The sequence below is a fragment of the Diabrotica virgifera genome, chromosome 2, assembly GCF_917563875.1.
Source record: "Diabrotica virgifera virgifera chromosome 2, PGI_DIABVI_V3a".
Taxonomy (NCBI): Eukaryota; Metazoa; Arthropoda; class Insecta; order Coleoptera; family Chrysomelidae; genus Diabrotica; species Diabrotica virgifera.
In genome coordinates, this window is record NC_065444.1 from 159,404,368 (window position 1) to 159,476,456 (window position 72,089).

Sequence of the window (72,089 nt, forward strand, 5' to 3'; positions counted from 1 at the left end):
TGGAGGGGGTTGTGTCACCAACAGGATATTTTTTTTCCTTATTTCTCTGAACTAACATTGCATTCATACATTTAATTTATAAATAACTTTGAAAAACTCCGGATACAAGAGTAAAAAACCGATATACGCCGTAAAAATGAGTGGCGCACACAATATTCCAGCTACAAAAGAGCTAATGTGAATATTACGTGGCGCCAAAATGTATTTTCATTTTGATGGAAAATAAAATTCTAGTTTTATTTTAAAAGAGTTTTCCATAATATTTGCTAAGTTTGAAGTAAAACACGTCACAAAAGAGCTTCAAATTCAAATTGTGTCAAGTTATCCTTTTGTGGCGCGTTTTACTTCAAATTTAGCAAATATTATGGAAAAATCTTTTAAAATAAAACTAGAATTTTATTTTCCATCAAAATGAAAATACATTCATTTTTATGAAAATATGCATTTTTCATATTTCAAATATATATCAGCTCTTTTGTAGCTGGAATATTGTGTGCGCCACTCATTTTTACGGCGTTTAGTGGTTTCTTGTTTCTTACTCTTGTATTTTATACATACCAATCCCTACGTTGCTCTGATTTATGTGTGTCGAACTTTTATATTGGTCGACTGTTTCAAATGTAGTTCAGATACAGTGTATTAACTGCATGTCCCGTTTTTTTGTGGCTTATTCTGTATATCAATATTTTCTGAATAATTAATGGCATAAATCATCGAGGGTGCACTGCGATGCCAAAGTCTGCATAGTCTCAAGTGCTCTACATTCTGTATTTCCCTATATCCACAAAGTGCGTTGTTATCTGTGTCTATACCCCATTTTATGAGATTCTGTTTTACAGGGCAACGTAGGTGCTTATGCGGTTGAGGATCCGCCGGGTTCTCCAGTCCAGATTTATTCCATTAGGTGGGTCTTGGTGAGGGGAAATAGTTTGGGTGGTTTTATGCTGACGTTTCTCATAAGAGCTGCATTCTTTAAGATAAAGAAACTTTTATGTGGAAACAACATTACTTTGAATCTTAAAATTAGATTAGTGAGATGTTATGTGTTCTCTACTCATTTGTACGGTGTCGAAGGTTGGACTTTAACAGATACTCTTCTCAAGAAATTGGAAGCCTTTGAAATTTGGGTATACCGAAGAATCCTACGAATAAGTTGGGTGGATAGAGTTCGTAACGAAGTTGTTTTGCACCGGATGGGAAAAGTCACAGAAGTCGTCAGAACAGTTAAAAATCGAAAACTGGAATATTTTGGCCATGTTATGCGACACCCAGAGAGATATAATATACTCCATTTGATAATACAAGGCAAGGTAGACGGAAGAAGAGGGCCAGGTCGAAGAAGAACGTCATGGCTTAAAAACCTGAGAGAATGGTATAACAGATCCTCTGCATCCCTTTTCCGAGCTGCCGTTAACAAAATTGCTATAGCCAATTTGATAGCCAACGTTCGATAATCGAGCACGGCACATGAAGAAGAAGAAGTTTCTCATAAACATTTTCTTTGATTTAAGTCGGCCGGTTTATGACGGTTCGTCAAACCCATATAGTTGATGCCTCTTATCGAAAGTTTGCCTGAACTTTTCCACATATTGCGAGGCGCATCTACGGTCTTCTGGTGATGCAAATCCGGCTGCCCCGCACAGTAGAGATAAAGGGGTAGATTTCATATAGCCGGTAGTTATCCTACATGTTTCATTTAATGCCGTGGTGACTTGTTGGGCGTGTCTAGGTCTACTCCAGATGGGACAACCATATTCCCCTGCTAATAAACATAAGGCCTCAGCTCTTTATTTTAAGACCTGTAGGTTTGCACCCCATTTGCTCCCTACAATTTTCCGGAGAAGTAACCTTTTGTATTGTACTCTGACACTGGAATTTATATGTTAATGACCGGTGTAGTATGACTCCAAGATATTTGGGGCTATCAGTGTGTTCCAAGTGTAGCTCTTCCCAAGATATTTTTAGTTTTACATGTGCCAATTGGTTGTTGACATGTTTTGCACATACTTGGGTTGTAGTAGGGTTTGGTTTTAATGATTTTTGTTTGTAGTACGTTGAAATCATGTTTATTGTCGACTCTACTTGTGTGAAGGTTTTTCCTTTTACGAGAAAACCAAGGTCGTTAACGTAAATAAAACTCTCAGTTTTGGGGTGCATTGGCTGGTCTTTGGCGTAGATGTTAAAGAGGGACAGCGCCAGAACGCTTCCTTGAGGGAGGCCATTTTGTGAGTTCTCCATCTGCTTTTCTTTCCATTTAGTATAACGTAGAAACGTGTATTACACAACAGTGATCTAGTGATCTATTATCTCAATTTGATACATAGTCTGTTCTTTAACGGTAAAATATTGCAAAACCTCTAAATTTTAAAGAACCGCTTGGATTGACATGAAATTTGGCATACACATAGCTAACAAGTCAAAGAATAAAAGTGATATTGTGCCAATATGTGCTTTTGCCCTGGTTTTTACCTGGTTTTTACCCCCTCTTGGGGGTGAAAAAATATTCTTCCAAAGAAAGTCAGGAAATGGATAAACTGGCTAATTTTAAGTAACTTTTGTTCTATAGAGTTTTTTCGCTAAGTCAATACTTTTTGAGTTATATGGCAATGAATATGTTCATTTTTTCAACAAAATAACCACGCTTTTAGACGGTTTTTCGGAAATACCTCAAATAGTAAGTATTTTGTCGAAAAAACATTCTTAGCAAAAATATAGCCTGTAAAAAATTTAAAGAAATGGTGTATATACCACGTCTCTACGCCTAGTAGAAGCAGAGTTATAGCTACTGAAAAATAGGTTCATATTCGTCAAATTCCAAATGGAATATTTTAGCGTGAAATAACCAAAAATGAAGCACATTTCGGGGAAAACTCATTAGAACTTATTTAAAGTGTTTAAAAAAAGCTTCAGTTTTGTTTTATAAAAAAAATTTCTAGCATCAAAATTAAACAAGTTACGCTCAAAATAAAGTTAGTCCCTTTTGGTTTTAGTACAAAAAAATCGAGAAAATCACCCCCTAATTAGTATCTTAAATAAACTTAATCGTTACGACTTCACAAGTTTCTTGACTCGTGTATATATTGTTTATATGATCTGTAAGTTTCATCGGTTCAAAGTCCTTATTATTGAAAGGGCTGCAGTTAAAAGGGGTTGAACGAGTCACTGATCACGAATGTATGCAAATTTAGAAACACCACATCTTAATCAATTTTTGTCTAACAGAAAAACAAAAAAATACAAGATATTCAGAAAAGCAAATCTGACTTTTTTTGTTTTTCGAAATTTTGGCATCTCTAACAATTTTTAAGTTATTTTGAAAAGAAGCATATTTTTCAAAATTTAAATTTTTAAAAATTTTACTTTGAAACCAAATTTTTTCAAAAATAAGCACTTTGAATCGATGAAACTTACAGATCATATAAACACAACATAAGTAAAATAATTTGTGGAGCGGTAACGATTAATTTAATTTAAGTTGCTAATTAGGGGGCGATCTTCCCGATTTTTTTTTGCAAAAACAAAAGGGACTCGTAACTTGCTTAAATTTAATGCTGGAAACTTTTTGTAAAAACAGAAATAAAGCTTTTTTTAAACACTTTAAAAAAGTTATAATGGGTTTTTCCCAAAAAGTGCTTAATTTTTTGGATATTTCACGTCGAAATATTTTATTTGAAATTTGGTGAATATGAATCTATTTTTCATTGGCTATAACTCTGGTTCTACGAGATGCAGAGACCTAACGCGTACACCATTTTTTTACTTTTTTATGGGCTATATTTTTGATAACAACGTTTTTTTCCACAAAAGACTTACTTTTTGAGTTATTTGCGAAAAACCGTCTAAAAATGTGGTTATTTTGTTGGAAAATGAACATATTCACTCGCAAATAACTCGAAAAGTGTTGACTTGGCGAAAAAGCTCTATAGAACAAAAGTTACTTAAAATTAGTCAGTTTACCCATTTCCGGACTTATTTTGGACATATATTTTTTCACCCTCAAAAGGGGGTGAAAGTCACCCCCAGGGCAAAAGCACACATCGGCACAATATCACTTTATTGTCTTTGACATATAAGCAATATGTATGCCAAATTTCATGTCAATCCAAGCGGTTCTTTAAAATTTAGAGCAAAAACCGTGAAAGAATGGACTAACATATCGATTCAAGGAAAATCCTCCAAAATGGTGGGAGGTATTATAAAGAGGGTTGCCGCAATCTGAATTAACATAGGTAGCTCCAAATCGGGAACTTTGAACACAGTGTCTAAGTTCAGTGGTGGACAATGTCTAAGTTCAGTGGTGGACGCTACAAGCTATATGATAATGATAATGGGAAACTCGACAAACATTTTTGGAACAATTAAAAAAACAGTGTCAAATACAATGGGGTTCGTTGTTAAAAACTTTATAGCTAAAAATACATACATTACGTGGCAACATAAGTAGAATTAAAAATACATTACGTGGCAACATTGTCAAATTTATTTCAATCATAAAATTAACAATATAAGCAAGCACTAAATTAAGCATTTTCTCCATTTAGTATTTGACACCGGAATAAGCTGTGTAAAGCCTAACGTCAAAATGAAGTTTTTTGTAGTTTCGTGTTTTTTGGTAATTCTAGGTATGTAAAAAACCTTTAAAATAGATTTTATCTAAAAACCTTTTAGTTTTATTAAAATAGTTTTACCAATAAAATTGATTAAAAAAAACATAAAACTTTGTTCAGCTAGAACTTAGCTATACCTTGGTTAAAAAAATACTATTAAAAGTTCGATAGTTCTTTGATTCTTTGCGAGGTTAACAGGAATTTTCAGTTTAAGTATTTTTTTTATATAACTTCCAAACTAATTTTAAAATAACGACTATATTTTGAATTCTTACGTTAAATGTTTGTATCTTTTGTTGTAATTTTTTAATTCACATGAATGTTATTGCAATGTTGTCTATTTCCTTTCATCATTATTGCTTCTTATTTTTTATACAGTGATGTTCGGTGACAATTCTTTTTTGGCCCTTATTTCTTTAATATAGATGCGTTGATTGATGAAATATAGGGGAATGCTATAATATAGGGAAACGATAGAAGCTTATTTTGTCTAGAGGAGTTATAGTAAAATTGTATTTTTTCTTTGATTAAAAATCATTTAGGCATATTTTATTTAAAACAGAAAAATATTGCAGCTGGTATATAAACCTATAGACCATGATAAAAATGTACCTTTATTTTAAAACATACCTATAAAGAACGTTTCACTGATTTAATTTTTTTTTTATATTTTTCTATTTTTACCTGTTTTTTAGAAGCCATTTCTTATAAACCGGTCAATCGGCCATCAATTAGTTTTTGTATCTATTTGTTTCAAGTCGAGCAGTGATTAAGGGAGCATGCGCAAAATTTCACGCCAATGTGTTTTAAATGCATTAATTTTTTTCGAATATGTACTGAGAAAACTAATAACTATTTTTGAAAAAGTTAAACGCATAATTTCAACCCTGTAACTTGTTAAAATAAACATAGAAGTTTTCTACCCTCAGTAATAATGTAATCTTTACTTCTGCATTTAGATTTTTCAAAAATACTTATTTGTTTTCTCAGGATTCGAAAAAAATTAATGCATTTAAAACACATTGGCTCGAAATTTCTCTGCTCATTAAGATAATTGTCATAAGTTTAGTTTTACCAAAGTTTATCTTTAATCCCGCTCGCTCAGACAGAGTTTTAAGCAAATGTATCATAGAAACTCTATCTTGTAAGTTGTGTGCGATTAATACAACGTTATCTGTAAACATCAGATGATTTTAATCTTTCTCCATGTATTTTGATGCTTAATATACTGCCACCTAGTGTTCTTACATATTTACTGTAGAGCCGCGCCTTAAATTATTTTGGTGATACATTGTTTGCTTGTCTTACTCCTCGACCTAAGCTAAAATTTTCTTTATCTTCATCTATTCGTATACTTCGTATAATTAGCTGTAATACACATACCCAAACTTATATGGAATCATCTGATATTTCTTACTATTTCGTGCTAATTTAAAAAAACAAACACACGAAATTAACCAATATTTATTTTAAAGCAATTTAATAACAAATACATAACAATTAAATAAAACAATAAAGTATTTAACAAACAAATTGAAAGTATTTGTTTTAAAGTCAATAGCATACAAAATTTCAATGTAAAACGCATAATGTTTAACTTGTTTTTATTTATTTTTTTTTTGTATTTTGGGGTAGTCAGTGTTATTACCTCTAGTCCTTATGCAAGCTTCAGTTTGCGTGAGCACGCTCCTAGTCAAATTATTAACATTTTGTTGTGGTAGGTTGCTCCATCCTTTAAAACAGCTTGTACTAGCCGTGCGGTGTTTTGTGGATTATCCCGGCGAGCTCTAATTTTTCTTTTAAGAAAATCCCACAAATACTCTATAGCAGTGGTTCCCAACCTTTTATGTCTGGCGACCCACCTTCTGATGTTTTTTCATTTTCGCGACCCATCCCTCACCTATGATGATATGCTATTCTGTATTCTGTACGCCACTCAGCTACTGTAAGAGCCACGCCGCGACCCACCTGAAATCTGTCCGCGACCCACTAGTGGGTCGCGACCCACCGGTTGGGAAACGCTGCTCTATAGGATTAAGCTCGGGTGAGCAAGCAGGCCACTCCAAACAAGGGATACCTTCTGCTTCAATGATGACTGTAGTCACTCTAATGGTATGTAGAGGTTCATTATCATGCAATAAAATTAAATTTTCTCCTGTTTCACCTCTCCAGAGCCTGACTACAGGTTATCACCATACCTGTGAGCAGTTTAAGTTGATTGGATGAAAATTAAAGGAGTTCTTTTACGGATCACAATTCCTCTCCAGAACATTACACTTCCCCTGGTATATTTGTGAATAGATCTAACAGTTTTCGTTCTTGCTTGTCTTCTTTGACCTTTAAGTACACGATTTAGTGGGTCATCTGATTTTCCATCTGATTACATTAAATCCTGACTGTTTTTAAAAATAGCACATTTTGTCAATTCCCAATGTTCCAGTTTTGGTGGTGAAAACACCAATTTAGGCGATCAATCTTGTGCTGCCTGGATAACTCGGGAACCCACAACTGTCTCCTTCTGTATACTTCTTGGTACGAACTCTTCTTCTTACCGTTTCAACTGAAACAGTTACACCTGTAGCTTCCAAAAGCTGCCTTTGGAGCTGCAGGTGAGAAATGGTTGGGTATCTTCCAGCTGAATGGACAATTAAACGATCGTAGAGGGCCGTTGTTACCTTTGGCTACTTTTCCTTGCTTTATTTTTGAGCTTTTCTAGTTCTTGTTACCTAGCATATATTTTGGACAGAACGCCCTCTATTACGCCTAGCTCTGCAGCTATGTCCATCTCAGAACATTACTTTCTCCACAAGACCAATAATCTTTCCTCGTTGTAAGTTGTATAACCCCACATGAGGCATACTTTCGTTTTTGGACGCAAAAGTTAGTTTATTTATTTTCGTTCAACTTGCAACTTAAGCAAATAATCTATACCGTACCGAGCTGTACTATCCGATTGTCTTTTATATTTGTTTATTTTCAATAAAAACCTTTAAGAGGAAAGAGTAGCTATTAACAGGTAGCGAAAACGCGTTCCAAGATTGCGGCTGTAATTTTGAATATTTTTTCGAGATATTTGGTACACGTATTCGTAATATAATAAAGAATGGCGGTACAGAGCCCAATTTGAAAAATATATTAATATGTGGAAATTACTTAGTAATTAAATACAACATTAAAAAAACGAGCCTGTACCGCCATTAAGAAGAACAAAAAAATACACTTTCTTCAAATAAACTTTTTTATCCGATGCCTAGATTTTGTGTCATTTTGGAACTACTAAAATTTTTTATTTCATTAATAGTTCCAAAATGACACAAAATCTAGGCATCGGATAAAAAATTTTATTTGAAGTAAGTGTATTTTTTTGTTCTTCTTAATGGCGGTACAGGCTCGTTTTTTTAATATTGTACTTAATTACAGAGTAATTTCCACATATTAATATATTTTTCAAATTGGGCTCTGTACCGCCATTCTTTATTACATTACGAATACGTGTGCCAAATATCTCGAAAAAATATTCAAAATTACAGCCACAATATTGGAACGCGTTTTGGCTACCTGTTGATCGCTACTGTATCACCTTAATCTTCGCAACAATAACAAGTTTTTTCAAAATAAATAAATATTACTTTGAAATACATGGTGATTCCATATAAGTTTGGGTGTATGTATATTCGGCTTTGCTTTATTGCTTCCAGTACTGTTTCAAAAACTACAGAATCAAGAGCCTGTTCTTTGGGCTGATAGAAATCAAGTTTAGGTGTAAGTTTCTCTTGGTGTTTACTTGTAACACAACAAAAATGACGACAACAAATACTAACTGTTCAACCGAAGACGTTTATTTTAAAAGGTATTCAAATTTTAATAGCATTGCATATGCATCAGGTAAAACATGGACGATTTGTAATCTTATGGTAAAATCTGCAAAATGTTAACTCTATTTTAATATAGAGCAATTATCAATTAAAATTTTATATTCATCTAAAAGCGAAACACAGCTACAAAAATGTCACTAACATACATAACACTATCCCAAGCAATCCAAAACAATAACAATTATTGTAGGTAGGTTTACAATTCAGCTAAAAACTGGGGGAGAGTTGGACAAAACGGGATACCATTCTTGTTTATTTTTATTACGGAAAAAATGTTAAAGAAATTATCATATTATTATTTTTTTATAGCTATAACATTTATTGAAGCACACAAAAAATATATTTTTAGCTATTTTTAATGACTGTAAAATAGTAAAAAAAAATATTTATTAATTAAAGTCCTGCACATCCCGTTTTAGCATACCACGGTTGGATAAAACGGGATAGGTTCACAATATTTAATTTTTTTCATAAATTTATCTAACAAGTATACTTTTAGTAGATATAACACTGCAAAGCAAAATTTACCTTTGAAAAAACAATATCTTCAGTAGTCAGAAACTTAAAAATAGGCCTTTTTATGTTTTATTGCAAAATGGGAAATAAGACATTTTATTTAGGACTAGGTACGTATATCAGAACAAAAGTCACATAAAAATATGTTGTTCTTTTCTGCAGTATGAGAACACGCTTTGTCGCTATTTAAAAAATTAATAGACCAACAAATAAATAGGTGGATAAAACGGGACATAAAAAACTGTATCCCATTTTATCCAACTTATAAGTGTCCCGTTTTGTCCAACTCATACATTTTTCAAAACAAATATGGCTCCTGCCTAAACGTGAAAGTAAAATTAGATAGACTACACATGAGAATATTCGTTAATGAGTGCTTAATTAAAAAATGTAGTAGTCACCGGAATTATATTTTTAGATATGTAGGCAATATAATGTAGAAAACAACGCACTTAAAAGTACAAAGTACCAAAAAAATAGAGTCAAACAATTCTAAACACAACAACTTTTCATCAAATAATGGCATCGAGGTAAAACGAACTGAGAATATTAAAATGACGACTGAGAACAAGTTTTCATCGTTGTCCGATTGATAGCAGCACTAGTTGGGTCTCTAGGCTAGGTATGCCGTTTTATCCAACTCTCCCCAACATCTTTAAAGAAATTAAAGGCTTTTTCGAGTAAATATTAAAAGGCTAAAATCGTGTATATTTCAGTAGAATAATTAGGAAAATATTTTTCAAACAAAATAAAACAGAAATAATAATAATCAATCAAATGTTTCATGTAAAATATATTGAAAACATATTGCACAAACAATATTCATTCATCATGGCTTACTCACTCCTAGCGGAGTGTTTGGCGTCATTTCGGGCTCTCTGATTCATTTGTTGCGGAAAATCAGTCCGCTGTTGTCTTTTTATTATTATAGCACCATGTTGTGTGACTTGGCCCTGTCTACACTTTTTCTCCATTCTTTCCGGTTCTTAGACCGCTTCTTCCAATTGTAGATTCTTAGCTTTTTTATGTCTCATAAGACTTGATCTCTACATCTTGTTTTAGGTCTTCCCTTTTACTCCAGGGCGCATCGGTTTTGAGATGGACGTTGAGAGGTGACTCATTTTTTTTGCAGAAATTGCTTGAAAATAACTCAAATAATAATATTTTGAGTTATCCTCCCACTCAAAATGGTCCAGAACATTGTTTAAATAATCAAAATATCAAAATATGAAGGAAAAATTCGATTTCTTTATTGGTTTTTTGATTTTAACTTTAAAACTATTCATTTCTGAGAAAAGTTGTACTGATATAAGAGTTGCGTAATTAAATATCCTACAATTTAGAATTGGTTAAAAATTTAAAAAATAGTTACCGTTGTTGCAAAATAGCAATATTTGCGAAAAAATCATACAAAAACAAGTACTCGCATTTTACGTTTTTCAACCATTTATTCTATATTTAGGACCTTCATATTTTACCCAGAAAAACTTTATGATATATAGTAAAACAACACTGTAAATTTCATTAAGATCGGTTTAATGTATTTTGTAAAGTAAATTTTGAATTCCAGCTTTCGCAAAAAAATTCATTTTTTTTAATATTGCAGGACTGAAAATAAAGCAGATAGCGAGTTGAATTTTTTGTTGCTTATAGAAGTGTACTGTAAATTTGCAAAATTAAAATCGATTAATTACCACGGCGTCAGGAAATTTTTTAAATAAACATTAATTTTTGGTGCTACGCGCAGGACAGCGGTGTTCGATTCCCACAAGTTGATTTCCACCAAAATGTCTTCCTATCTTTATCTAATATGTTATTTTCTTACTCTATATTTTGTTGTATTTTAATATTTTAATTCCACAAAAATCAAACTAATTTTATTATTGTTGGTGAAATATTGTTTAAATAATTGCATATGCTTAAAAATAATAAACTTTTACTCTATAAGTTAAAATATATGAACAAAGAAAGTTTTTGCTAAAAAAAGTCTTATTTCAAAGGATAGAGTATGTGTTTTTATTTTGCAATAAACAAATTTATTTATTTATATCGAAATGTAATAAGAATTAAAATGTATCAATCATTTATCAAAGGTTATTGGAATGCAAAATCGGAGCATTCTATCCGCTGTCCTGCGCGTAGCACCAAAAATTAAGGTTTATTTAAAAAATTTCCTGACTCCGTGGTAGTTAAACGATTTTAACATTACAAATTGCAAATGAAAGGTACCTACACTTCTATATGCAAAAAAAGTTTCAACTTGCTATCTGCTTTATTTTTAGTCCTGTAACATTTTGAAGAAATGAATTTTTTTTGCGAGAGCTGGATTGCAAAATTTATTTTGCAAAATCTATTGAACCCATCTTAATGAAATTTACAGTATTGTTTTACTGTATCATAAAGTTTTTCTGGGTGAAATATGAAGGTCCTAAGTGTAGCATAAATGGTTGAAAAACGTAAAATTCAAATACTTGTTTTTGTACGTTTTTTTCGGAATTATTGCTCTTTTGCAACAAGGGTGACTATTTTTTAAATTTTTAACCCATTCTATATTGTAGGAAATTTGATTACGCAACTTTTATGTTAGTACAACTTTTCTCGAAAATGAATACTTTTAAAGTTATAATCAAAAAACCAAAAATAAATCAAATTTTTCCTTCATTTTTTGACATTTTGATTATTTAAACAATGTTCCGGACCTTTTTGAGAGGGAGGATAACTCAAATGTTTTTATTTGAGTTATTTTTAAGCAATTTCTGCAAAAAAATTTGAGTCACCTCTCAACGTCCAAATGTACTAATATTTTTACAGATGTGCCCAAGTCTATTTAGTCTCTTTGTTGTTGATTTCCAGTCGGTTATTCGCTTTAGCGTAGAATCTGGGTTAGCTCTTTCTGTGTGTCCCAGCCACCTGAGCCTTTGTTGTATTTTAATGAGGCTGTGTACCTTTTTCATATACTGCGGAAGATGCTTGCTTTCTTGTAGTTTTTTTTTTTCAAAAAGTCATCATTGATATACTTATATTTTAGTTCCTGTTAGGTTTCTAGCAGCTTTCAGAATTTCTATTCCCGTAGCTTTCTTTTTCATTTCCAATATGATAGGTCTGGGTACATTTTGGGTATCACCTTGTCTGCCTATTCTCCTCATCTCTACCAGTTCTTGATCTAGGCTTGTTTGTACGTCGATTTTTTTTATTTTCTCATTTATCTTAGTTATCGTCTGTTGTTCGCTTTGATTTTCTTCAACCCCCTGTATTACTGTATTTTTTGTCTAGCTTGTTTTTCCATTAGTTCGATTCTAACTCCTTGTTTCGAGATTTTAGCTCTCATTGCTTTGTTATCTGATTTCAACTGCTCGAGTTCTTTATTTAATTTAAACAAGCCTAATTGCATTTTGTTTATTTTAGTTTCAGTTCTGACATTTCTTTCATCCATTTTCTCTTACTTTGCTAGTATTTGCTCCATTGTACCGCAATAAGGGTGTCCGCCCAATCCACTTGTCGGAGCGTCAACCTTTCTCAGCACTTTGGAGTTTTACTCAGCTATGGATTTTGGTACTTTCGGCTTTATTACAGAAGTTTTTCGCTAGCTGGCAACTTCGCTTTTATATCAGTCAGCACTTTTGCCTCTTATCCTGATGTTTCTGTCTATTTTTTATTAATTCCTTAAGAGGTTAGTGTGTTTTTGCAATGCTTACTCATTACTATCTGCCGAATTTTGACGAAATTGTTTTTTGGGAAGCACTGCCGTCATTCTTACTAAACTGTAGTTTGTTTATACTCGTTTATTCTTCACTTTTACCGTTGATTGAAAAATTTATATGGGGCTTTTACTACACTTTATTTATATTTTAATACGTATTTTGAGTGTATCGTTCAGATTCAAACCTGGTTAAGGTCTAAGTCCCAAAAACAATATTACAATAACAAAACAAAACTTTCCCAAAAAGATTATTATCAGTAAAAACTGACATCATCGTCATCATGATCTGCCATTCTCCATTGCCTCACATAGGTCTCCTCCATTCTCTTTACTCTTTTCCATCCTGTGATTTCTACATCTAATTCCATGTTGTTTTTCGTAAGTAGCCCATCGATCTTATTGGTTTATGGTTTATTGGTGTTCTACCTCGGTGTTTCTTGTTTTCTCTAGATCTCTAGATTCTCTAGAAATTAATTGGCCATATATTTTATTTTTTTGAAAGCTTATGTTTAGGCCTACTTGTTCTAATGCATATTAACTGGGTTACTTAAGTATTCATCATAAATATTGTTTATTCCCTTTTTAGTCCAATTTAGTTTCTTAATCCCATATTCCAGCTGTCATGAATAATTGAGAGGATGGTATCACCATGTCCATTGCCTTGGTTAATTCCATTTAATATTATTATGTACATATTATGAAAATATTTCGTAAGTCATAACACATGGTGTAATCATGTCTAAATAGGAGACACGCAATATAATGTTGAAACGGTGCACTCTTAAAAGAAATCATTAAAACGCGGAAAACTGCAGAAATTGGTCATATAATAAAACATAATAAACTTAGCTTAGCTAGAAATGTCCAAGGATGCCAACTGAGTTTTTGGCTTGAGAAATGGAGAATATAGAGGCATCGGTTCTAACAACTTGTTAAGACAGACCTAATAGGGGCAAAGAGTGTTTACAAAATTGTTTTAGATTTTTGTGAGTAGAAAACACTCGAAGAAGACTAGCAGAAATAAAATATGCAAATAATGTTTAAATAATCTGCAAGACAGCATAATCTGCAAGTCATATTAGGTGATCTAGAAATGACAAATAGGCTGCTTCAAAACTTCAATAGGACTGCAATAAAGACAGCTTCCGGAAAAAACTTTAAAAATAAACAAAAATTTCTGGAGGAGCAACTGCCAAAAGATTATGTACTCTAAAAAATTGTATAGATACATTTTCAACTATATATTTTCAAAAACCAACTATTAGAATCAAAAGAGCTTGACAAAGAATATTCCTTCGTTGAAATTATTTCTTTTTGTGTGAATTTGATGGCCTTGGTTGAGCCAATTAGCCAGATGTTTTGTTATTTAAAAAAAAACAAATTTTTTTAATCAGAGGAATTTTTCTGTAATTCTAACTCTAAATACTACATAATTCACATACTACAGTTATTATCTAAATAATACACTGTTTTGGTTGTATATATATTTTATTGTATTTATATTTGTATTTTTTTGTTTTATTTAATTATATTTTTAATTTCTTTTTTTTATATTTTTGTTTATTATTATTATTAATTGTTTTTTACTACGCTAAGACATAAACCCGATTCAATATCTCGGAGGTTTACATCTTCTTAGTTCTTTTCCTCTTTTTTGATTTTTTTTCTTTTTTTTTTTCGTTTCCCCCTTTTTTGTTTTTTTTTGTTTTTTTTTAATTATACTATACTTACAATAATTACTTAAATCCACAGGGTTTAAAAAAATAACAACAAAACAAGCATGTTTGTTTGTTAAATGCAAATTTAATTTTATCGCTACAATTTATATTTCATCAAGGTGTTTTGCTGAGAATGCAAAAAAGAGCTGTTAATCACAATATAAATAGCCAAAATCGAATACCTCGGTCACATCATGACGAACAGTGAAATATATGGACTGCTGCAACTAATCTTGCAAGGAAAAGTAGAAGGAAAGTGAGGACCAGGAAGGCGAAGGATTTCCTGGCTGAAAAATCTACGTACGAGGTTCAACACAATAACCACAAACCTCTTTAGAGGCAGCAGTCTGCAAAGTATAGATTGCCATGATGGTCGCCAATATCCGAAACGGATAGGCACCACAAGAAGAAAGAAGAATTTATATTTACAATTTTTGATATGTTCGTAAATTGTTTTTAGTATATTAATATCTTCAGAAAAAATCAAATTGTTCAAGTAGGCGGAAAGTGGAATTTTTGATACATTATTAAGATTATCACAAAATGTGTTTATATTTTTACTGATTGATGGGAACATTTGAAGAGAATAATATGTAGTAGATAACATTCTTTTCCACACTCACAGTTAGGTGACTCTGTGAGACCCAAACTGTACATATGAAGGGGGTAAGGGCGTGATTTCATCTCAATCTATTTATAACCTTTATGAAATGGCGATTTGATACAGTATGAAACCATTTGATACAGTCGAAATTATTAGAACATAATATTTATTTATTTAGCGTATGGCTTAATTATATCACAGAATATATTTAGATTTATGCATTATACAATGCATCACAAACAGATGTCCAATTTTTTTATATATTCGATTGACCCTTCGGTAGCCATTACAAAGTCTATAGGGTCGCCTGTGTATGCTCTGCGTGGGCAGTCCTGAACAATGTGACTGATCGTCTGTCTTGCAGCGCCGCAGTCACAAGAAGGCGAGGGGAGTTTACCCCATCTGTGGAGGGAGTCGGCGCATCTTCCACAGTTTGTTCGAATTCGATTAAGGGCTGCCCAAATCTTACGGGGACGTTCAAATTCGCCAGGTTTCCCTATGATGTGCGGTAGACTATGGTAATGCGGATCTGTCCTACTTTCCCAATCTTCTCTCCATCGGGTATTTAAGTTAAAGTTGGATTGCTGCAGCGCTTGAGCAGATTGTAGAGGGGGTAACCTGGATCGGAGACGGTTTCCAAGAATATCGGGGATGTCGTTGTGGACTAGAAGCTGGCGACTGTCCATTATTTTGTTATATTCTTTAACCAATGCATGTTCGCGGCGTAAGTTGGGTGGTGCTATATTACTAAGGGTAGGTAGCCACATTGTAGGGGTGGGCTTAATTGTGCCTGTTATCATACGCATAGTACGGTTTAGTTGGGTGTCGACCAGATGGGTATGCCTGCTATTTAGCCACACTGCAGCACAGTATTCTGCCACCGGATATATCAGGCCAAGAGCAGAGGATCTTAATGTTGATGCTGTGGACCCCCATGTAGTGCCGCAGAGTTTCTGTATTATATTGTTGCGTTTTTTCAATTTTGCCGCTGTTTTCGTCAGGTGTTCTCTGAATGTGAGCGTTCTGTCTAGAGTAACCCCAAGGTATTTCGGGTATTTATTGTGTTTTAACAGCTTCTTATTAAAATACACTCGCAATTCTCTGTTTGCCAACTTGTTGTTTAGATGAAAAGCTGATACTTCAGTTTTTGTAGTACTTGGCTGTAGTCTCCATTTCTTAAGGTATTCGCTGAGGATGGATAAGTCATTCGTGAGAGTGATTTCTGTAGTTTCTAAAGATTGGTGGCTTGTTGCAAGGGTCCAGTCGTCAGCATATCCAAACTTCCGAGATTCGGTTTCAGGCATGTCAGCAATATAGAGGCTGAAAAGTAAAGGGGCAAGGACAGAACCCTGTGGAAGACCATTGTTAAGTTTCATCTGTCTACTCGTCTCCTTTCTCATTATAACCTGGAAGGCTCTGTTGGTCAGCATGTTGTCAATGAGGTTAATTATCTTTCTACAGGGGATAATGCGGGCCAGTTTATATATTAATCCCTGTCTCCAAACAGTATCATATGCTGCTGTTAGATCTATAAATACTGTTGCTGTCTTTTGTTTCTTTTGAAAACTAGCTTCTATAAAAGTTGTTAATGACAGCACTTGGTCCGTACAGCTTCGATGAGGGCGGAAGCCAGCTTTTCAGTGGGGACATTTTCTAGTATCCTGTGACTAATTCTGTTGAGGAGAAGCTTTTCTAATAGTTTATATACCATGCTGAGTAGAGCTATGGGGCGGTAGTTTTCTGGCTTATCGTTTGATTTGCCCGGTTTCGGAATTGCAATTATGTTTGTTCGCTTAAGTAAGAAAGGACTGTTACCTGACTGAAGTATATCATTAAAGAACATTGCAAGCCACTGTTTCGTGTATGCACCACTGTGTATCAAGAACTCTGGATGGATACCATCAAAGCCAGGTGCTTTACCTGATTTCATTTCTTTCAGCGCATGTGTGATTTCAGAAATAAGTATTCTTGCTGAATATTCGGAGTTCGTTCTGTTCATTTGTTTTAATGCCCTTAAGTCTCTTTTCACGTTGGTAGTATGTGTTCGATCTCGTGGAGCTCTGGATAGAGATACTATATGGGAGGCAACCTTGTTAGGGGACATTTTAGACTCTCTGGATTCCAGCTGGTTAGCTCCTCCAATTTTCCGCAACAAGGACCATGCCTGCCGGCTTGATTTTTTGAAGTCAAGGTTCTCGACAGTCTTTATCCATTTTTGGCGTCTAGCTGTATCGATGTTGTGTAAAAGCTCATCGGCTATTTCTCGGTCACCACTTTCGAGAAACTTCGTGTATAAGTCTTCACATGTTTCAGTCCATCCAGGCACATATTCTTTGCGATACCCCCTAGGGATGGTTTTCTTGGCAGTGCTTATTACTGCGCCCACAAACCTCTCATAATGTTTGCTGGTTGGAGGGACCCAGCTCAAGGTCCGGTCTAGTTGTTCAGAGAACTTCTTCCAGTTTGCTTTTCTAAGATTCCACCTGGGTCGAGGATATGATCTAATTATTGGAATTGATATGCCGATGGTGATAAGCACCGGACGATGTTGAGTATGTGGGAAGTCTGCAAGGACACTTCTCGCAGTTGTTAGTGGTCTGTCATTGGTATCTTTTGAGACAAAACATAGGTCTGGGTTATATTCTTTTCTCCATGCAGCTGATTTAAATGTTCCTCTGTCTTTGGCATCAAAAACTAGATATGTGTTTTTCTCTTCGGACCATTCTACTAGTGCCTCCCCATTTTTATCATTCGTGGTGTACTTCCACATTTCGTGGTGGCTGTTGAAGTCGCCGATGTATATAGTAGGATGTGGATGAGTCTTTAGCACTTCTGGGTTCCATGTAGTGGCTGGAGGTTTGTATATGTTAACTAGGGTAATATCTCCAATCTTGGTGACTACTTCATGTATATTATTTTCATTGGAAGCAGAAAGTAGGAAACCATTTTCTATATTGCAGCGAATGTAGGTTGCGACGCCGTAATGTTTATCATAGGTGGCTCCCAGTAAATCGTAGCCAGGTATCTTTCCCCTTAAATCAAGCTGGACTTTGTCTTCAGTATGGGTCTCTTGTATGGCAACCAGGTCAATGTCGTTATCGTGTAGGATTTTTTGCAACACTTGGCATTTTGCCTGGCTTATGCCCTCGATGTTAAGGTGACAGACTCGGATACACGGTCCGAGATCTCTAGTCAGTTGGTTCTTAGAAGAACCTTTATTTGTTCCCATCGTATTTTTACGTATAGATAAGATTTCTGTTTGTGATCTGTGATGTTGGCAGGATATTGTTTTTGTTTTTCGTTCGTCTGCCGCCAAATTTTTGCTAGTTCATTTAGCGTTACCCAGGGTGCACCACATGGAGGCGAACTAGCATTACACCCCCTATTAGAACATAATAGGGGAGGGTTGGAATAAACGGGATAGTCGGATAAAACGGAATACTAGCCTAGAAACCCAACTAGTGCTGCTATCAATCTGAAAACGACAGAAACTTGTTATAAGTTCTCATTTTAACATTGTCAGTTTGTTTTACCTCGATACCACTATTTGATGAAAATTTGTTATGTTTAGAATTGTTTGACTCTTTTGGTACTTTGTACTTTTAAGTGCGTTGTTTTCTACAATATACTGGCTACATATATCGTGAGCATACTGCAAAAACTGACCAAGTCAAATATCGTGCTTTCGAGATAATTGATGTTGAATATTCTGTAATTTTATTTGAATTTTTTTTAAATCATTTTAAAAGGATAATGTATTTTTTCTTTACAGGTATTAAATGGTTGAAGTTAGTGATTCTAAGTAGCTCTAAAAATCGCATTAACTTTTTTGTTTTCTTAATGTTGTTCTGAAGCTATTTTCTTGTGGCATTTTTATAATCAAGTATATTCAAATGGGAAATAAGCCATAAGAGAAAAATCAAAGAAGCGGCTCTAATTATGCTAAATGAAACCAATTGTGTCGCAAATTCCTCGGTAGAATGCAGTAGGATGTGGTTACCCATATTAAAGGAGGAAGTCAATAGAAAGAAAATACCACAATTAGTAAATCAGTAACATATCGAGTTAGTACATTGAGTATTTTAGTATTATTTAAAATTTAAAATATCAAGTCAGAATTCGGTATTAGTTTTGAGAGTAAACTAAATGTAAACCCAAATACTTACGATGTCGGGATAGTATCACGAGGTTTTTTCCTGGTTTTCCCTCGTGATTTACTATGGAATCTCTAACGCGAGAATTTCAGTGCCACCGTTGCATTTGGTTTTCTTTTTAAAGACAGATCACATGTTATGATTTTTTGTGGCGGATATTCTTGAGTTGGGATTGATTTCATGTAATCGAATGAACTATCTTTTAGTAAAGTCGTCCCAGGAACGCAACTCATCAATATTGGCAATATCATTTTAAAGTCGTCTACTTTAAAATGTATAATACGTGTCTGAATTGCCGATATAATTGAGTCAGATTAAATAAATTATTAGAAGAATTTTTTACTAAGCAACAACATTTTTGTTTATTTAATATTATTTTGTATTTTGACAACGACACCCGACTTGGGCGTCGAAACGTTAATAAAATCATTTTTAGGTAAAATTGTGGCTTATTTCCCATTTGAATATACTTGATTATAAAAATGTCACAAGAAAATAGCTTCAGAACAACATTAAGAAACCGGTATGGGCCTAGCGTTTGTCAAAATTTTAGGAGATTGGAAACTTTGTACGAGAAATTGGCACACTGTCAAAATTCAATTAAATTTTTAAGACGATGTAGAGACAACAATTTAATACCAAAAGGCTTGAGGTTACGACCAGCGTACTCAAGCAGAAGACTCCAAAATATTTTACATAGAGCCAGTGTGTCAATGATCCGGGAAAGGTTACAATTTCATAGATCAAATTTATTTTTTATTGAACAAGACATCGTAAGTATTGAAGATTTGCTTTACGGAATGATATCAAATTCTGATTTTGATCGAATTATTTTTAGTTTACACATAATTTATCAAAATTCATATCAGAAACAAAGAAATATACATTTAAATAAATTTAATATTCTTTTAGAACAAAATATAGTATAAGAGCTGTGAGACATTTTTGAGTAGGTATTTTAGGCAACCTGAAAATTTCTCAGGTAACTCTTCTATGATAGCCTAATACAAAAATGCCGGTCTGGCTGGAGGGTAGCGGTTATTTTCCCCAAAAATCCCCCCCAAATTAAAAAAGGGGAAAAATTTTTATTACAAAAAATATCATTGATATGACTTGAAAGCAAATTTAAATATTCAAATATAAAGAAAATAAACAGACCAGGCGATTTGAGTGCGATTTTAACTCTGCAAGATACTTGCATGGGCGCCCCAGGATTATTTTCAGGGGGTGCATCTGAACTTCAAAAGATTTCATCTGAATCTGTACATACTATTAACGAGTATAAAATATAAAACTATACATGCATAGCTATGTACATTCCTTCCGGACAGGGAGGTGCAATTGTTATTTTGACAGGGTATTTTTTAATTTTAAAAATAAATATTCTAAAAAAGACAGGTTTTTTTGGTGAAATTATCCAATTGCCATGTGATCAAACAAATTACGCGTGCATATAAATGAAACCGCTATAGGTAAGCAGCAGTGTGTGAAAGAGCGTATACCGATAGCTGTTTGCGTCCTCTGTTGTAGCTGAGCGAGTCCGTTCGCTCGAGAAAAATCACGTGACCTGGCGATATCCATGTTGTTGTGCCTCGAAACGTTAAAGTAATTATTATATATATTATAGTTTATACTATACAATAGATTTTGCAAATATGATAGAAAAAGACAAATTTGTTATTATAAATATATAGGTAGAAAACTATAAAACTATAAACTAAATTAATTCTGTGTCCGAATCTTGTACTTCTTCTTCAAACTCCTCATCTGAGCTTAAATATTCATTCTCTTCTTCTTCTTCGTTAGACTCCCCTCGAGACTCAGATTCCTCTTCTACATGATCTGTAAATAGTTGTAATATGTATTTAGAATTAATTAAAAATTAATCAGTGATTAATTAATTGAGTTGCTACGTACTCTCTGTCCTTTTATACGGAGTCGAAGCCTGGACAATCGCGGGCGCATTTGAAGAAAGACTTGCCATTGTTGAGATGTGGTGTTATCGAATAATGTAAAAAAATATCATGGACACAACACTTAACAAACAGGGAAACATTAAGAGAGATGAAAAAGGCAAAAGAAATACTTAACACTATGAAGGAAAGAAAAATGAGCTAAAATAAATATATATTCTCTTTTTCTTCGTCACACTCCCCTCGACACTCAGATTCTTCTACCTGATCGTTAAATAGTTGTAATATGTATTTAGAATTAATGAAAAATTAATTAGTGATTAATTGATTGAGTTGCTACGTATTCTTACTTATATAACCAATGCTTAATACTTTTCCTTATATAACCAATCGCATCACGTTTTTTATTTCTTAGTATATAACCAAAGTAGCTCATGTTTCTTTCCTTCATGGTGTTGAGTATTTCTTTTGCCTTTTTCATCTATCTTAATGTTTCCGTGTTTGTTACGTGTGTCCATGATATATTTAACATTATTCGATAACTCCACATATCAACAACGGCAAGTCTTTCTTCAGATGCTCCCGTGATTGTCCAGGCTTCGACTCCGTATAAAAGAAAGGAGAATACCTAGCAACCCAACTAATTAATCACTAATTAATTTTTAATTAATTCTAAATACATATTTCAACTATTTACAGATCATGTAGAAGAGAAATCTGAGTCTCAAGGGGAGTCTGACGAAGAAGAAGAGAATTAATATTTAAGCTCAGATGAGGAGGTTGAAGAAGAAGTACAAGATTCGGACACAGAATTAATTTAGTTTAAAGTTTTATACTTTTCCACCTATATATTTATAATAATATATTTGTCTTTTTCTATTATATTTGCAAAATCTATTGTATAGTACGTATTATTTTTCTTTAATTAAGAAAAAGTTACTTAAAAAACTATAATATATAATAATTACTCTAACGTTTCGAGAAACAACAGCATGGATATCGACAGGTCACGTGATTTTTCTCGAGCGAACGGACTCGCTCAGCTACAACAGAGGACGCAAACAGCTATCGGTATACGATCTTTCTCACACTGCTGCTTACCTATAGCGCTTTTCATTTATATGCACGCGTAATTTGTTTGATCACCTGGCAGTTGGAAAATTTCACCAAAAAAACCTGTCTTTTTTAGAATATTTATTTTTAATGTTAAAAAATACCCTGTCAAAATAAAAATTGCACCTCCCTGTCCGGAAGGAATATACATAGCTATGCACGTATAGTTGTATATTTTATACTCGTTAATAGTATGTACAGATTCAGATGAAATCTTCTAAAGTTCAGATGCATCCCCTGAAAATAATCCTGGGGCGCCCATGCAAGTATCTTGCAGAGTTAAAATAGCCCTCAAATCGCCTGGCCGGTTTATTTTCTTTATATGTATTTGAATATTTAAATTTACTTCAAAGTCACGTCAATGACATTTTTTGTAATAACAATTTTTACCCTTTTGTTTAAATTTTGGGGGGATTTTTGGGGAAAATAACCGCTACCCTCCAGCCAGACCGGCATTTTTGTATTAGGCTATTATGGGAGAGTCACCTGAAAAATTTTCAGGTTGCCTAAAATACCTACTCAAAAATGTCTCACAGCTCTTGGACCAATAGTATACATACTTTTGATAACCTAAATAGAAATAATGACATATTAGCGACAGTTGTCAATCTATCAAATAGACATTTAAATGCAACGGAAAATTTGGTATTGTCAAAAGGTTTAAATTATGCTGTCACTCATCCATCTATTCCAAAATTAGACATAATTAGCGCAGTGGAAAAAATATCCCAGTGTTTACCAACTCATGAAAAAGAACAATATAGGGTACTATGCAAACTTGAATTGGAAAAATCTAATAAAATTGAACAGAACATCAATAAAGAGGAAATAAAAGCTTTAAAAACTTTAAAAAATGATGACTCCATAACAATCCTACCAGCGGATAAAGGAAATGCAACTGTAATAATGGATAAAGTACAATATGAGGATAAAATTACAGATCTAATTACAAATGGACCTTATACCAAATTAACGAAGGATCCAACGAAGACACTGGAAAACAAAATCTATAGAACTTTATTCAAATTTAAAAATGACCTAACGTACTATCAAAGAAAATTAATGACACCTCATTACAATAAGACACCATATTTTTATGGAGTACCGAAAATTCACAAAGCAAATATTCCACTTAGACCTATTTGTAGTACCATCAATTCTCCTTGTAGTGAACTATCAAAATTTTTATTAAATATTATAAAACCATTTGCAAATAATAATGACACATTTATAAAAAATACACAACATTTTTTAAACAAATTATCAAATATTGAATTTAATCCAAATAATATTTTAGTAAGTTTTGACATAAACAGTTTATTTACAAATGTGCCATTAGATAAAACTTTAAACATAATCAAAACGAAATTAGAAAATGATAATACATTAACAACTAGGACAAGACTAAATGTATCAGCTATAATGGAGTTATTGACATTATGTACTAATAATACCTATTTTCAACTAAATAATGAATTCTATAAACAAAATTTTGGTCTCGCAATGGGCTCTTCTTTATCTCCATTATTGGCTAATATATTTATGGAGGATTTCGAAACTAATATCATTTCTAAACAAAATTTAAAACCCACAGTATGGTGGAGATATGTAGATGATGTGTTTTCCATATGGCCTCATAGATCGGAATTGTTGGATACGTTCCTGAATATTATAAACGATCAAGAAGAGACAATAAAGTTTACAATGGAAAAGGAATACAATAACACCCTACCTTTCCTCGATGTTTTGGTCTCAAAGAAGGATACTGGATATGAGACTCAAGTGTATAGAAAACCAACACACACCAACAGATATCTCAATTACAAATCAAATCATAACATCAACGTTAAAAAGGGAATCATTAAATCCTTATATGATAGAGCCAAAATTACTTGTTCTAACGAAAATTCATTTTTTGAAGAAAAACAATTGTTAACATCTGTTTTATTAAAAAATGATTATCCCATATCGTTTATAAATAAGGAATTGTCAAGATTGGATCGAATGGAACAGAACAACTTAGAACGGGATCCTACAACATTCACAAGAAATAATACGAGGAAAATATCAATACCATATGTAAAAGGACTATCCGAGAAACTTAAAACAATAGGAAATAAATTCAACATATCAACAACATTCAAAACAACAAACACATTGAGATCTATTCTATCTAAAACTAAACCTAACAGTGAACAAGAAAGAACAAAGAATTGTATTTATAAAATACCTTGTGAATGCGAACAATTTTATATAGGTGAAACGTCAAGACCATTAGACGTTAGAGTAAATGAACATCAGTCTTATATAAAAAATAGAGAATTTGATAGATCTCAAATATGTCAACACGCATGGGATAATGAACATAGAGTTCAGTGGAGAGATTCAAGTATAGTCCTAAAAGAAGCAGATAGTAAAAAGAGAAAAATCAAAGAAGCGGCTCTAATTATGCTAAATGAAACCAATTGTGTCGCAAATTCCTCGGTAGAATGCAGTAGGATGTGGTTACCCATATTAAAGGAGGAAGTCAATAGAAAGAAAATACCACAATTAGTAAATCAGTAACATATCGAGTTAATACATTGAGTATTTTAGTATTATTTAAAATTTAAAATATCAAGTCAGAATTCGGTATTAGTTTTGAGAGTAAACTAAATGTAAACCCAAATACTTACGATGTCGGGATAGTATCACGAGGTTTTTTCCTGGTTTTCCCTCGTGATTTACTATGGAATCTCTAACGCGAGAATTTCAGTGCCACCGTTGGATTTGGTTGTCTTTTTAAAGACAGATCACATGTTATGATTTTTTGTGGCGGATATTCTTGAGTTGGGATTGATTTCATGTAATCGAATGAACTATCTTTTAGTAAAGTCGTCCCAGGAACGCAACTCATCAATATTGGCAATATCATTTTAAAGTCGTCTACTTTAAAATGTATAATACGTGTCTGAATTGCCGATATAATTGAGTCAGATTAAATAAATTATTAGAAGAATTTTTTACTAAGCAACAACATTTTTGTTTATTTAATATTATTTTGTATTTTGAAAACGACACCCGACTTGGGCGTCGAAACGTTAATAAAATCATTTTTAGGTAAAATTGTGGCTTATTTCCCATTTGAATATACTTGATTTTTTGTTTTCCGAAAAAAAAATTCACTTGGTCACTTTTTGATGTCGAAATTTGTTCAAATTTAAATCATGGTCACAAAAAGATGATTATTTATCAATAATAAATCACAAAGAAAATACTTCTGATTTTATTTATTTACAGTGTAAGGCTGAAGTTTCAAATAAAAACATTTTCCGCAAATCGCCAGGAAATTTTGACATTCCTGTCAAAATTTCTTGAAGAAAAAGTCAGGACTTCCTTACTGTAAGGAAATGTCATTTCCTTACTGTAAGGAAATGATATTTCCGTACAGTTGTTAGTGTTTGACAATTCAACCTCAATACGTTTCCATAGTAACCCAAGTAATTTTATTAGGAATTTCAAAGCACCATTTATTTGGGAATAAAATTATCGCGTTTTTTTTAAATCAATCAATATCTGTCGAATTTTAAACGATTTGCGGAAAGATAGTATGTTTACCTCGTAGGAAAAGCCACATTTCTGGACTCTGTGTTGCTAAGTCTCGGCTTGCGCCTCGACTTAGCAATCTTCACAGTCGTCCAGGAATGTTAAGCTTTTCCTACCCGGTAAACAATGTACTATTACTTTATTTTTTAAATTGGAAAATGACAACAAAAATGTAAACGTTTCTCTACTAGAATTAATCTGAATCCGAATAGGAGAATTTGAACTAATCTCAATCCGAATCGGACAATATTGATGGCTCTGGATCAACATCTTTCCACTCTCTGATGGTATTGACTGATACCCAAGCATGGAATGTAGAGGGAGTTGTTCCTGTCTACACAATTTTAGAAGATCCTGCTTTTTAAGTTAAGAAATAGGAATTTCTTTGGAGTAAAATAGTAGTTGAATTTCTTTTATAAAATTTATAACTCGTTTAGTACGTCCAATTACATTGAACATAAGAAAGTCTGGATCACTATGTATAGTTGTACTTAAATAAAATGTATTGCGGTTTGTCTTCTTCATATCACATACATATAATTTTTAGCCAATTAACACGATTTCAGTTTTCGTCAATGGTTCTATTTTTAAGAGTACATTAGCAGCTAATTCCTCTACTTTATATGGATCAGTTTTTTCGTTTCAGCCTGTCTAAAAATGTGTAACTAATCATGCATAGTGTATACTGGAACATTATTTTTAGCATTTTCTATGGCACTGTTCATGTAATCTACTTCCATGTAAGAATGCCCAGATACTAAAAAAATATGCTGCACAATATTTAAATTGCTGTTTTATACGATAAAATGAAAGATGAAATTAATATCTATTTTCCAACACGTGATCGTTCAACAAATAAACATACAACGTATAGATAAAACTAAAACATAGAACAGTGACCAAGTCATAATATCCAATTGTCGCAGTTCAATCTTGACATGAATAAAATATGAATCATATTTCATGCAAAAGTGACCAAGTCAACATGTTCATTTCTTCCAGTCTGTTGATACGCATACCCAGACATAGACATTTGTATGTAATGTGTGTTGTGGCATCAAACCTTATAATTTTGCCTTGGGTATTTTTTCAGGTATTCGGTTAGTGCTTTGGAGTGACTTGGTCACATAAACTAAAAATCGATAAAAATTGACTTGGTCAGTTTTTGCAGTATACCCACGATATACATATTTAATTCCGGTGACTATTACATTTAATTAAGCACTCATTAACGAATATTTTCATGTGTAGTCTATCTAATTTTACTTTCACATTTAGGCAGCAGCCATTTTTGTTTTGAAAAATGTCTGAGTTGGACAAAACGGGACACTTGTAAGTTGGATAAAACGGGATTATTATTATTATGTTCAGTTTTATCCACCTATTTATTTGTTTGTCTATTAATTTTTTATATAGCGATATGAAGCATGTTCTCATATCGCAGAAAAGAACAACATATTTTTATATGACTTTTGTTGTGATATACGTACCTAGTCCTAAATAAAAGGTCTTATTTCCCATTTTGTAATAAAACATAAAAAATGCCTATTTTTAAGTTTCTGACTGCGGAAGATATTGTTCTTTCAAGAGTAAATTTTGCTGTGCAGGTTTATGTCTACTTAATAATTATTATATATTTTTAGATAATTTTCCAGTCATTAAAAATAGCTAACAATATGTTTTTTCTGTGTATAAATAACTGTTATCCCTATAAAAAATAATAATATGATAATACCTATCTTTAACCCATTTTGCACAATTTTAAATTTTTTATCCTTTGGTTTCTTAATTAACCAAACAATAACACTTTTATTAAGTATACATACCTAGCTTGTATTATATTGTTGTATAATATTTTTGTTTTTAGGCACTAGTCAAAGTTTGGCAGAATTTGAAAAACGCTCAGGTAAGATAGTTTATAGTAAGAAAATATAAAATTTTATATATTTTGATATAGTTATATATTTTAATTTTTAGATTGTTAAAATAATTTATTTTTCGTTTTTTTAGCTTTAAAAAGAGTAGTAAGGAGTACGTTTGGACAGATTACTACTGGCTATACTGACCAGATGAAAACATTAATAATAGCCAATTGTGTTGAAAATGGATTTGTAGGTATTGAAGACGATTTACGGGTAAGTTAACAACGTAATATTTTATAAAAAAAATTTATGAAAATTTTTCGTAAAAGGTATAAAAATTTTATTAAAAACCCTTTAAGGGTAAATCACAGAACGTTTTCGATTGTTTTATAAGATCATCATCAGTGCTAAAAGTACAGTTTAGTTGCAAGCTGTGCCACTACAGAAAGCCCAGTGTGAAAACCCTTTAATTAATAATATCTGATATATAATATCTAATACATAATTATATAATTATATCTCAATCACATATTTGTTTAACATTCCATAAGATATAATTTTTTAATCTCTTTTAACGTAAAGTAATATTTATTATAAAAATAATTATTTAAAGAAACGCATGTATAGAGCACTATCCGTGGATATTTACGTATACATTTAGATATAGGTATACAGTGAGAACGTTTGGGTTGGAATAAATTCATTTTATCGAGAATGGGCGCTTTTGGATATAAATTCCGAAAAGGTCTATTTTACTAGTAACGTATATCATTACCGTCTATGTATATCATACTAGTGGCGTCATCAATTTAGGCGTGATGACGTAATCGATGATTTTTTTTAAATCAGAAAGGAGTCCTGTGATAGCTCATTTTACTAGACTATAATTACTTGTTTTTATGTAGGAATGGTTCTTGTGGCACTTGCATTATAAAAACCGCTTAATTTTTTGCGTTTGCAGCGTTTTTATTTGCATTGGCCACTACAATTGCAGTGCCGGAATCCTTGACTGCCTAATTTCGAGTCTTTACAAACGCATTCACTGAGACTTATCTCACTATCAGGCGTATCATTGACTAAAATAAGTGTTTCCTTGCAGGTGGTAAATTCGTTTCTTTCATGAAGTTGGTTTAAAATGCCATGCTTATTGCCAAGCTTGTATAGCTTTTAATCTATAACAGAAATAATAATGGCAATAATGTTTCGGCTATCGGCTTTAGCTCTATCAACTTCTGGAATTCGCACTCTGCCACTTTGATCTACTTTTTCAACAGAGAACCTATCATTAGAACGCTTTAGCATTCTGTCAGATTCTTTTTCAAGTGACTGTTTAGCAAGATCCTGAGTCTCCTGAATTATCTTTTGAAGTTTTGTCAATTGCAGTGCCATCTTCTTCGTCTCCCTCATCTTCTTTAATAACAATACTGGTATTGCCAATGCCAATACTGGCATTGTCTTCCTCATTGACAGTAATTATCGCACAGGCAATATATTCGATTGGGCTGTTAGTGTTACCTGTATATTCAATATTCGCTAACTGTGAATCCTCGGTTGTACTGTTGAGTTCCATATCACCACGGTGCTTTGCTCCATCATCAGCGTCATCAGAATGATCTGCTATTATCGCTTCTAAATCTTCTTCTGATTTCGGATAAAGTACCAGGAGGTAAGGATGTTTTTAATCCTACTTTAGCCTTATGTTTTAATACACTATAAAATAGTGTATTACCACTGGCGAAGCGTCCATGTAACCACTGTTACCATTGGTAACAGTTAAAAATCTTGCAAATAAATATTTTATGACTACTATAAAATAATTCCATTTATATTTTTACCAACAGAAATATTTGTTAATACGTATACCAAATTCAGTAAATAGCCAATTAGACGCACGAAAATATTGGCGAGATTACATGTGAATACATTTGAATTCGTTGCAGGGTTGCACGTTATTATATTCCGTTACCACTTCTAGTTCTGGTAACGAAAGATGATTCTCGCTATCGGTCGAGACTGAAAATTTTGAAGGAATGACGGCTCCAGAGACGCCACGGGCACGCTGTGTATATCAGTGTTGTCACCATTTTACAATATGGTAACGTTAGTTTAGCAGCTACTCGTGCATTTGAATTTGAACATGGAAGAATGTTGCTGCGTAATCGATCAACTACTTGAAAAGTCATTATCCTTGTATATTTTTTTATATATAATTTTGAAGAAAAAAATGAAATTATTGAAAATAGAAGATTTAAAAGATATAAACACTAGTTTTCAAAATATGTTCTTTCCCTACTTGTTTATTTTTGATGTTAATTTTATTGTAGAATAACCTGTTTAGTTTGTTTATTATTTATTGTTATACCTATTACATGCATATAATACATGTATACATAATTACAAAATAGTATATTAAGTATGGAGAACGGTAAGGGTTTTATACCGATCGAAGACAATTGTTTTGTCAATTGTATTGTCTGAGATCGGTTACCCTTAACGTTCGACATGCTTATAACGTTTTTTGCACGATTGATACCATTATAAATTATAAAATTAAACATTTTCGTCATATTGACTAGTTTCATTCATTTTAGCAAGATAGATACTTTGGTTGTTAGGTAGTAACTAGGGTGCATAACAACAATGGAGAATTGAGTTTTTATTTAGTTGTCAATAATTTTAAGTGCAATTTTGATTATTATAAATTAAAATATGAGCGAAAGTGAATTTGAAGAAATTGAACGGGCTTGGGAAGAAGGGTGTTCCGCAATTATTCCCGAAAAATCCAAAATCCGTTATCAAAATACCTACCAAAGTTTTAAAAAATGGTGCGAAGGCAAGAATTTAAGAATCGAAGAAAAGACTCTATTGGCATATTTCGTTCAAAGACATATGCAGTTGAAAGCTCCTGGAAGCCTCTGGGCAGAATATTCAGTGATTAAATCCACCGTTTTTCTTTATGATGGCATTGATATTTCCAAGTTTTCAACTTTGATCGGGTATTTGAAGAGAAAAAATGTTGGATACTACTAATGTGTGCGATTCTGCAGGAGTTTCTGTTAGAAGTGAAACCACAGCCCAAACAAGTGGGATTTCATTAAATAATTTAACAAATTGTACCATAAGTTTCAATATTAATAAATAATTCGTTAGTTTTCTTTATTCTTTCAAAAAATAAATTAAAATTAAGAGATTTTTTAACTCGACGGTAAGTGAATTACTTACCGTCGAGTTGGAGTACTTACCGTCGAGTTGCTAGTAAATGTCACCTACTGACGTAAAATCTGTCACGGTAAACAGTCAAAAATGATCAATCGTGCAAAAACTTATATTTGGGAGGTTCAAAATAATTGTTATCTACTTTTTGTGTCATATTATGTATAAGTTTTTAGTTTGTGAAAACTGTCATTATAGACAGCAGTGCGTGAAGGGTTTAAAGTGTGCGTAAAGTAATAATGTATTTTAAATGGGATTTACTTTTTCGCACACTTTCAATGGGTTTTTTGGCACACTTTCATATAATCAAGTATCCTTAACTTTCGCGTTGTCATAATTATGACAATATGAGCAATGACTTACAATAGGGTAGCCGAACGTCCCGAAAAAACGATAGTTTCCCGTTTTTAACGATTTGTCCCGGTGTCCCGAAAAAGTCTCTCGGGACGCCTAAATGTCTCGTATTTTTTCTTCAATTTCAATTGTTTCTTCAATTTCGGCATTTGTTTTCATTATTATTTCTCCCTCTCTTATTACATTGTGGTCCAGTATTGTTCTCATTATTGTTTGTTCAAATTTCGGAATGCTATGTTCCTCTTTCTTATTAATCGTCGTTGTTTCCATCCCATATGTATCAACAGGTCTTATTAAGGTATTATATTATTTCATATTATACTTGTCTTGTTTCTCAACAGATTTCTAATCATTCCATATGTTTCCTGCTTTTCAGAATTATTTCCTCTGTTCTCTCTTTTCCGGTTTTCCATATTGTTACTCCCAAGTGGCTAAAGGTGGATACAAGTTTGTCCTCGTTATGATTACTTTCAATATCAGATTAAATAATAGTGTCGGGGAGACAGAGTCACCTTATTTCACTCATTTATTTACATTTATCTCCTTAGAAGTTGTTCGTTGAAACTGATCCTTGCTTTGGTGTTCTTTAGGCTTACTGTTAGCATAATTTGTCTTAATATTTCTGGGATTCCAACATTCTCTATCTCCTCCATCATTTTCGTCCGATTGATTATATCAAAAGCGCTTTTAAAATCTATGAATATTCGGGGAATTTCTGTGTTGTATTCTCTAGATTTTTGAATTATTTGTTTCACTGTATGTGTGAAATTGTGAAATTAATCATCGACCTCCTTGGTCTGAATCCATTCTGGTATTCTCCTAATATTCGTTCAGCGCATTATTTAAGTCTCATGTTTAGTATGTTTGCTAGAATGTTATATGTGGTGTTCAATAAAGTTATTGCTCTTTAATTCTGGCACTCCTCCCGATCTCCTTTTTTTTTTTCATATATTATAGGTACCATAATACCTGTTCCAATCGTCTGGTAGTCAGTTTTGTCCATAATTTGTTGTATTAGTTGGTTTATTTCTTTATGTAATTCTCTTCCTCCGTATTTTTTTAATTCCACTACTTTTTCATCTTCTCCTGCTGCTTTTCCGTTTCCTAGGTTTTTCATATTTGTTTTTGTACTTCTTCTGCTGTGAAAATTTCGACTTCGTCGTTATCTTCTACGGTTTTATTTCTTCATCGCAGTGTGTTTCCTTCTTCATAGTGAATAGCATTTTTTCTTAATATTCTTCCCATATTTTGCTGATCTGTTTCTCTTCAAATACGGTTTCTCCTTTCTGGTTTTTTAGTCCTCTTGTTTTGCTTGATTTAATGCTGGGCTTATTTTTTGTTGCTCTGACTTTTTTGTAAAATTGCTTTATTTACTGTTCAGTTAACAACTGTTTTGTTCTGATGGATTGTTAATCCATGATATTCTGGCTGAGTTTTTACTTTGTTTCGCAGTCTTGATCGTACGTAAATTACATATTCAAAGGTAAATTGAAAAGGATTTGTAGGTCCCAAATTAGCTAAAAGACCATGTTTCATCCTGCCTATTTGGATATCGCCCCAAACCCTCCTTGGCAGTGGCGTACCCGGAGAGGGGACTTGGGGGTTAAACCCCCTTTCCCCCAGGGCATATGAAAAATATATAAAAAAAGTAGGAAAATGTAACTTGTCTTTCACAAACAAAACAAAAAAATACGCCAACCCCCCTCCCCAGAGAAAAATTCTACGCTACTGCTCCTTGGATGTGTCCCGTTTTTTCAAGTTTATGATCTGGTCACCCTAACTTACAACAAAATTTTTGACAGTTTTGAGGTTTGAAAGTAGTTAGGATTTTTAAATGTCAAAGTTCTAAAAATTGTAGAATAGAAATGAATTCCAGTGACGAAGAGTTACAGTTTTTTATTTGTTTATCGTAGATAAAATATTGTATGAAACTGTGCGTGAAGTACTTTTTGCGAACTTACGCGAAGTATAGCACTCGCTCCGTTGTCGCTCGTGCTCTAAATATCGCGTGCGCTCGTAAAAAACATACTTCACGAACTGTTTCATAAATAACTATTTTTCAATAAGATTTTTTTACATCTAGTTTTGGTAACACTTTAGAAAAAGTCACGCTTCGCCACTGTGTATTAATACAGTGAATTCTGGCATATTTATTACTTTTACCTAGCTCTTTGGTTTGTATTAATAGTAGCCGGCAATTATTAATAATTTCCAATTAATCATACTTACCGTAACATATACAAGAATAAAAAACCTTTAAACGCCGTAAAAATGAGTGGCGCATACAATATTCCAGCTACAAAAGAGCTGATATGAATCTTACGTGGCGCAAAAATGTATTTTTATTTTGATGCAAAACAAAATTCTAGTTTTATTTTAAAAGATTTTTCCATAATATTTGCTAAATTTGAAGTAAACGCGCCACAAAAGAGTAACTTTGTGTGCGTTCGGACGACCATAGCGGCTGGCTGTCAGCAGAAATCGGCTGAGTGGTTGTATCCAGCCGTGATAGGGAAAGCTTAGTAAATCTCTCAGCAGCTGACTTCCAGCGGTGACGTCTGATAGCTACTGCTGGCTCAGCTATCCAGCCGCTGTGGTCGTCCGAACGCACCCTTTGATACAGTTTGAATTTTGAATCGCGCCACGTAATATTCATATCAGATCTTTTGTAGCTGGAATATTGTATGCGCCACCCATTTTTACGGCGTTTAGCGGTTTTTTTATTCTTGTATCAGGAGTTTTTCAAAGTTATTTATAAATTAAATGTATGAAGTTGAATGCAATATTTCTCGACTACACGTTAACTTTTATAAATGGTCGCCTTTGTCGCATTACCTCCCAAATGATCTAGTGTCCATCGAATGTACACTAAATTTTTTTTGTATTCGAAATATATTGAAAAAAATATTGGAATGGCCGGTAAATAAACTCGGATTGCCCGTTGCCAGATCAAATTTAGCGTCGTAACCACTGCAACTACATAAACGGAATAATCGGTCATTGGATTATACTTTTGTAGCTTAATAACTTTTAAACGGCTTAACCAATTTTTATCCCTAAACATGAGTTTGAAACATATTGACAAGTAACATCTGATGCATCGAGGGTCAAGTAAGATAACTGAAGCTATTACAGAAATTATTGAGCTTGAAAAACCGTTTTTCCCATAGATAATAGATTTGATCATACTTATGAAGCCTATAACTTAAAAATTAGAATTTTCCCGAATATGAGGTATACACCGTTAGATTTGTATGGAGTCCTTCTACAAATGCTCAGTTATTGGCCCAATTCGTAGGTTGAAATTTTGAGTAATTGTCGAAAAACCAAAATTTTCAAAGTTTAGTTTTTCAGTTTTTCGGCTACACTGAGCCGAGTATATGTCTGATCCTGATGGCTTATACACCATTTGAAAGCTTAACTCAACACTATTGATTTGGTGTATTTGAGGTTTTCCTGTCTCTTCTTGAACCGAAGATATATACCCAAAAAATATGCCGTTTTGTACCTACCAAGTTCTATAGCTGGCTTATGGGTGGTCAAAAGTCACAAACTACACCGGTTCTGAATCGGCCCTGACCCCCTCTTCAAACACAGAAAAAAAATTCAGATCGGTTTAACTTTTCCACACACATACATACATACATACAAGGTACATAGGTACATTGTACATAGGTACATACATATCCACAAACATTTTCCCTTTTTTAAATAGAAATTGAGTCATATTTCTGAGCTCGGTAACTTTTGAATGGTATAACCAACTTTCAAAATTAGATATGCGTTGGAAAGGTAATGACCAGTACTATTAGAGGCCGCAAAGGTCGACTTAAACTTTCGAAATTTTTGGGAGTTTTGGGGACGAGAACGAAAAACAGACCCTAAATAAGAAGGGCCGTAAAATCCACACCCTTGGACCAAAATGGATGGTTAATATATGAATGCGTGAGTCTTTTCCTGAACTTTAAGATGGGAGTTGGCCCAATTTTCAATTCAGTCAGATTTAGAAAATCGAAAATTTCGTGTATTTAATACAGTGTCGCGTGTAGGGGGGTGTAGGTGTGCGCCACTGGCGAGAACTGCCGTTCTCTGGTAATAAGTTTTTAACGTACACCATACAAAAAAACACCGCTAACCTACATTATTATGCTTCCAATTGGATTTTTCCATTTTTTTTTAATTTATTGGTTTTTAAATGTAACTTTTTTATTTTTTATATTAGACAGTTTGTTAAAAAAATTTTTTGTCGGAATTTATAAGATATATAAGTCTATTAATATTAAATCCTTTTAAAATCCTCAGTCGCAAAAAGAGGTGACTTTAAAAGGGTTGGTAAAGGTGGTTTTTGCATGTTATTACAAGTTCTAATTGTCTGTAGCTCACTCAATTCTTGTTGTAGAATAAATTTTCGTAAACTAATTTCTTAAGAATTAACCAGACTACATTTTCATATCTGAACATTTTTTCGCATCTCTGATGCTAATCTTTCTATTCTAAAGAAAAGGGCATGTTTTATCAAACTACAAATTGTTTTAAGCAGGTTAAACTTCTGTAATGTATTAAAAATATATAAATAAAAAATACGGAATAAGGTCGATGACTAATTTTAATTAGGGTGGTAATTAGGGGGTTGTTTCCGATAACTTTTTGACTGAATAAATAGGGACTGGCATTTTTTTCATTATAAGTCGCTTAATTTTTAAGATACATACTTTATTTTTTATTTTTGAAGATAGATCTTTTTAAACATTTAAAATTAGTTTCTATAAGTTATCCTCGAAAAATGCATAGTTTTTCCGTCTTTTGACTTTGAAACTACATAATATGTTTATAATATAATTTATATTATAATTATAAACATAATATAATTTATATTATAATATTTAGTATTTGATGAAGAAAAGCTAACATAATATAATAAAGTACAGCTCGATTACTATTGGTCTTAAAGAAAATAAAAAAAAACACTTTATTTCTTTTTTAAAAGGTATACATTCGTTAAGTAAAGTTGTTTTGATAAAGCAAAAACTTTTTGAGTTATTGGCAGAAAACTGATTAATAACATTGATTTTTTCGATATGAAAATAACACTTTCTCTAACCAATAAATCGAAAACTATTAATTTTATCAAAAAAATGAATAAAACATTTTTTGCTTACAATTAATGTTTTTACCAACATTTGCGGTCAAAATATAATAAAAAATTTCCACCTCCAAGATGAGGTGGTAACCACCCCATCGTAAAAGCGTCTTTCGGCGTCATATAGATTTTGATCCTTGGACTTTCCACTACTTATTGTCAAATTTTCAAGCAAATCGATCCATTCTGTAAAAATTGCGAAGGGAAAAGTTTCAGTTCCTGGACTAATTAAACGTTTGGAGCTCTATAACTTTTGAACGGCTTAACTGATTTTGATGAATAAACATGAGTTTGAAACGTATTGACAAGTAGTCTGATGCATCCAAGATTAAGTATGATAACTGAACGTATTACAGGAATTATTGAGCTTGAAAAACCGTTTTTCCCATAAGAAATAGCTTAAATCATATTTATGAAGCCTATAACTTAAAAATTAGAATTTTCCCAGATATGAGGTATACACCATTAGATGCGTCTACAAACCTTCTACAAACGCTCAGTTATTAGCGCAATTCGTAAGTTGAAATTTTGAGTAATTGCCGAAAAACCAAAATTTTCAAAGTTTAATTTTTTAGTTTTTCGGCTATGGTGAGCAGTGTATATGTCTCAGCTTGATAGATTAGGCACCGTTTGAAAGATTAACTCAACCCTATTGATATGGTTTATTTGCGGTTTTCCTGTCTCTCCTTGAACCTAAGATATATACGCCCAAAAAATATGCTATTTTGTATCTACCTCTCCCTCTAGCTGGCTTACGGGTAGTCAGAAGTCAAAAATTACTCCGATTCTGAATCGGCCCTCACACCCTCTTGAAACACAGAAAAAAAATGCAGATCGGTGTAACTTTTCCACACACATACAAACATACATACATACAAACATATCCACAAACATTTTCCCCTTTTTAAATAAAAATTGAGTCATATTTCTGAGCTCGGTAACTTTTGAATGGTATAACCAATTTTCAAAATTAGACATCCGTTGGAAAGTTAATGATCAGTACTATCAGAAGCCGTAAAGGTCGGACTTAAATTTTTGAAAATTTTGGGAGTTTTGGGGACGAGAACGAAAAACAGACCCTAAATGGGAAGGGCCGTAAAATCCACACCCTTGGACTAAAATGAAGAGTTGACATATGGATGGGTGAGTTTTTCCTAAACTTTAAGATGGGATTTGGTCCAATTTTCAATTCAGTCAGATTTAGAAAATCGAAAATTTCGTGTATATATAGTGTCGCTTGTAGGTGTATTGTTGTTGGGGTTGTGCGCCACTGACGAGAACTGCCGTTCTCTGGTAATAATGTTAGACCCAAATCTAATACCTCTTTATTTGATGGCTTCTAGATAATATCTGCAGATTATTAGACAACTAAGTTAAGTAGGTAGATACTTACTCGTTAGATCATTGATTATTATCCTTTATAAGTATGCTATACTCTTGTTCCTGCTAAAACTTTAGAAAAAATCTTCGTCTATTCACTATGCTTCACTTAAACCAATAAATCAGCTGAAGTCGTAAAATAGAAAATATAGTTATTGCGTAGACTCTTATCAATATGAACAATACATCAAAATAACAATACAAGTCTTAATTCATTACCTTTTGTGCTATTCATTCATCATCATCATTCTCTTTGCCTTATCCCTATGCAGGATCGGCTTCCATAATTGCATTTCTCCATACAATTTTACCTTGGGTCATATCAGTGTTAATACCCTTTACCAACATGTCCTGCCTTATCGTCTCCCGCAGGTCTTCTTTGGTCTCCTACTCTCCTACTCTCCTACTCTCCTACTCCTTCCAGGAATCTGCACTTCAGCTATGCTTCCTATTGGGTGTTTAACATCTCGACGTTGAACATGACCGAACCATCTTAACCTATGCTCTCTCATTTTGGCATCAATCGGTGCCACACCTAGACTTCCCCTAATATACTTATTTCTCATTTTATCCTTTTTTGTCACTCCACTCATCCATCTAAGCATTCTCATTTCCGCCACATGAATTTTTTGTTCCTCTTTCTTTTTCATGCCTAACATTCAGTTCCGTACATCATAGCCGGTCTTATGGATGTTTTTTAGAATTTTCTTTTCAGCTTCATTAAAATTTTGCTGTCACATAACATACCACTCGCTTCCTTGCATTTCATCTATCTAGTTCTAATAATTCTACCACATGCATCTCCATCTATTTCTTCATTACTCTGTAATACCGATCCTAGGTACTTAAAACTATTGCTTTTCACAATCATTTCACCAACCAAAGATACCATTTTATTTCTAGTAACTCCATCTTTAAATGAACATTCCAAATACTCTGTTTTTGTCCTACTAAGCTTTAAACCTTTTTCCTCCAGAGCTTGGCTCAACTGTTCCAGTTTTTGTTCTAAGTCTCTTTCGCTATTTTCTATTAACACTACATCATCAGCATACATTAAGCACCACGAAATGTTACCCTGTAGTTTCGCTGTTATCTGGTCGAAAACTAATGAGAATAAATAAGGACTAAGCACCGAGCCTTGGTGCAATCCTACTTTCACCTGAAATTTATCAGTCTCTCCCACACCTGTTCTAACACTAGTCGTTACTCCCTCATACATATCTCTCACAATCTTTACATATTCGCCAGGGACTCTTTTCTTATTGAGTGTCCATCACAGAATCTCTCGAGGAACTCCATCATATGCTTTCTCAAGATCAATGAATACCATAATATGAGCGTTTGTGTCTTTACTCCTGTATTTTTCCATCAGTTGCCTTATAATGAAAATTGCATCTGTTGTTGATCTGCCCTGCCTAAAGCCAAATTGATTATCGGATATGCTTTTTCTCATGAGGATCTTTCAGTGCGTCACAGTTTTTCGATTTCTTTCTAACGCATTTAATTGTCTGTGACAGAAAAAAACGCACGTCGGTGATTACATTTCGTCGGTGACATTTATAACATTTATTCTAGTTGTCAATAGATGGCGCTATAATCGAAAAAATATTTACTAATTACTTAATAATATATCTACGAATAAAATCTGTACAATTTATAAGACTATACAAGTCAACGAAAATACCATTTTATAAATGCAATAAACACAATTGATTTGTTTTTATGCCAAATTGCAAATAAAATGTGACAACTGTCAGATTTAACTAAAATGTCATGTTAGAATAAATGTCATAAATGTGTATTATCACGGACTTACCTTTTTTTCTATCATTTGTGACGCACTGAAAAATGCTCATGAAAAGAAGCATATTTCGGTTTCTTCACGGATCCGTCTATCAATTATTACTCTCTTCCATATTTTCATGGTGTGGCTAAGTAGTTTTGCACCTTTTGCACCTTTTGGACCTTTTGCACTATTAATTATTTAGGTATACAGTGCGCTGGAATAAGTGTTACCCCCCCCCTATTAACTTATTTGTTTTTAGCAGATAAGCAAAACGCTCGGGCAGGTTGATTTTTAAAATAATCATAGTATTATAATCAATGTTTCGAATTCTACGCAATCCCTCTTCAGGTAACCGGTATACCTTTGATTTTTTTTTAAATGGAAAAGTACATCATGTGATACGTCATTTAAAAGCTTTTGAAATACTGATTACAAAAATTTATAATATTTTAATCCTTCTTGATAAGAGCGTAGGCGCAAAATTTCGGTCGAATTCCTTTTAAATGCATTCATTTTCTTCGAATCCTGAGAAAAATAATAAATATTTTTGAAATATTTAAACGCAGAATGGAAGATTACCTTACTACCGAAAATCCCTTAGAATAAACAAAAAGTTTCTTTTGAATGATATATTTGAAATTAAAAATCGCTCACTCAATTGTCTCTTTTTTTCACCCCTTTAACTTATTAAAATAAACATTATATAAGTTCTCAGGGACTTTCTACTCTCGGTAATACTGTAAACTTTCATAATGCGTATAAATTTTTCAAAAATACTAACCTATTGATTTTCTCAGGATTCGAAAAAAATGAATGCATTTGAAAAGAAGTCGACCGAAATTTTGCGCCCACGCTCTTAAAAAACATTAAAGTATTATAAATTTGTGTAATTAGTATTTAAATAGCTATGAGGTGTCACATGATGTACTTTGCTATGTAAAAAAATCAAAGTTATGCCTGTCACCGGAAGAGGGATTGCAAAAGTTCAAAACGTTCGAGCGTTTTGCTTATGTTCTAAAAATAATTAAGTTAATAGGGGGTAACACTTATTCCAGTGCACTGTATAAGTATTTTTTTTTAGCAAACATTTGCAGACTTCGAAGTATGTGCTGCAAAGAGGAAATTGTACGTGGATACTAAGGAGAACTATCTAAAAAATTTTGAAGAGTGCAGCGTCGAACCCATTAAGAAAATCAAAAGTTGTCTGACAAAGGAACAAAGCTATTTTCCCGACTTTCTTTTAAATATGGTAAGAAAACAGGTTGAGCTGGGTTATAATGATCGTGACATAATAATAAGTAAGTAACTTTTTTTATAAAATACACTTAACGCTATGAATTTTCTGTCTAAATAAGTCTACAATTTCTTTATCAGAATTTAAACTAATTTAATTTAATGATAGTGTCAGGAAAGCAATTATTATATTGCACCAGGACAACTGCCCAATCAAAACTAAGGTGCATAATATAAAACGCCTTTTTGAAGCAGAAAACTTGAAAACTAAGAAAAGAAACAAGGAGGCTATTGAATAAAGGCTATGCACTGGGGAACAAGGAAACATTTTTTTATTTAACATTTAATATTTATTGTAATACGTCTCATTACAAACAAGAATATGTATAATTATTGTGCAATATGTAGAAGCAATATGTAGTCTAAAAGTAAAAGTAATTAGTCTAAAAGTAAAAATAAAAATAGAAATACGAAAAAAGTTTAAAAAAGATCACTGAATCTAACATTTTATTATTGTACCGCACTATGACACTACACTATGTTTCTCCAGATATGTACTAGAGGTCCAAAGGGTCAGGTCTCTTTAGTTTTCTTTCATGTGAGATATTGAGCAGGTGAGTGGAGAGCGGATTCGGATGGCAAGATAATCTGGTCTTATTTGTAGAGTTCACAGCAGATATATTGCTTCGCTAACAGTTGGTAGCTATAGATCGTGGTGTAATCTGTGGTTCGAAACATAACAAGGGGCATTGCAGTGGCGGCTGGTGGGGTAAAATTTTGGGAAGGCCAACCAGCAAATTACATATAGCTATGTATATTAATACGTAATATGCAAATATAAAATTATTTTTATGTAAAATAGTGTAGGAAACATAGGTTGAACCTCGCAAAATGGACACAAGTCCGGATTTATTTTTTTTTCTGGTTTATCAAGGGGTGCTCGTTATGAAACCAACTTTTTCTTAAAGAATTTCGCCCCGGAACCCCCCTTTTCATCCCTTTAAAGGGGGTAATTTGTGGTTTTTGCGAAACGTAGCCCTTCCTGTACGTTTTGCAAAAAATTTACTTAATAGTAAAATGAAGAGGACTGTATTTCCTACTATTTATTTCCCGACAGCATATGTCTATCACCTACCGTTTAGCGGGGGTGGCGCCCCAACGTTGACAAATTTTTAAAAAAGATGTTTTAGAAAATATTTTTCCCTAACTGTAATGAAAATTAAGAAGAAACCCTGCGGCAATTAATCACAACTAAGTGGGTGATTTTTTGATATAGGTTTCATTTAAAGGAAATTGCAAATTTTTTAATTACAGGGTGTTACATTTTAAAAAACCCCTTTTTATACCATTTGAACGGCCTATGCTAGAGTAAAAAAAACTTTCAGCGTACATCCATGTACTAGTGTTATTTGCAAATGTGTATAATTCACCCCCATATTTTCCCTCCCCGGAACCACCCAAAAAAAGGAGAATTATTAAAGAAAATAATAAAAAATTGATTTTGGGCCACCACTGTGGTTTTAGGGTACAAAGAAAATAAAATATGCATGAGTCATAATGTGTATGAGACAGTGCGTTCTTTTATTTTCCATAAGTATGTTATCCATAAAATGAATAGGTGACGAAAGAAAAAACAAAAACTGGAGGCGCCACTGTGCCGTAACGGTTGCTTATACGAAAAAAATGCATAGGACCTTATTTGTTGAGAAAATAGTGGTCTTTAATTCTGTATAAGTTTGTTTTAAAAAAATGCATAGGTAATGAGAAAATCGTCAAAACATGCTCTCCAAGGGATAGGGGTAGTTTCTGCAGCTTATTTTCAAGAATAGGGGTAGTTTCCGCAGGGATGTTGCAATAATCATATATATTTATGAAAAACCCTATTGATGGAGCATATGTCCATATGGGTCAAAAAGCAAAGAAAAAAAATGTTTTCAACCCCCGTTTATTTATTTTTTTTTTGGCTACAGGGGTTGCATTAAGAAATCGCTTTTGTTGTCCATGCATGGGTAATAAGAACGTGCACAAAATGATATATGAAGCATTTTAATAAATATCATGGTGTGCGAAGGATTCCAAGAAAGTCACTTTCTTTATTAATTCTCCTTTTTTTTGGGGTGCTCCGGAAAAAAATCGGGGTGCATTATAGAAATTTGTAAATAACACTATATATATAGACCGGTCACTCTAGTATAGAGTATAGGTCGCTCAGGTTCATGAGCTCTTTTAATCCATTTCATGCGGTGGATTGGTCCGCATAATTCCTCTTCATTATCCTTTATAGATTTTCGTGTTTTTTTGCTTTTTCTGTAATCTGTTTCCATTCTTTCCTATTCTGTATTTTTTCTCTCCAGCCTGTAATTTCCATATTGGATATATCCTCTCGCAGTTGGTCTTCCCATCTTATTTTCGGTCTTCCTCTAGGTCAGGTCTGTTTATTACTGGCGTCCAATTTGTTATCTGCCTAATTAGTGCATCTGCTTCTCTTCGTTGGATGTGGCCAAACCATTTTAGCCTTTGTGCTTTAATGAATCTCACTATATCGTCTCCTTCCATTAGGTTTCTTATTTCGTGATTCATCAGAATTCGTATTTCTCCTTGATCTGTTTTGATTGGGCCATGTATTCTTCTAATAATTTTTCTTTCTATTATTCTCAGTTTTTCTTCATCTTTTTTTGTAAGGCACATTGCTTCTGCTCCATAAGTGATGACTGGTCTAATTGCCGCTCTATATATCTTTGTCTTTGTTTTCTTGCTTAGGTTTTTATCTTTAAGTAACTTGTGGTATTTCCAGAATGCCCTATTCCCTGCTTTAACTCTTTCATTTATCTCTATGCTTCTTCTGTTTTGACCATCTACTATCACTCCTAAGTATTTAAAGCAGTCAACCCTTTGAAATACATTATCACTTATTCTTATCTCTTTTATTCTATTTAGTTGGTCTTGATTTCTCGTACTTATTAAGTATTTTGTTTGTTTCTGATTAATTATTAACCCCCTGATTTTTGCCTCTCTTGTCAATGTTAGCAGTGCATCTTCTAGACTTCTCTTGTCACGGGCTATCAACCCTAGGTCGTCTGCATACCCTATTATTTGTGTAGAATTTTGGATTATTGTCTTTTTTGTTAGCCCTGTGTTTCTAATTACTCCCTCCAAGGCTATATTAAAGAGCGTTGTCTATAGGCTGTCACCTTGTCTTACCCCGTGTTCTATGTTGATATTCTTCGTTTCACCATCCACTGTTTTGACCTTTGCTGTTGTGTCCATCATTGTCATTCTGGTCAATCTTATTAATTTTGCAGGTATATTCATATTTTTCATTTCTTTTAATAGGTAAATAACATTAGTACATGGATAATCGCTGAAAGTTGTTTTACTCTACATAGTATAGGCGGTTCAGATGGTATAAAAAGGTTTTTTTTTAAATGTCACACCCCGTAATTAAAAAATGGGCAATTCCCCTTAAATGAAACCTATACCAAAAAAATCAGCTACTTACTTGTGATTAATTTCCCTAGGGTTTCTTTTTAATTTTCATTACAGTTAGGTAAAAATATTTTTTTTAAAACATCTTTTTTAAAAATTTGTCAGCTTTGGGGCGCCACCCCCGCTAAACGGTGGGTGATAGACATATGCTGTCGGGAAATAAATGGTGGGAAATATAGTCCTCTTCATTTTACTATTAACTAAATTTTTTCAAAACGTACAGAAGGGGCTACGTTTCGCAAAAACCACAAATTACCCCCTTTAAAGGGATGAAATGGGGGTTCCGCGGCGAATTTTTTTAAGGATAAGTTAGTCTCATAATAAGCTCCCCTTGATATACCAGAAAAAAAAAAAATAAAACCGGACTTGTGTCCATTTTGCGAGGTTCAACCTCTATTTTCCACACTATAAAAATACTTAGAAGGCAACTGTAACAGATTTACATTTAATTATATTTTTAAAACTAAATCAAATTATTAACTAAAATATACAAATAGTTTACATACATATTTTATTATTTATAGAGCAGGTTTATTCTTCTCTCTTTGCTTTGTGCAAATTTCTTAGTCACAATTCGGTTACAAGTAGCAAAGAGGCACGGCGAAGTGGGCGAAGGCCAGATTGAATCGGGCCTATACACCAGGCATAACACGACAATATAAAAATCGTTGTCTGGAAAGCTGCTTCACTTCGAACGCTTTTTGTACGGAGATCTTATGTGAGCGGAGTCGGCCAGCTCCGAGCGGGCCTATTAATGATATTTAAAATGCCTGAATACGATTCGATGCTTTCTGTGAATTCAGTAATAACAAAGTTATCTTAACGGACGCTCATGTATTGAGTGATTTAGTACATTTAAAAGTTATTTACATGCTTTAACATAATTTTTGAATATCTTTTTCTATTTTAAAGCTCTTAAAATCATTGGGTAGGCCCGGCCTATCCTGCCTACCCCCAAAAAAGCCGCCACTGGGGTATTGCAGTTCTGGCGCAATACCTTTGATTGGAATCGTTCAAGCTTTTGAATGTTGGTGTTACTTGTTGTTCCCCATATTTTTGCTGCATAAAGCCATACCAGTTTTAAAATACATGTATAAATCAGAAGTTTGTTCTCCATGCTCAGATTTGATTTTTGACTCACGTATCGATACATTTTCCTGTAGCTTAAGTAATTGAGTAATCAGCTTAATCTAAAGGATAATCAGCTTGGATTTAATCAAAACGCCATCTTCTATTTTTATATTATTTACATTATCATGATATTATCAGATGAGTTTAATTATAATATATTTTTATAGATTTAATATTCAAGATTTATTCATTTTTGTATTATATTTGTAGTTTACTTGACTCCTTGTATGAAGATTTTTCAAAGGCTTGAAGTGGCTTACAGTTACTTAACATGTCTATCAGATACTGCTAAAAGAACAAATGATTCCGTTAGAATTCCCGACACCGTGGAAATATTCTGTTCGTAAGTATCTACAAATTAATATTCAATGCAAACAAAGTTATTGTTTATTGTGTTTCTATGGGATTAAGCCATAATTTATTTTAATGAAAATTAAATTTTTGACTAAGTAAAAATTTAACGTTTCGGTTTCCGTTTGTTTTTAAAAAGGATATTTTAAAAATGACATTTTGAAAACAATTTCCGGAGTGGAAATTGTAATTTTCATAGCAGTGTATTGTGGCTTTACCCTATTTAAATAAACTATTTAACTTAACAAGAAAACAGTTTCAGAACCTCGATAAGTTTTCTTGAACCTGAAATTTTTCTTGTGGCATAATATCTAAGTCAAATATTGTGTTAACTTGATACAAAACATCATAAATTAAAAAATTTAAAATGGAGGCATTTGTTGTTTGTATAGTCTCCATTTCAGTTTCTTGATTTCTTTATTATTTTACTAATATTGGCACTGAATTTTTTGTATTTAATTTCTCTGAAAAACGACACATCAATATCAACGAGAAATATAGCGTATACCTACTATTCCGGAGTACTGTAGGGCACAGCGCAAAAGACGGACTCGGTATCATAAGTGAATGAAAGAATTGAATCAAAGGTAACAAACTACGAAGAAGTATCATCTAGAATAATTTATTATAGCCAAATAGAATTAATAGACAAGATAGGGATAATACAAATATACGGTACGGATCAACAGAAGGTAATGAAGAAGAGGCAATGATAGAATTCTACAATGAACTCCAAAATACATTCGACAAATTAAGAGAGACAAAAGAAAAAATAATAATCTTAAAAGATTCGAATTCAAGAGCAGGTAAGGACGTTAATAGGGCATTAGAATGTATTGGACAATATGAGGAATAAGCATTAAAGAGAAATGGAATTAAAATGCTAGAATTCTGCCAAACGAATGACCTTATAATAGGAAATGTACTCAGTGAACAAACATTTGAAGACAAATATACATTTGTGGCTAAAGAAAGAAATTAATATAAAAAGTAAAATAAAAATTTTATTTCTAAGTAATCAGTCTTCATCTTCTAATATAAAAAGCTTAATTGATTATATAGTCTATACAAGAAACCTAGAATAAAACATGCAAAAGCTCTTAACGAAAAAGGAATCGAAACTCTCCACACAACACAAGATGGTCACTGCAAAACTGAAGAATGAAAAAAGAGGTGGAAATAAAAGAATACAAGAAAGTAAAGTTAAACAAACTAAAAATAGAAAATGAAGGTGTAGTTGCGAGAACTTTACAAGAAGGAAACTAATAAAATATTGAGACATATAGAGGGCCAAGAAGAAACATGGACAACGGAAGAAAGATGGAATACTTACAATGAAGTATTAAAGAAAACACTAGCTGAAGTGTGTCGAACCATTAACTGTAATAAACAATTGAAAAAGACAATGTAGTGGAGCAAAGAAGCAAAGGCAGAAATAAAAAGAAGAAATTGACATGGAAAAAATACATCGAAACGGGATCAGAAGAAGATAAAGAAGAATATTACAGGTAAAGACGATTGGTAAAAAAGAAATACGATACCTGAAGAGAGCAAAGTGAAAGGAAATAAACGCAGTAAGAGATACATCAACGCAAATCAAAATAAACCCAGAATACATAGGCATACTAGAGTATGCAAATAATATTGTGAGAAATAATTTCATACCGAAGTAATAAAGGAAGAAAATTTAATAAATAAACTGCAAGAACTATAGAGCTACAGGTCTGTCATCGGTACGTTTACAAATTTATACGAAAATATGTAATAGAGAAGAAACTAAGACAAGAAGTAAAATTTGAATTAGTAGAAGAACAAAGACAGATAAATGACAACATAATATGTATATGTTACAGTTCGAGTTGATTATCCAGTTGGAGTTGACTCCAACTAGTTGGAGTCAACTCTAACGGCTGGTTCCAGTAAAAGTTGATTATAAATATAAAATGAAGATTTATATTCAACATTTACTAGTAAAAGTAGATTCCAACTAGGAAAAGTTTACTTTTCCCAATGCCATTTAGTAAAAGTTGATTCTGATTCACACAAACAGCCGATTCTAGAAATTAAATGTTACTGAATATGTTCAAATTAGTCTAGGCTGTATCGTCGCCCCCGTTAGGTAAATTACTCTGATTCGAATTTTTTGCACAAACTTACTCAAAAAGAGATCCTTATAACAAATCCACTGGGTGCCGGGCAGTACCTTGATCGATAAATTGTTTAAACAATTTTTTTAGACAAATTCAACAAAATAATTTTTTCACTTCGAATAATTTTTTTTAGATCATTTGGGTTATTCTGAGCAAAAAAGGTATTTTGTGATTTTTCTCTAAAATTGATTGTTGTCGAGTTATACGCGATTTAAAATTTGAAAAATGCGAAAATAGCCATTTTCAAGGCTTAATAACTCGGTTAAAATCCATTATTATGAAAGTCAGAAAGTGACCAAATCAAAGTTTATAGCTCCCTCTACATGATCCAGCAGAAATTTTTGTCACTATTTTATTACTAAGCTTTATCTTTAATTATTAACAATGAGCGCTAAGTGCGTATTAGGCGGCCGTCAATGGTGAGTGCTAAAGAGATGCACCATTCCGGCCGTCCAATGGTGTCCAATGGTTATTTTGGCGTTTTTCAAAATTTAAGTCGCTAATAACTCGACAACAGTCAATTTTAGAGAAAAAAGGCCCAAAGGATTTAAAAAAAATTTGTACGAAGTGAAAAAATTATTTTTGCGAATTTGTTTAAAATCATTGTTTATCGCCAAACGTCACTAAAATCATCCATTATTGTACTCATTTGCCCTCATTTTCGGCAGTAAAGTAACACTTTGTTGTATTGAAAGAAGAATGTTACTTTACCTGCAGCGATTATTAATCAAATTAACCGAGATTGAATGTAAGTGGTCAATGGCAGCAATCTATTATTTATTTGAGTGAAATTAAAATTTAGTTACTTTAATTATTAAAAATATTGTACAAAATTTATCTTATAATTAATAAAATTTATGTCAAAAAGTAAAATTCTGTAGTGTTTCGCAATTATATTCATACAAAATAAATCAAAACTTTACAGATTTAGTAATTAGGTAGGTATACAATATGCAAAAGTCATCTGTCACTACTGTCATTACTGTCATACGAATTTTAACGACCCCCTAGAAGATACTGAAGAAATTTTTGTTATTATTTTATTACTAAGCGGTTATTTTTAATTATTAACAATGAGCGCTAGGAGCGTATTGACGCAGCTATCAATGTGAGTGCGAGTGAGATGCCAGTGTGACACCATTGCACCATTTTGACATTTAAAAATTCAAACTTCTGTCAAACCACAAAACTGTCAAAACTTTTTTTGTAATTTATTGCTCACATGTCATCGCCATGACAAGGCGAAAGTTCTTCTTCTTGTGGTGCTTTCTCCTTTAGTGGAGGTTAGCGACTACACTGGCAAATCTGTCTCTGTCCAATGCGGCTCTAAATAAAGATGTTGAGTCAAGGCCGGTCCAGTCTCTGATATTTCTAAGCCATGAAATCTGGCGCCTACCGGGATCCCGTTTTCCTTCAATCTTACCCTGGATGATCAGTTGCGTGAGGCGGTACTTTTTTTTTCTCATTATGTGTCCCAGGTAGCTAACTTTTCTGACTCTAATGATTTTTAGCAGTTCCCTATCTGTACCTATTCTCCTCAGAACATATTCGTTGGTGGTGTGGGTTGTCCAAGGTATTTTCAAGTCTCTTCTATAAAGCCAGAGTTCAAAGGCGTCCAACTTGTTCATCAGTGTTGTGTTGTGTCCAGGCCTCCGTTCCATACAAAAAGTATTGACCACACATAGCAATGCAGAAAACGACATCTAAGGCTGATATTAATGCTACTGTTACAAAATAAGCTTTTCATTTTGATAAACCCCTGTCGGGCTACCTCTATTCTCGCTCTTGACTTCTTGTTTATAATCAAGTTGATTGTTGAACCAACAATCAAGATATTTGTACTGGCTTACATATTCAAGCTGTTGGTGTTTCACATATTTATTGGAAGAGGTAAATTTTTGTTCCTTGATATTCTTATAACTTTGGTTTTCGCAGTATTGATCTTCATTCCCATCTTTTCACAACTCTCAGTAACCCTATCCAACAGTATCTGCAGACTATGGTCCGAATCAGTCATTAATACTGTGTCATCTGCATACCGGATGTTATTTACTCTCTGCCCGTTTATCCTGATTCCTTCTGAAGAGTACGATAAAGAGTTCGCAAATATTACGTCAGAGTAGACGTTAAAAGTATGGGTGATAGCACACAACCCTGTCTAACACCTCGTTGTATTTCAATTAGCCTTGACGTATTACCATTGGTCTTTATGATTGCTGTCTGATTCCAATAAATAGCCTCTATAATTTTAGAATCTTTTTTGTCGACTCCGATGTCGTTAAATCTTTCTATCAAGGTCTTTTGCTTCACCCTATCGAACACTTTCTCAAAATCTATAAAACAGATAAAAAGGCCTGCTTGCTGATCTTTGTATCTTTGTGCCAGAGTTTGAAGACAGAATATTGCTTCTCGTGTCCCCATACCTTTCCTGAAGCCAAATTGTTCTTGACCGGTGACCTCATCACATTTTTTATAATATATTCTGTTCTGTGATGATACGCAAGAAAAGCTTCAGAATGTTATTTAATAGACTTACAAGGCGGAAGTCCTGGCATAATTTGGCGTTCTTCTTTTTGGCAGTGGTATGAAGACTGATTCAAGCCATATTTTAGGGATAGTCCCTGTATTGTAAACATTATTAAATAGTCCAAGAAAAAGGTCTAAGTTTTCCTCGTTGATTAACTTCAATAGCTCAGCTGGTATTTCATCTTTTCCTACAGATTTGTTGTTTTTTAGTTGACGTCCATTAAATCCAATATTTCCTCTGTCATCCATCTTTGCTTTCGTGGTCGCTGTTTTGTGAGCATTTCAGTTGCCGTTGCAAGGGCGTGTCTGATTTCCTCCCGAAGGCAAAAGTTAAGGATGTTTAATTATATGAAATTGTGCTAAAAAACAGTGCGAAAAAGTAAAACCGATTTAAAATACATTGTTACTTCAGACACACTTTAAACCCTTCATGTACTGCTATCTATATTTACAATTTTCACACAATAAAACCTTTACATCAGCGGTTCTCAATCTTTTTGAGGCATGTAACATCTAAAGTTTCTTTTATTATATTTCTATATTTTTAGATTGTATAATCAAGACTTACTATGTACTGCTATTTTAAGTTTTTGTGTGTTTTGTGTACCACCGCAAATAATGAAATGTACCACCAGTGGTACATGTACCACAGATTGAGAACCGCTGCTTTACATAATATGAGATAGAGTAGATAAAAATTATTTTTGTGAATTTGGTTAACAAAAATTGGTTAAACAATTTTTCGACCGCGGTACCGCGTGACACCCTGTGTATTTGTTATAAGGATTGTTATACGGATATATCTCTTTGAGTAAGTTTGTGCAAAAAATCGAATCAGAATAATTTACCTAACGGGGGTGACGTTACAGACTATACTAATAAGTAGTTGAAACGGTCAAAACAAAGAAACGCACACTCACCAAAAATGCACTTGAGATTCTCGTATAATCAACATTTACTGAATCGATCCAGGAAGAGTCAACTCCAACTAGTAAAAGTTGATTTAAATTTTTAAAATCAACTTTTACTGCTCGTTTCAGTTGGAGTTGACTCCAACTAGTTGAAGTCAACTCTAAATGAGAATCAACTTGAACTGTAACATATATACCATTAGGAACGCAATGGAAAGAAGCGCAGATAGACACGGGGAAACTGGTATTAGCATTCATAGACCTAAGAGCAGCATTCGACACGATAGAAAGACAAAATATAGAAGAATGCCTGAGAAAAATAAATGTACCACATACTCTGGCAAAAATTATAGAAAGTACTTACAAAGAGGTAAAAGGAAGACTACAAATAACAGGGGAAAGATAGGAAGAATTTAATTGGAAGAGAGGTATTAAACAAGGAGATAGTCTCAGCCCTTTGCTATTCACAATAGTAAACAAACTGATGAGAAATACTACAGTAAGAGCCAACTAACTACAGAAAATAATAGAATGCCCTAAATTACAACCGTTAACAATAGAGTCCTTACTGTAGGTGAACGACACAGTAGGTATTTATTCATCGACATAGCAGATTCCGATGCTATCGATTAAAATGCAAAAACTAATGGATATATGGGTAAAGCAAACAGATGAACTATAAATGGAAATAAACGATAGAAAAAATATGAAAAAAAAATTTTTAAGAAACGCTTTTCTTTAGACTGTTATGAGTATGAGTGACTAAAATTTAAAATATTATAAAAATTCAACTAAAAAGCAAAAAATAAAAAAATATCAAACTCAAAGGATTATTCAAAAAAAAAGTTCGTTAAAAAAAATGAAAAAATCTAACACATTCGTTAAAGAAAAGCGTGGAGCGCTATCCTCAAACCGTTTATTCGATGAAGACGCGCCCCACGCTTTTCTTTAACGAATGTGTTAGATTTTTTCATTTTTTTTAACGAACGTTTTTTCGAGTAATCCTTTGAGTTTGATATTTTTTATTTTTTTGCTTTTTAGTTGATTCTTTTATAATATTTTCAATTTTAGTCACACATACTCATAACAGTCATAACTAAAGGAAAGCGTTTCTTAAAATTACACCTATTACAGTTTTCGCAGTCTTTCCATCTCTTCTAATGCTTTACTATTCAATTTATTCTAATGCTTTACTATAATGAAGTTCTTAGATGCGCAAGCCGTCTAAAGGTGCGTATCCATACAAGGGTAAACCTCGCTCGGTGTAGCAGCTCCACATAGTGGATACGTCGGTGATCGCCGCTCGGAACTCACCCTCTTAGATTCAACCCGTTTGCGGTTTATATGTAGGGGGCGCCGTATCCATTTGAGCAGCTACACCGAGCGGGGTTCACCCTTGTATGGATAGGTACCTTAATGATCGCACTCGGCTCAATGCAACGTAAGCCTGCCCTTACGCAAACATTTTCGGGCCCAAGTTCACGACAGCGTAGTGCGTAGTCAACAGTCGAACCTTCCGTTTTATTAGACAGTCAAAGCCCATGACATGACAATACTAAGGGCAGCATTCGTCTATCTACTGTGCCATAACTTCTTTTCGCTGAAAATTGGATAGAAATCAGACAGAAACTGGATAAATTTGAAACTTTATTATTTATGAAGCATAACGTAAACAATGTAGAAAGTGAAATTATGTATAGTTCATATAATTAGCTACAATCTGTAAAAGTTTCAAGTTTCTACATTGTAAAAACAAGAGAATTTAAGCATTTTCCATTAAAATCGTTTTTTTTTATTTAAACAATTAATAAACAAAAAATTTGTTTATTGACTATTCGTGTATTGTTCCCGCAAATGCATATGTCTGCAAAATTTCATTCATTTGCATTGAAGAAAAGACAGTCAAATTAACATATAAAGATTTGACGCAAACGATTGAACTGAAGAAAAGCTTTTAAAAAGTAATATAATGATAATTAACGGCAAATAAGATCAGGAGGATATTGAAAAAGATAAAATGTAAAACCTCAGAACTGTAAATAGTTATAGCTTAGGCCGGATCTGTTTTGAGATGGATGTGATAGGTGGCATTCGGATTTTTGCAAATAAAGCTAGCTGACAACCTCAGTAATTATAATTGACTTATGCTCCTTCTCAAATAATATGTCCGGAATATTAACAAAAAAATTTAAATATTTAAAAATTTCGAAAATCATCGTTTTTTTATTTTCTTTGCTTATAACTTTCAAACGATTCATTTTCGAACAAAGTTGTAATGAAATAAAATAAAGCCAATTGAATTTTGTATAATATACGACTGGTTAAAAATGTCTTGAATTATTACACTTTTTGTAAAATAGCAATAAATACAAAATAAGGGGACAAAAAAACCTGTTTTTATTTAATGTTTTTCAACCACTTTCGTTGCACTTAGAACCTTCGCAATTCGCTTAGAAAATGCTCATAACATACTTAAACCGTCCACCCAATTTCATTAAAATCGAACTTTAGATATTGCATAATAAATTTGCAATCTTTTTTTTTAAATTCAAATTTTTTAAAAACTTTCTGAACAAAAAGTAGACCATTTAGAAGTTAGTTATTTTTTTTACAAATAAACAGGCACTCTCCCTATCTAATAAACTTTACAGAATTATAATCGGATTATCTAAGCAGCCTCAGCAATGTTTTAAAGTTTAACAATTTTTTGGCTTATAAACAAATATAATATCTCCGTTACTATTATATTAAATTAAATTTACAAAACGGAACTAGAAAATACTCTGTACGACGGTTATTAACCGGCTGTATCTCAGGAACTAGTCCTCACAATTCAAATTTTTTAGTTTTAAAATAAGCGTCGTACCGAGTATTTTCTAGTTTCGTTTTGTGAATTTAATTTAATGTAATAGTAACGGAGATATTCTATTTGTTTATAAGCCAAAAAATTGTTTACAACTTTAAACCATTGCTGAGGCTGCTTAAATCATCCGATTTTAATTCTGCAAAGTTTATTAGATAGGTACAGTGCCTGTTTATATGTAAAAAAATTAGCAAACTTCTAAATGGTCTACTTTTTGTTCAGAAGGTTTTTAAACAATTTTAACTGTTTAAAAAAAATTAGATTGAAAATTTATTATGCAAAATCTATTAAGTCGATTTTATTGAAATTTGGTGGAAAGTTTAAGTATGTTATAAGCATTCTCTACGCGAATTAGGAAGGTTCTAAGTTTAACCAAAGTGGTTAAAAAACATTAAATAAAAACAGGCTTATTCTGCCCCCTTATTTTGTATTTATTGCTATTTTGCAGAATGGGTAATAATTTAAGACATTTTTAACCAGTGCAATATTATACAAAATTTAATTATCTTTATTTTATTTTCCCACAATTTTGTTCCAAAATGAATCGTTTTAAAGTTATAAGCAAAGAAAGTAGAAAAAAATCGATATTTTTCGAAATTTTTAAATATTTTAATTTTTTTATTAATGTTTTTTATAAAGTCAATTATAATTATTGAAGTTGTCACGTAACTTTATCAGCATAAAGCCGAATGCCACCTCTTACATCTAAAGATAGAGGTTTTTTCACAGATCCGCCCTGGTCTATTATGACTTATGAATATTCGGGAAGTATAATTACTAACGACGGAAAAATAGAGTGGAAAATATCAAATAGAGCAAAGAAATTAAACAAGTTAGACTATGAGTTAGCCTGAATACTGGCAAAGGAGAACACAATAGTGATACGGACTGTGCTCTATGCAAGTGAAAACTGGACAATTCTGGAAAAACATAAAAGCCGGATAAATGAAATAGAGATGAGATACCTAAAAGGATAGGTGGAAAGAAAAAATGGAATAGATTAAGCAACGATACTATTAGGAGAATTGCCAACCAAGAACCAATAATTATAGACCAGTAAGGATCTGTTTTTAGGTGGATGTGAGAGGTGGCATTCAGATTTTTGCGGATAAAGTTAGGTGATAACTTCGTTAATAATAATTGATTTATGCTCCTTCTCACATATGCCCGGAACATTAATAAAAAAAAAATAAAATATTTAAAAATTTCCAAAAATTTCGTTTTTTTCCTACTTTTTTTGCTTATAACTTTAAAAGGATTCATTTTGGAACAAAGTCGTATAGGAATAAAGCAAAAACAATTAAATTTTCTATCAGATGCGATTGGTTAAAAATGTCTTAATTTATCACCCTTGCTGCAAAATAGCAATAAATATAAAATAAGGGGGCAAAACAAGACTGTCCTTATTCAATGACTTTCCATTACTTAGGTTACACTTGGAACCTTCCTAATTCGCTTAGAAAATTTTTGTAATGTGCTAAAATCGTACACCAAACTTCATTAAAATTGACTTACTAGATTTTGAATAATAATTTTGAAATTTAAACTTTTTTTTTTAAATTTAAATTTTTTAAAATCTTGCACAACAAAAACTAGAACATACAAAGATTTGTCAATTTTTTTACATATAAAGAAGCACACCACCTATCTAATGCACTTTACATAATTGAAATCGGATTGTTTAAGCAACCTCAGGAATGTTTTAAAATTATAAACAATTTTTTGGCTTATAAACAAATTAGTCCTGTAGCCAAGAGGGGGTGCTACGGGCTCCTTTATTTAGATGGACTTACCCAAGATTTTTATGTATTTTTTGACCCGTAGAACACGATTTTTTTGGGTAACAGTTGATGCGGATGTCGATAAAATTGTTATAAACAAAGAACTTGAGGAATTACATAACATCGATTTTTCGCAAAATAAAACATTTTTTTGTATTTCTTGGGTAATTCTACGCAAAAAATGTTCTTACAAGTTTTTTAGTAGGATGCATAGTTTTCGAGATAAATGCAGTGGAACTTTCAAAAATTCGAAAAATCGCAATTTTTGAACGCGAATAACTTTTGATTAAAAAATAAAATAGCAATTCTGCTGACAGCATTTGAAAGTTTAAGTCAAATTTACCGGTTTTAATAATTTGCATTGCTAAAAATTAATTTTTTTATTATTAAACAAAGCTATTTGTTTATAAGCCAAAAATTTGTTTATAAGTTTAAAACTTTGCTGATGCCCCTTAAATAAACCCATTTTAATTCTGTAAAGTGTATTAGACAGATAGAGCACCTCTTTATATGTAAAAAAATTAGACAACTTCTAAATGGTCTACTTTTTGTTCAGAAAGATTTTAAAAAATTTGAACTTTTTTAAAAACATTTAGATTGCAAATTTATTATGCAAAATCTATTAGGTCGATTTTAATGAAATTTGGTACACGATTTAAGCATGTTACAAGCAATTTCCTAAGTGAATTACTAAGGTTCTAGGTGCTACCAAAGTGGTTAAAAACATTTAATAACAACAGGCGTATTTTGCCCCCTTATTTTGTATTTATTGCTATATTGCAGAAAAGGTAATACGTTAAGACATTTTTGACCAGTCGTATATCATACAAAATTCAATTATCTTAATTTTATTTTTCTACGACTTTGTTCCAAAACGAATCGTTTTAAAGTTATAAGCAAAGAAAAAAGAAAAAAATTTTTCCGAAATTTTTAAATTCGACGTTTTTCGAAATTTTTAAATATTTTAATTTTTTTGTTAATGTTTCGGCCATATATGAGAAGGAGCATAAGTCAATTATTATTACTGAAGATGTCACCTAACTTTATCTGCAAAAATCCGAATGCCACCTCTCACATCCAAAAATAGACGTTTTTTCACAGATCCTTACTGGTCTATTATTAAAATAAAATAGAAGTAGGTTGAATTCTCGAATATATAGAATCTATAGGAATAAAAGGCAGGTTTCGAGCATCTAGTTTATTAAATCTGGCCTAAACCCAGTTGGCCAGATTTAATAAACTAGATGCTTGAAACCTGCCTTTTATTCCTATAGAAAATGTCCCCATTGAACAAGCTGGCTTCCGCCCTCATCGAAGCTGTACGGACCAAGTGCTGTCATTAACAACTTTTATAGAAGCTAGTTTTCAAAAGAAACAAAAGACAGCAACAGTATTTATAGATCTAACAGCAGCATATGATACTGTTTGGAGACAGGGATTAATATATAAACTGGCCCGCATTATCCCCTGCAGAAAGATAATTAACCTCATTGACAACATGCTGACCAACAGAGCCTTCCAGGTTATAATGGGAAAGGAGACGAGTAGACAGATGAAACTTAACAATGGTCTTCCACAGGGTTCTGTCCTTGCCCCTTTACTTTTCAGCCTCTATATTGCTGACATGCCTGAAACCGAATCTCGGAAGTTTGGATATGTTGACGACTGGACCCTTGCAACAAGCCACCAATCTTTAGAAACTACAGAAATCACTCTCACGAATGACTTATCCATCCTCAGCGAATACCTTAAGAAATGGAGACTACAGCCAAGTACTACAAAAACTGAAGTATCAGCTTTTCATCTAAACAACAAGTTGGCAAACAGAGAATTGCGAGTGTATTTTAATAACAAGCTGTTAAAACACAATAAATACCCGAAATACCTTGGGGTTACTCTAGACAGAACGCTCACATTCAGAGAACACCTGACGAAAACAGCAGGAAAATTGAAAACACGCAACAATATAATACAGAAACTCTGCGGCACTACATGGGGGTCCACAGCATCAACATTAAGATCCTCTGCTCTTGGCCTGATATATCCGGTGGCAGAATACTGTGCTGCAGTGTGGCTAAATAGCAGGCATACCCACCTGGTCGACACCCAACTAAACCGTACTATGCGTATGATAACAGGCACAATTAAGCCCACCCCTACAATGTGGCTACCTACCCTTAGTAATATAGCACCACCCAACCTACGCCGCAAACAGGCATTGGTTAAAGAATATAACAAAATAATGGACAGTCGCCAGCTTCTAGTCCACAACGACATCCCCGATATTCTTGGAAACCGTCTCCGATCCAGGTTACCCCCTCTACAATCTGCTCAAGCGCTGCAGCAATCCAACTTTGACTTAAATACCCGATGGAGAGAAGATTGGGAAAGTAGGACAGATCCGCATTACCATAGTCTACCGGACATCATAGGGAAACCTGGCGAATTTGAACGTCCCCGTAAGATTTGGGCAGCCCTTAATCGAATTCGAACAAACTGTGGAAGATGCGCCGACTCCCTCCACAGATGGGGTAAACTCCCCTCGCCTTCTTGTGACTGCGGCGCTGCAAGACAGACGATCAGTCACATTGTTCAGGACTGCCCACGCAGAGCATACACAGGCGACCCTATAGACTTTGTAATGGCAACCGAAGGGTCAATCGAATATATAAAACAATTGGACATCTGTTTGTGATGCATTGTATAATTCATAAATCTAAATATATTCTGTGATATACTTAAGCCATACGCTAAATAAAAAAATAAAATTCCTATAGATTCCAATTAATAAAATAGCAAAGGGGAAAATGAACTGCTATATGCATTTGTTGAGGATGCAACCTAACAGAATTGCAAGAAAAGTCTACGAAGCAAACAACATCGCAAAAAGAAAAAAAGGCAGACAAAAAAATGAATACAGCAAGTAGTAGAATCTGGAATAGCTAAAAAAATCAACTTAAGGAATTGAAAACAATGGCAGGAAATAGAAAAAAAAAAGGAAGATATGGATGAATGGAAATTAAACTACCCAAATCCGATAGGGTAAAAGGAAGGGGAGAGATAAAAAAACAAAAAAATATTTTTATGAAACTTCTAGAGTTTCTTCAATGTATTTAAATTTACAATCTGACATATAATTATAAACTTTTCAATTAACTCATTTTTAAATTTTAGGCGATTTTTACCAGCCGTGCACTGTTTGACTGATATTCTGGATAAAGAATGTACCCAGTATCCAAAAGTTAAAAAATATAGTCAAGATCATCTTCTTGCGAATGAATATCCATGCCAGCAGAAATATGATTAAAAGTTTAATAAATTGTAACACTAACAATTTATTAATTGAATTTTAGTGAAGATTAGTGACTAATAATTATTTTTGTATTGCGTTTTTTAGTAAATTTTTGTAATATTTTATATATGTTTTATTGTTTTATTACCTTAAAACCAGTACAAATTATTTTGGTTAAAATTTATACCACAATAATAGTGTTGAACTGCACCTTTAAAGATTTTGAAAGTTGTATGTGTTGGTCATGATTATTAATGGACAACCTACACATATACCTACATACTGTATACCTAAAATATGAATAGTCAACCTTTTCATAAATATTCTGTAAATTCATGTCCGTGAGATTCCCTCATTTTAACTGTTTATTTTCTGCCCTTTGTCTGACCCTTCTATCTGGCTAGACCGGCAGTTTTTCGTTGTCATCTTTTATCTATTTTGAAGTTGAATATGTTCTGCCCAACTTCAATTTTGGATTAAAAAAAATGGACAGAATTATTTAATTTTATCTAAAACAACATTTATATATAGGGCGAGGCAGATAAAGGGCCTATTAGAAATATCTCGAGAACCAAAGGCAACTGAATTACGAAAATTGGAATAAGGGAGTTTTGAAGACGGATTATTTAATGAAAATATTTTCATCTATTTGGTACTTCCGGTTATACTGAAAGTTGCTTATAGCTTCGTTTTTTTAAATGGGACACCCTGTATATTTTTACATTTTTGGATTCTCCTCAATTTTTTCTTTCTTATAATATGAGGTTTTGTAACATTATACAGGGTAGGTTAAAAGATAATTACGTTTTCTTATTAATTTCGTAGCAATATTCACACCCTGTAGCATTGTAGTAGTTTGACATGATAAACTCTATTTATGTTCAAATGATTTTTAATATAGTCTACTATTGTTAACAATTATTAGTATAGCTCAATTTTTAATTTTAGTATACAGGGTGGGTCGATACTCGGAATGAGTATTTTCTGAGTTTTCTTAAATGGAACACCCTATATTTTAGTATTGTAATGAAATGATATTTCATGGTACTTTTTTACTTCTTAAGCAGTCCCTATACCTAACTGCTTTAATTTGTGCTTAATTGTTAATCGCACCAACAATCTTAACTTCGATGGTATTTTGATAGATTAACCATTATTGGCAATTTTAAGTTTTAGTCTAGATTAATATGTATTTATTTCCAAAAAATTATTTGTGATTAAATATTTTCATGGCCAACCTAATAAAATTTAACGTATTTTGTGTTCCAATTAATGTTTGGGTTGAATCGCCACTAACTCAGAAATTAAAGCAGTTAGGTGTAGGGAGTGCTTAAGAATTTAAAGAGTCCAAAGAAATAACATTTCATTACAATACTAAAATACAGCGTGTTCCATTTAAGAAAACTCAGAAAATACTCATTCCGAGTTTCGACCAACCATGTATAGTAAAATGAAAAATTTAACTATACCAATAATTCTAAACAATAGTAGACTATACTAAAAATCATTTGAATATAAATAGAGTTTATTATGTCCAACTACTACAATCTTACAAGATGTGATTGTTGCTACGAAATTAATAAGAAAACGTAATTATCTTTTAACCTACCCTGTACAATATTACAAAACCTTATATTTTAAGAAAGAAGAAATCGAGGTGAATCCGAAAATGTAAAAATATACAGGGTGTCCCATTTAAAAAAATTAAGTTACAATCAACTTCCGCTATAACCGGAAGTAGCAAAGAGACCAAATTATTTTCATTAAATAGTTCACACCTCAAAACCCCTGTATTCCAATTTTCATGATTTTCTTTCCTTTAGTTCGCGAAATATTTCTAATAGGCCCTTTATCTACCTCACGCTGTATATAAACCATATCTTGTAAACGGTATATTTAAAATTAATTATTTATATGGGAAATAAGCCACAATTAAAATGAAAAAAATAATTTTATTAACGTTTCGACGCCCAAATCGGGTGCCGTTGTCAAAATACAAAATATTACTAAAATAAACTAAAGTGTTGTTGCTAAGCAAAAAAATTCTTCTAATAATTTATTTAATCTCACTCATTTATATTGGCAATTCAGACATATATTATACATTTTAAAGTAGAAGACTTTAAAATGATATTGCCAATATTTATGAGTTGCGTTCCTGGGACGACTTACTGTTTATTTTGGTGATTATTTAAATTTACTTACTTTTTTAAAGACATATCACATGCTATAATTTTTTATGACGGATATTCTTGAGTTGGGGTTAATTTCATGTAATCGAATGAACTATCTTTCAGTAAGTCGTCCCAGGAACGCAACTCATAAATATTGGCAATATCATTTTAAAGTCTTCTACTTTAAAATGTATAATATATGTCTGAATTGCCAATATAAATGAGTGAGATTAAATAAATTATTAGAAGAATTTTTTTGCTTAGCAACAACACTTTAGTTTATTTTAGTAATATTTTGTATTTTGACAACGGCACCCGATTTGGGCGTCGAAACGTTAATAAAATTATTTTTTTCATTTTAATTGTGGCTTATTTCCCATATAAATAATTAATCATAAAAATGCCACAAGGAAATAGGTATATTTAAAATCTCTAAAAAGGGTTATATCACAATAGAACGTTTTTGGAATCAATATTCCATCATCAGTGTTATCACGGGTTTACATGTTTTTAGCCACCAAAATATACGCGTAAAAACCCTTGAGTTGTTTTAAAATTGTTAAGGTTACATATTTTCAATTTTATCTGTTTAGACGTTTATAATTGAAATGATAATTGATATAATTAATTTAAATATTGTATATTTTGAGACTAATCTGGTATCCGAATTTACAAATCAAAAATTAATATAGTCTTCTTTAATAAATGTATCTCAGGCTTGTACTTTTTGGTATATTTTCCCCCTAAACATTTTTGAGTTCTTCTTCTTGTTCTTTAAGTGCCGTCTTCATATCGGAGGTTAGATATCATCATCACAATTTTACCTACTCTAAACCTTCTTCTTCTTCTTCTTCTTTTTACATAGACATAACTCTGTCTGTTTTCAATGTGCCTCCAGTAAATTGTCATTCCATCTTTTTCGTGGTCTTCCTGCTGATCGTCTTCCTATTGGGAACCGTCTCTCGCCGTCCTTTCTACTCTATTTGTTGCCATTCGGCTTACGTGATCATTCCATTCTACTCTTCTGCTTTTCACCCAGTTATTAATGTTGTCCACCTTGCATCTCCTTCGTATATCTGCACTTCTAGCTCTATCCCACAGCGTCTTACCATCGATTTTTCGCAATGTTGTCATCTCTGCTGTTTCTAGCATTCTTTTTGTCCTTTCTGTATCAGCTCGTGTTTCTGCCGCATATGTCATTATTGGTCTGATGATTGTTTTGTAAATTCTGCCTTTCACTTCTTTTCTGATGTTTTTATTTCTCCATATTGTTTCATTCAGGCAACCTGCGGCTCTGGTTGCTTTACTCACCTGATCTTCCACTTCTGTTTCGAGCTTTCCGTAGCTGCACAGTGTGATGCCTATATATTTAAACTCCATGACTTTTTCTATTATTTGACCCTACAGCTCTAATTTACACCTTATTAGATTAGATTAGATATTCGTAACTTCACTTAAACCAATCCCTTAAATTCTTCAACCATGACGTTCTCCTTCTTTCTGTAGTCCTTCCTTCTCTTATCTTTCCCTCTATTATCAGTCAGCTTTTCATATCGCTGTCCCCTCATTACGTGTCCCAGATGTTGTAACTTTCTAATTTATATTGTGTTTATTATCTTGTATGCTTTTACCATTTCTCGCAATACTTCCGAGTTCGTTTTCTTCTCTGTCCATGCCATTCTAAAGATCATCCTTTAACACCACATTTCAAATGACTGTAGCTTATTTATGTGTTCTTACTTCACTGTCCAGCTTTCAAGTCCATATTATCGTATCGATAATACGTGGCATCTGAGGGCGCTTACTCTCAGTTCTAATTTAAGGTCTTTGTTATAGGTATGTAATTGTTTTCATTTACAAACGCATTTCTTGCTATTTCCATCCTGGCCCTTATTTCTGTTGTTTGATCATTATTATTTAAAATCCAGGTTCCTAACCTATTTGTATTTTCATCAACTCTTTCTATCGGTACATTTCCCAAATGTATGTTTGTTTCTATATTATTTCCTTAGTTGTTATAATGTATTTCGTCATTTTTATTTTCATTCTTAGTGAATATTTTTCACAGAAACTGTTTTGTTTAGTAGTAATTGGAGTTATTCTGCATATATTATATTATGTTGTTTGTAGATCTTCCGTTAATTATTATTCCTTCACTTTGAGATAGCAACGCTTCTTCAAAAATGGCTTCACTATACACATTAAATAATAATGGAGACATAATACATCCCTGACTAACACCTTTCCTGATTTCAATTTCTGGACTGCTTTCGTTGTGTATTACAATTTGTGCTGTTTGATTCTAGTAAACGTTTGATATTATTCGTAAGTCCCTTTGGTCTATTCTTTCAATTAAAATTTTCAAATTTTTTACTTCTGAGATAAATGAGCCTTGTATTCCCTTATTTCGTTTCTTTTTTGTCACGTATATAAACGTGATAAGTTAAGGAACATCTGAAATTGGGTAAACGAACACGATATTGGTATTTACTTTAGACCGAATCAACATCATGTATCATGTTTTTATAGACTTGTTGATGTTGATACCTATTAAGAATATGACAACTTTTAAAAAAAGTTATTTGATTGAAATTATTTTGTGTATAAACATATTGGATGTGACATTAGGGATAGGCTAGTTGGGGGCGAATTAACACGAGGAGACAAAATAGCTTGTTTTGAACTTATAACAATTTTAGAGAACATAGTTAGACCTTTATATATCAGACTAGTTTTCGTAAAATAGTAGGTAAAATATTCTCCGTTTCACCCTTCTTAGCCAATTTTCATTGAAAACCGCCAAATTCAGATAAAGCCGTCAATCAAATTACCAATAGCGGAGGAAGGTATAGTTTCGAAATAATCGAAATTAAAAAATAACTTAATAATTACGATTACTTCAATATCGCTATTTAATTTAACCCTTATGTGACTGGAACGTTACTTGGTTGTCATCATCATTACCAGTGGCAGATTCAGCAGGATCCAGCATCGTCAAGAGGGGGGCCGATTGACTAAATTTCTATGAAAAAGCATTGAATAAATGAATGTTTTTATATTCTTTACATATAACTTGGTTTTAGAGGGGGGCCGATCGCCCCTATCGCCCTCCCCTGGATCTGCCATTGTCATTATCATTGCCTTTATCCCCATGCGGGGTCGGCTTCCCGAATTACATTTCTCCATAATTTTCTTACTTGGGCCATAACAATACGAATCCCTTTACCGACATGTCCTGTCTAAGCGTCTCTCCAGGTCTCCTTTGGTCTTCATATTGGGAAATTACGTCACGTTGAACTTGACCAAACCATCTTAACCTATGCTCTATCATTTTGACATAAATCGCTTTCACCGCTGGACTTCCTCTAATATACCCATTCTTAATTTTAACCTTTTTGGTCACTCCACTCATGCATCTAAGCTATTCATTTTCGTCACATGAATTCGTTGTTGTTCTTTCTTTTTACGTATCTGAAACTCAGTTCCGTACATCATAGCTAGTCTTATAGCTGTTTTGTAAAATTTTCTATCACACAACACACCACTTGCTTATTTCCCTAGTACTCTGTATACTAAACCTAGGTACTTAAAACTATTACTTTTCACAATAATTTCACCATGAAGAAGATAACATTTGACTTGTAGTAACTTCATTTTAAATGCACATTCTAAATACTCTGTTTTATCCTACTAAGTTTTAAACCTTTTTCCTCGAGTGTTTAACCACTGTCCCTGTTTTTGTTCTAAATCTTTTTCACTATTCTCTACTAATATTACATCATCAACATACATTAAGCACCAGGGAATATTATCCAGTAGTTTAGCTGTTATCTGATCCAATACTAACGAGAGGGCTACCCAAGTAGCAATTTGTCGACGCGACAACGTTGTCTACCGCGTGGCAACGTTTTGTTACAACGTTGTTATTGCCTAGAAGACGACCCAATTCTGCACTAATTTGGTGGACGATTTTTGAGTTGTCTTGACGTTGCCTAGGCAACCTTAAGCGTTGCATAAGACAACTGAAGCGACTATAAAAAGTGACTGCGTGCAATGGTTGCTCAAAGAGTCGGGCTGGTTATGTTTTTTTACCTATATAAAAAGTAAACTATTTTGACAGCATATCAGGTATTTAAATTTATATAAATACATAAATAAGGACTTAAACAAAATTACCTGATGTGAAGTTTATAAACGCATCTCAGATTACCGTCAAATATGGATATTCCACCTTTAAAAAACACACGCGCTCATTTTTTATCACCTTTTTAACAAAAAATATGTATATTTAAAAAATCTAATTTTAATATAAAAGCCAGAATTTATGTTAAAGATGTTTTGTATAAATTTAATGTATTGATGGTGCTTTTAAAGGTATTAGAAAATGCCTGCATTTTTTATATTTTGTGTTTTTATTTTCTTTACACCCCAAAAAAACCAAAATGGTGCATTAAACAACATTACCAATATTACTTAAAATATACCTTATTACCAACCACAGACGGATGAGACAACCGAGAAGTCCAATCGCCGACCAAACACGGCCTGGACCGACTATCCCAACCACTTTAGAACGCACCCTCTTATTGGGTGACAGAGGTCATGTGACCAGTGCAATGAAGTGCATCATTCTCCTTAACAGCGTTGCCACGTTTAGTAGATATCTACTGTTTTGGTATATTTTTGATAATAGAGAGATATCGCAAAGGCAAACGTTATTAGTGTGTCAAGACGTAAATAAGGGATAACGGTATATTCCAACACGGTATCAAGAGAGTTATAGCAAATGCTCTGGGGACAGGGCTTAACGTTATTATGACAACCGACTTTTGGGATAAAAATGTAACCTAGAAATTAATGTTGAGAAATACTGTAATTGTTTTTTATTGAAAAATAAATTTGGATATGAGCAGGTTGACATTTATTTTAATTTTAATGATTAGACAAACAATAAATATTAATAATCAGTATGAAAATAATATAAAATATCTGAATAACTAATATCCTAACCACAAAAAGTAGTCTATTGTAGACAAAATAAGAACGCAACGTGTTTCTCAACACAAGGAACAAGATGATTCACAGTTTTTAGTTTATAAAATTTGTATTCTATAAATTATTTTTATGTTTCATCCCAAATGTCAAATTAGCGTTAACGTTATTACCGTCCCTTATTTCAACCTAAATAGCGGGACACGTTATCCGGTATTAGCGTAACATTCACTCTGCGCTTGCGTACATGTCAAAATAGCGTATTCCGCTATTAGCGTGCGATAAAAATCCATTTGCGATATCTCTCTAATAGAGAGTTATCAAGTAACCCTAGGAGAATACGGTAACGCTATTTTCCTGTATACTTTACATGTTATTTATAACGTTACCGTATTCTCATAGAGTTACTTGATAACTCTCTATTATTATTTAAAAAATTCTAGTAGGCAATGTTTTTTTAGATGTTTGGTATATTTCCATATTTTGTTATCACTAAAATAAAATTTGCTTTTTAATAGTATTCACCCCGTTTCTAAATTAATTTTCAGACATTTTGTTACAATTTCCCAATGTCATTACCGAAAATAAGATTCAGGACGTAGATGATGATAATAGATGGACAGAGAAATGAAACTGGTAAATACCAGATCTAAATAAGGAAATCTTCATATAATTGGTTTGGAGAATTTTCAAAATGATTGTAACGCTCGGTTTCATAATCAGTTAAGGATTTTAAATTTTAAGTAAGTTGGTACCTACCTTTATCACAATTCATATATGGGTAAATGTCAACTTTAAAGTGAACTTTACTTAATGTTTACTTTAAGTTGATTATGAAACCAGGCGATTTTGACAAGGTAACCGTTAACACAGATTTTACTGTATTTACAGGCCTAAAAAGAATCTACTGATTTCTATTGATTTTTTGAAAGCAAAACTACTATCCGCTGCAAGATAACTCGGATGGAATTCAGACAAAATATGTACAAAAAGTACATATTTTGTCGGAGTTTCAGCCAAATTATCTTGCAACGGATATAGTACTCAAAGAGTAAGAACTGGCCTGGCAATCCTGTCTAGCAAAGCTGATACAAAGATTTAAGCTTATCAAATCTACTGATAAAACAATGGACAATGGAGAAACCAGCTAATAAAAAACAAATAAACAGGTTGTTAAATAAATCGAAAATTTCCAGCAAAATAAAATATAAAATAATAAGAAAGAAGTACAGTTATAAAGTAAATTCTTTTTTTGCTCCTGAAGTTGCCGTAAACGTGTCACACATCTATAGAACTATACGTAAAGGCCCTGGGGTCGTGAGAGACAACTACCTAGTCGGCCAGAAAACCCATGGGCGTAAATTAGTTTAGCATTATAACGTTTTTAAGTAGTTGCGATTGTTGAAAAAACTTAACTGTGATATGTAGTTGTCACAATAGTAATAACTTAGTTGCCCATATAACTAAAGATATTACTTAACGTTGTAACATCGTAATGTCAGTCGGGTTAGGGGTCGTTGGCCGAAACAACTGAAAGTCCACTGTGGCAACGTTATATACAGTGCATTTGTTTGTACTGACAACCAATGCGTCGAAAAATTGCTACTTGGGTAAGCACTGATTCTTGGTGCAATCCTACTTTTACATGAAATTTATCAGTCTCTCCTACACCCACACCTGTCGTCAAAGGCGTAACCAGGATGATCCTAAGGGGTAGGTTACTTGTCAACAACACATATTGATGTTAAGCGTATAGAACTCAAAGAAGATCCCAAAGAGGGGGGGTTATAACCCCCAAAACCACCCCCTGGTTACGCCTATGCCTGTCCTAACACTAGATGTTACTCTGTATAGTTAATAGAATAGAATAGAAATATGCTTTATTGTCACTGAAAATTATACAATTTTATGGACAAAGCTTAACATAGATTCACGAAAAAGATATACATAACAATAACAAATAACAAATACAATTTTATAAAATTAGATAAATCGTCAATAAAAAAAATATAAACAAGTTAAGAAAGTGAAGTAAAAAAACAAAAACCAATATATTGCAAAATTACTATAAATTGCAAAATTGAACATACAACATAATATAATAAAACACAAACAAAGGAACTAATAAGTTTAAGTTTAAGCTGCTGTATGTGACACCCAAATATAGATAAATACACTTTAGTTACTTGTACATTACTGTGATTTCTTAGTTAGTCATTAAGAAACTCTTCTACTGATTAGTATGGTCTTTTAGAAAAATGAGCTTTTGTCATTTTACGGAACTTGAGAAAGGATGTTGCAGATTTTAGTTGTAAAGGGAGATGGTTGTATAGTTTTTTTGCGGAATATAGTATAGATTTCTTTACTAACTCAGAAGACGGGATCGGTAAATATACATCAAAAGTTGAATTTCTGGTGGAGTAGTCATGATGAGGCCTTACTGGAAAGACATGCATGCGTTTACGAATTAAGCAAACAGTTTCTAAAATATACAAAGATGGAAGGGTTAAAATTTCGTGATCTTTAAAGTAACTTCTGCAATGGGATGTTCTTCTGAGGCAAAACAGATATCTTATTGCTCTTTTTTGTAATTTGAAAATAACATCAAATTGGGCAGCTGTACTAGACCCCCAAAAAGGAAGACCATATCGAAGATGAGACTCGAATAAAGAAAAATATGTTATTTTAGAAGATGCTAAATTGAGTTCCTTCGAAACAGATTTTATGGCATAGCAGGCCGAGGCGAGTTTCTTACTTAACAAATCGATATGAAGGGACCATTTGAGGTTGCTGCCTAAAAGAATACCAAGAAATTTTACAGAATCAACGGTAGAGATCTGGCTGCTATTCACAAGCAGGGGTTGAAGAGCAGCTTTATATGATAATGCTACCGTTTTATCCACGTTAAAGGAGAGTAAATTAGCGTCAGACCAGGTTTTTATCGTAAGAAGATCAGAAGTTATAGTTGCATGAAGAGTTGCAATAGTTGAGTTGCTCCAAGTGATACTGGTATCCAGGCGCGGATCTAGAAATTCATAATAGGGGGTCAGACGTACCGCAAATATTTTTTTGTCCAGATTTAGCCATACGACTCACACTTATTCTAAGGATTAAATTCAGTCATCTCAGATACCTATAGTATCAAAATAATTGAGCTCTGGTTGACACAAAACAATAATAAATATTAAAAAAAATACTTATCAACTAAATACAATAGGGGGGTCTATGGACCCCTTGACCCCCCTCTGTATCCGCGCCTGCTGGTATCATCAGCAAAAAGAAAAATTTTTCCATCGATTTTTAAATTAGTGATGTTATTTATAAAGATCAGGAAAAGTAGAGGACCCAATACTGAACCTTGTGGTACTCCACATATAATGTTTTTGAGACTAGAGTCAGTATCATTTGCTCTAACCAATTGTTTCCTATTCTCTAAGTAAGATTTGAACCAATTCAAAGAAATACCTCTAATTCCATAGTAATTAAGTTTTTTAATCAAAATGTTGTGATTTACACAATCAAAAGCTTTGAAATAGTCACAGAAAACAGTGGCAGTATAAAGATTATTGTTTAGTGCTTGGTAAACCTCGTGAAGTACAGAAAACATGGCATCAGTTGTACATTTATTAGTTAAGAAGCCGAACTGATTTTGTGATAAAATATTGTTATCAAAGAGAAAGGACATAAGTCGGGTTTTTATGAGCCTCTCAATAATTTTGGAGAGTACCGGTAGTAGGGAAATACGTCTATAGTTGAAGGCATTAGATTTTTCGCCACCTTTATGAAGAGGAATAATAATGGCTGTCTTTAGGCACTCTGGAAATTTACCGTTTTCAAAGGAATCATTAATTAGTGACACGAGGAGTTCTAACACATTATCTGTGAGATTTGAGAAGATTTTTATGGATTCCATCAGTACTACAAGATGATTTGCTTTGGATACTATTGATCGTTTGGATCAATTCAGATTTATAGATTGGTCTTATAAAGAATGAATTCGAGACAATTTCTGAATTAGGGAGATAGGAAATGGGATCTTGTTGAGACTGAATAGTTGATGTTATATTTTTACTCACGTTATTGAAGTATTCGTTTAGATTTTCAGGGTTTGGAAGGGCAAATGTTTGAGCTGCGTGGGTTTTATTTCGAAGATCGTTTATTATGGACCAAGTTTCTTTGCAACACTTTTGGAGCTTCCCAGACGATTTTGATAGTAGGCTTTTTTAGCTGATTTGATGAGTTTTAGGTATGTGACTCTGTAATTGGTGATATATTGAGTGACAGAGACGTTGGTAGTAAATTTCTTGATATAAAGTAGTGAACGCATATTTTTTGCTGATATGCGGATACCTTTGGTAGTCCAGGGTTTGCGACGTTTTGGCTTAATCGTAATTAAAGGAGTTGCCTTATTGAAGATACAGACAAGCTTCTCCAAAAAATCACTGAAATTATAGTCCACGTCCGTAGAAGGAAAATGCCAGTCAGAAGTTAAACATAAATTTTGGAATTTATGAAAATTCCGAGCGGAAAAAATCCTACCTAAACGTCGGGTTTTCGAGGAGGGTTTGCTGAAGATGTTAAATTTCGTATATGTATACTGCTTCATGATCCGATAGTTCCGCATTAATAACTGTAGAGCAAACATCAAGGGGTGAGAAATCGGAGACAATATAATCAATTATGGTAGATGTAGTTTTTATAATCCTTGTAGGAGAATTAACGTGCATTGAGAGACCATATGATTCAAATATGTTGACCAAGAACATTTGGGTAGCACAAGCAGCAGCATAATTTATGTTGAAGTCTCCGCATAGAATTTTTCTGCTTTTGTGAGGCAAGTCATCTAACAAATTTAGCAGGTTCTGAAAAAATAGTTCCACGGAAGAGTCAGGTGATCTATAGATGCAAATAATGTAAAGATTAAGATTTTTATTAAAAACTAAGGAAAATTCAAAGAAGGCTTCATTCAACAAAAAGTCATATTTTGTTATCAGAGAAAAATCATTGTTTGCAGAAAGAATTAGGGTGCCTCCATGAGCTGAGTTTGGACGATCATACCTAGCAATTGTGGTATATTTCTCTACAAAAAAAAGGCTCGTTTACTGCAAGCCAGTGTTCTGTAACAGCAACTATCTGGCGAAATCCTAATTCCTCTAGAAACAAAAATAATTCGTCAGTTTTATTTCTTATAGAACGAATATTAATCAGAACCATACTAAAGTTGTCATCACTAAAATTATTCGAGGTTTCTAGTTCCTCAGAACACGTCGTATTATTTAAAAATTTCGTCTTGGAGAGCTAGTGGAATAATAATTACTTCTTTTAAAAGTTATTACTTCTTTGTTCCTTGCATTTTTCTATCAACTGTCTTATATTGATAATTACATCTGTTGTTGATCTGCCTTGCATGAAGTCAAACTGATTATCGGATATTTCGGTTTCTTCACGTATCCGTCTATTAATTAGTCTCTCCCATATTTCAATCGTGTGACTATAGGTACTAAAATCATAATAAAGATGCACTAGAAATAAACAAACCAAGGCACGTTAAATGCTACGAGGAGCACTCCCGAATTATGATTTACAATGTATAAACTTTGTAAATGATGATTTGGGAGTGCTCCTTGTAACATTCAACGTGACTCGGTTTGTTTGTTTCTAGTGCATCTTTATTGTAAT

The 72,089-nt window shown here is 32.9% G+C and overlaps 1 protein-coding gene across 1 annotated transcript; it reads left to right on the top strand.

The window, feature by feature from the left end:
* The first annotated feature begins 4,383 nt into the window (after positions 1 to 4,383).
* LOC114334643 (uncharacterized) lies at positions 4,384 to 59,369 on the top strand. Its single transcript, XM_028284733.2, has 6 exons — positions 4,384 to 4,622; positions 27,653 to 27,691; positions 27,796 to 27,920; positions 40,602 to 40,818; positions 45,581 to 45,713; positions 59,127 to 59,369. Exons 1-6 carry the CDS (start codon positions 4,583 to 4,585, stop codon positions 59,257 to 59,259), a joined length of 687 nt encoding a protein of 228 aa, XP_028140534.1. The 5' UTR covers positions 4,384 to 4,582; the 3' UTR covers positions 59,260 to 59,369.
* The last annotated feature ends 12,720 nt before the right edge of the window (positions 59,370 to 72,089 follow it).

Coding starts and splice junctions, on each gene's coding strand:
- LOC114334643 (XM_028284733.2), top strand. CDS start 4,583: ATGAAGTTTTTTGTAGTTTCGTGTTTTTTGGTAATTCTAG. Junction 27,692..27,795: donor AGAATTTGAAAAACGCTCAG/GTAAGATAGTTT, acceptor TCGTTTTTTTAG/CTTTAAAAAGAGTAGTAAGG. Junction 40,819..45,580: donor TGATCGTGACATAATAATAA/GTAAGTAACTTT, acceptor TTATATTTGTAG/TTTACTTGACTCCTTGTATG.